At 44.0% G+C, this 72,089-nt stretch overlaps 2 protein-coding genes and 1 pseudogene across 2 annotated transcripts; all 3 read right to left on the reverse strand.

Moving 5' to 3' along the window:
• Positions 1-21,388: 21,388 nt before the first annotated feature.
• LOC123189263 (protein disulfide isomerase-like 1-2) lies at positions 21,389-25,165 on the reverse strand (annotated as a pseudogene).
• A 553-nt stretch (positions 25,166-25,718) lies between these two features.
• Positions 25,719-27,981, reverse strand: LOC123189262 (pentatricopeptide repeat-containing protein At2g13600-like). Its single transcript, XM_044601641.1, has one exon. The coding sequence runs from the start codon at positions 27,777-27,779 to the stop codon at positions 25,728-25,730; it is 2,052 nt and encodes a 683-aa protein (XP_044457576.1). The 5' UTR covers positions 27,780-27,981; the 3' UTR covers positions 25,719-25,727.
• Positions 27,982-30,418: 2,437 nt separating this feature from the next.
• On the reverse strand, positions 30,419-33,062 carry LOC123189264 (pentatricopeptide repeat-containing protein At3g26540). The gene has a single exon (XM_044601642.1). The coding sequence runs from the start codon at positions 33,015-33,017 to the stop codon at positions 30,855-30,857; it is 2,163 nt and encodes a 720-aa protein (XP_044457577.1). The 5' UTR covers positions 33,018-33,062; the 3' UTR covers positions 30,419-30,854.
• Positions 33,063-72,089: the final 39,027 nt, after the last annotated feature.

Here is a 72,089-nt window from a genome sequence, read left to right on the forward strand (position 1 = left end):
ATATTTTCAGGCATGTACCTTGTTCTGCCGGAGGCCATTCATGCCCACCGGAGCCTGAAATCAGCTCCAGAGCCCGAGCCGGAGCCACCACTTGATCCTCATCGTCAGTCTGTTTATCAGTGGGATCCGGAGGAGATCGCCAACTAGTGGCATCCCGAGGATCCTCCTCAGTACACCAGAGAGGGCAGCTTTGACCCATGGGCATAGACCAACTTAGGCCAAAAGCCTAAGCTTGGGGGAGTGCGTATTTCTCACGGACATTACATTCATGTTCACACACTCATTCTAGTGGTCGGTGCTCATACTTTTTCATTGTAATATCCATGCTAGTTTATTTTCTTTTTAAGCTTTCTTCTTGTGTGTTTGAAAAACCTTAAGAAAAAAATTAGTTGTAGCTTTTAGCTAGTTTACTTTCCATGCTTGTAGTAGTAGTAATTAAAAAGAAAACCCAAAAAGATTTCTCGTTCTTCTTTTGCTTGTTGGGAGCTTTCCCGTGTAAATAGTTTTATTTCTTTCCTTTGGGGATCGAGAGGAGAAGACCTTGATGAAAATGTTGAGTGGCTCTCATATGCATTATTGTTGATCTAACAAAGAGCCCATATCACCTTGTCTTCTCCCTTGAATTGAATGCTTGTAGATTCCAGCTTAGTCCAATGCACGTGCACTATTATTATTATCCACACTATTCAGTTGTGCAAGTGAAAGGTAATAATGACGATATATGATGTACTGATTGAGATGAGAGAAGCTGGTATGAACTCCTCTCTTGTTTTTGTAAATATGATTAGTTCATCGTTCCTGATTCAGCCTATTATGAATGAAACATGTTTGCAATGACAATTAGATATTATAGTTGCTCATGCCATGCTTAATTTGCTAGGAGTTTATAATGGTTTACCTTGCGTGCCAACATGCTATTAAAATGGTTGTGATGTGGTATGATAGGTGGTATCCTCCTTTGAAAGATTCGAGTGGATTGACTTGGCACATGTTCACGCATGTAGTTGAAACAAAATCAACATAGCCTCCACGATATTTTTGTTCATGGTGAATTATATCCTACTCATGCTTGCATTCAGTGTTGATTAATTTTAATGCATGTTCATGACTGTTGTCGCTCTCTAGCTGGCCACTTCCCAGTCTCTTTCTAGCCTTCACTTGTACTAAGCGGGAATACTGCTTGTGCATCCAATTCCATAAACCCTAAAAGTTATTCCATATGAGTCCATCATACCTTCCTATATGCGGTATCTACCTGCCGTTCCAAGTAAATTTCTATGTGCCAAACTCTAAACCTTCAAATGAAATTCTGTTTTGTATGCTTGAATAGCTCATGTATCAACTAGGGTTGTCCCTATCTTCCATGCTAGGCAGGTTATTCTCAAGAGGAGTGGACTCCGCTCCTCACTCACGAGAAAATGGCTGGTCACCGGGATGCCCAGTCCCATGCTCAAATCAAATCAAAATCATTGCAAACAAAACTCGCCCAGGATTGTTGTTCGTTGGAGACACCTGTTGTTTCGGGCAAGCCATGGATTGATGCTTGTTGGTGGTGGGGGAGTATAAACTTTACCATTCTGCTTGGGAACCGCCTATAATGTGTGTAGCATGGAAGATATCGAGATCTCTTGGTTGTTATGTTGACAATGAAAGTATACCACTCAAAAATATTATCCATCTCTATTTCAAAATCGAGCTCTGGCACCTCTACAAATCCCTGCTTCCCTCTCAAGGGCCTATCTATTTACTTTTAGGTTGAGTCGTCATCCTCTTATTAAAAAGCACCAGTTGGAGAGCACTGCTGTCATTTGCATGTATTATTATTAGTTTAGATTGAGTATGACTATGACTGGATCTCTTTTACCATGAATTACAATTTCTAGTTAGCCCTTAATCTTCAGGGGTGCTGTGCATTTATGTTTTGCGGTCTCAGAAAGGGCTAGCGAGATACCATCTTGTTATATCATATTATGATTGTTTTGAGAAAGTGTTGTCATCCGAGATTTATTATTATTGCTCGCTAGTTGATTATGCCATTGATATGAGTAAGCATGAGACCTAAATATTATTGTGAATATGGTTAGTTCATAATCTTTGCTGAAAACTTGAATGCTGGCTTTACATATTTACAACAACAAGAGCAAACAGAGTTTGTAAAAAAATTTCTTTATCACTTTGAGTTTATCAACTGAATTGCTGGAGGAGAAGCAAATGTTTAAACTTGGGGGAGTTGACACGTCTCCAACGTATCTACCTTTCCAAACACTTTTGCCCTTGTTTTGGACTCTAACTTGCATGATTTGAATGGAACTAACCCGGACTGACGCTGTTTTCAGCAGAATTGCCATGGTTTTATTTTTGTGCAGAAATAAAAGTTCTCGGAATGACCTGAAAATAAACGGAGAATATTTTTGGAATATATAAAAAATACCGGCGAAAGAATCAAGGCCAGGGGGCCCACACCCTGTCCACGAGGGTGGGGCGCGCGCCCCCTGCCTCGTGGGCCCCTGGTGCTCCACCGACCTCAACTCCAACTCTATATATTCACGTTTGGGGAGAAAAAAAATCAGAGAGAAGGATTCGTCGCGTTTTATGATACGGAGCCGCCGCCAAGCCCTAATCTCTCTCGGGAGGGCTGATCTGGAGTCCGTTCGGGGCTCCGGAGAGGGGAATCCGTCGCCATCGTCATCATCAACCTTCTTCCACCACCAATTTCATGATGCTCACCGCCATGCGTGAGTAATTCCATCGTAGGCTTGCTGGACGGTGATGGGTTGTGTCGTGGAATTATCACGGCAGATGTCCTTAGTGTCAGGACTTAGTCGCGAGGCCAACGCATCTATGTGGTAGCTTGAGAGGGGTTGAGCGGGACGAGACACGCGATGTTTTACCCAGGTTCGGCCCCTCATGGTGGAGGTAAAAGCCTACATCCTGCTTCATTGATATTGATGATGATGATCACGGTTACAAGAGTGCTCTATCTCGAGAGCTATTGTCTAAACCTAACTTGTCCAACTCGTGGAACTTGTGAATCTTGTCCCTTTTGGGGAGCCCTGCCCCTCCTTATATATGTTGGAAGAGTGGGTTACATGTAGAGTCCTATTAGGATTAGGACTAGTCTATCTCTAATACAAACCGGATACAAGTCCAGGTCTTAACTCCTTGTAAGATAAATGTTCCTCATGCCTTTCCTCTTAAACTGGCCCACCATTAACCTAAACCGGCCTGCTGGTCCTTGGGCCTTGTCATGCATCTGGAATACGTGCCGGGTCACCAATGAATCTTCAGGCTCGTGAATTGTCATACCAGTGAACCGCCAGACACGTAAACCGCCAATCCTCTGGCGGTTTACCAATGAAACGCCTAGTCCGGCCGGGTTATACTTTCGGCCGGTTTACGCCGCGGGGTATATCCCCGACATTAGCCCCCAAGTTTAGCTTGGATTTATTCATGGTAAACTTATGCTGCAAAATAAACACAAGAACAAATTTGACAGGTTATGCTCCGGGTTAAGAATTCATGTAAACCAGTACCTGATCACCCTTAAGTCCTTGTTATTTCCTCCTTCTAGGAAGTCCGGGTCAACAGACCAGCTTCATAATAAATTTGCCGACATTGGTTTGTCACAGAGAAATATTTTGAAGAATAACTCCTTTGACTCAGCTCCCAAAGCGCCGGTTTAAGAAATATGGGTCTTGAAATACTTATCTGATATTCAGCCGGTTTGAAGATGTAAAACTTGCCGGTTTAATATTACCAAAATGGCCGGTTTATAAATATTTATGGCACCGGGTCATAATTGTTGTCGACACCGGATCATGTAATTGATCTTCCTGATTTGCTCAAAACTGATAAAATGAAGATGTTCCTCCTTTATATGCATAATACCTGTAGCCCCCAAGTCTTAAGAGAACATAGTGATAACTTAAGACTTGCTCCAATAAGTGTTTCAACCTTGAAAAAATCTGGTTTGTTCATCTCAATCATATAAACTGAATACTCCATATATGTAGCCCCCAAGTACCGGGTTGTCATGCTTGCAGCAACCTGGGACTTGTAATTGCTTATAAAAACTTGAATCAGTGTAGCCCCCAAGGGTCGGGTCATTATGTAAATAATGAGCAGGTACTTCAAAAATATGATCATGTAGATTTTATCAGCAACGTGTAGCCCCCAAGGGCCAGCTCAGTAAGATAATATTGAGCTGGGACTTTATATATACTTCATTGAGAATAACATCATATGATGTAACCCCCATCATGGGGCTTAAATTCACATCCACAAGATTAAGAGCCTTGTGCTTTACCAACTGAGTAGTGGACCCTTCAATATAATGAATAAAACTTGTGTACCTTGAATTGTTGACAGGAGCAATTGGTAGCCCCCAAGGTCCGGCTCATTATGATGTGATGAGTCGGGTTTTCAACAAGTTGAGCAAAAATTGACTTTGCATTAGCCCCCAAGTGTCATGGTGCATGCTTGCAGCGACATGAGACTTGCATGTAATCTCAATTTGAATAATGTAGCCCCCAAGTGCCGGGTTGTAAGCCTGTAGCGACTCGGGACTATTCCTTCAATTGTAGAATAAATCATATCCTTTGATAAAATAATAGCCATTGTGCTAAAGCGACTTTGAAAACTCAATAACACCGGTTATTAAAAACCATATAAATCCAGCCATGTTGGCTATTCAAGATAATATAATCCGGTATGAAAACCTTATTCATTCAATATCATAATGAAAATTCAGCCAAGTTTGGCTATTTGAATAATATAACCCAATGATTTATAAGCGCATGATTCCAATGGCGCAATCCAAATATATATATATATATATATATATATATATATATATATATATATATATATACTGGCAACTTATAGTCCAAAGCCAAGCCGGTTTAACAAACATGTTTCTGCATACAACAAGTTTAAAGTGTCCTGGCGGTTTACCGCCGGATGGGTCATAATGCCCAACATATAACCCGGGTTTATAACCAAGGCTGCATTTAAGAATAATCAAATAAGAAATATATCATACCTGTGACATTGAATCACATTGTTGGTTTTACCAACTTTTTGTAGTAAAGGTGATAACCCAAATCTTGAGTACTGATAACTTCTTCCATATCGTGTCGCTTTATGATAAAATCGTGTCGGGTTGTGAAATACACCGGATTAACCATATATAATACTGGCAACTTGTAATCAAAACCAGACCGGGTTGATAATCTCCGGATTATAACTGATCATATATTGACAACTTGTAGTTGAAAACCGAGCCGGGTCAAAGACACCGGTATGATACATGCTATGATGATATAATGATGACGCAATGTATGACACAATATATAATGATGTATGTGTATGATCAAGAGGGTTTAAGCTATGGTTCGGATATGACCAGAGCCCCCAACTGATTTCCCTGGTGGCCCTTATGCCTATCAAGAGGTGTAACTATGGTTCGAACCCATGGCCCCCAAGTGATGTCCCTGTTGGCCTTATGCCTATCGAGAGGTGTAGCTATGGTTCAGATATGACCAAGCCCCCAAATGATTTCCCTGGTGGCCCTTATGCCTATCAAGAGGTGTGACTATGGTTCGAACATAGCCCCCAAGTGATATTGTGAGCTGTGCTCACGGGATACCCATGTTTGAGCTGTGCTGTGCATCAGACTCTCTTTGGCCCCTTATGATCATATTGGCTTGATAGCCGGATTACCGAAGTAACCAGAGCTGTGCTCTTATGATAATATTGGCTTGATAGCCGGATCAAGAGGGTAGTAACGCCATGTTCTCTTTGGTGAATACACCTATGTTTGAACAGGAGGCCCCAAGTAATCATATGAAGATGAGCCCATAAGGCAGGACACCCATGTGTGAACCGCGCGTCAGGGCAGCAGGTCTTCTTCGGCAACCTTTAACTTTTTGCAAGAGATAAATTCTTCTTGAACCGGGATTTTGAACCGGATATTGAGAGCTCCAATGTGTTATGGGAGACATCTTTCCCTTGAACCGGATTTTAAACTGGAACCTTCATTTTCAGCCGGAAATTTTCTGACCGCCTTTCAGCTCGAACTTGCGAGAGATTAATTCCTCTTGAACCGGAAATTCTTAAACCGGATTTGAGAGCTTCAGAGCTTTGTGGGAGAACAGATTTCCCTTGAACCGGATTTTAAACCGGCATTCTTTCTTTTGAACCGACAATTTTCTGACGGCCTTTCAATTTTCATCAATATGGCGGTATCTTTCGGAACCGGGTTATCATTCCCTCTAATGACCCGGAGTTCCCGAGTCATGTCATTGTAGCCCCCGAGTTTTAAGACTACTCGAGGAGTTGGCTTGAGACTCTCCATATTTGACCGTGATATAACCCGGTTCAAGTCCTGCATGGGAGAACTTGCAAGCCAAAGTAATTGCTCTTTTAAAGAAAATAATATGTAATACAAAATATACTGGACGGATTTCACCTGATATGTTAGGCCGAAAATTATCAGCCACGATGTTGAAGATCACGACGGTGAAGCTGAAATCAACCACGAGTGAGTCGGCCGCGGGTGCAGACAGAGTCGGCCGTGGCGTTATAAGCCGGTGTGGACGGGAGAATCGACCATGACGTTTGTAAGCCGGCGTAGACGCACGAGTCGGCCGTAGGCGCGGACGGATGTAAACCGAACAACGGGTTTGGTAGCTTGCACGTATATTAACCGAGCAGCATGGCACGGAGGAATGCCAGTGCAAAAATTATGCTGGCGCGTGCTTCACATCTACGGTATAACTATACCGCGGTCATGAATAGTTATCCTACATAAAAATATTGCAGGACAAAGTAATTGTTTTTTGACAAAAACAATATGTGCTGAATATATTTAGAGAGATATCATCTGATGTTTTATCGGGCGAACCGCGACGAAGCAAGCCAAGTTTTAATACGCAGGTGATCCACCGTAGGAATTATGGAGAACATCCAGCTGCCCAGCGCTAAGTCAAATTGGCTGGCATCTTTGACCTGACTCTGGGTAGATTTTATCTCCTCCTTGCTTTAAGGAGTAACAGTGGCGTCCTGTCTGTCTAGCTTTTTTATATTCTTTTTCTCTTCTGGTCAGCACTAAGTACTGGAGCAACAGGGAGCCAGTGCGCCCGCAGACAGAGGTAGAAGTGAGGCTGGGCCTTTCAACACACCCGAAAATCCCTGAGCTCAAATCACCAGCAGGACAAAACCTATAGCAAGTATGTTCTCCGCATCCACCAAAAACTGGCATCATTAAACTGATGGAATTGTTTCTGTGCAGGTGTTGGCTGCTGCTTCTCCTCTTCCGTCCTGACAAATACTTGGATGTACGTAACACTGATGATCCTAGACTTCCTGTGAGATGTCAATGTATTATACTCCTTTGTAATCAACTCCACTGTTGGGGCTGCAACTGGTTTGATCACTCGTCGTACACGTACGCTATTGTCTTTGTAAATCAGCTGGAGCTGCTCTCCTTTGTAACCGAACTCAGCCTTGTCAACTACAAGATGCTCCAGTTCCAGCCATTGATGCTGGCGGCGGTGGCCGTTTACACCAAGTGACGCACGCTCGACGGGTGCGTGTCTTTCACGGGGCGACATGGCGGCTCATTGGCGGAGATGGCGGCTCGAGACCAGTCCTTGACAGTGGACAAGGCTCGGCGGGTCAGGCGTTTGGGCGCTCGAGCCGGCGTGTAGCGAACCGGCGGCGGCTCGGACAACGGAGGCTGAGGTAAGCCGGCCGCGTGGACAGCAACAGTTGACATCAGTGGTGAGCCGGCCCACGGGGAGCAGAGGCAAAGAGCAGACCCGACCATGGAAATGGCACGACGCAGGGACAGCAGAGGCAGGGGTGCCTGCGCGCGGCAGAGGCCGACGGCGGCTTCGGCGATGCAATGGCTACGGCCGCGACGGGCAAAGGTAGCAAGCGGTGAAGGTGTGTCCGCAGCCGCAGGGGCAGACAGCGGGTTGGCGCGACGCGGAGGGGCGCGGTGAGGCAGTGGCAGGGGCCAGCGGACCCGGCAGTCAGAGGCGCCTGAGGAAGGAAACGGGCGCAGACCAAGCGTGGTCGAGGAGCAACCAGGCGCGACGATCGGTGGCTTGAGGCCGGCGATTCAGCAGTGGCAGCTCGGAGGAGGCAAACCACAAAGGCGGCGCGGAGCTGGCGCTGGGATTGCGGAGGTCGGGCTCAAGCAACAGGTTGGAGCAGCGTGGCCACTCGGAGCAGCGTACGACAGCCTCATCAGCGGATACGGCTCGGAGGGCCCCGGCAAATCCGCAGCAGAGGAGCGGACCGGCGATGCTCCGGTGGCGGGTGGAGCAAAGAGGCCGCAGGGGCAAGCCACGGGGGATCGACCACGGCAGCTTAGAGGCCACGCCGGCCAAGGAAAGCAGCGCGGAAGCTGGGTCAACTCTGTATTCACTTCCAGGTCGTGATTGATTAACTTCCCCCTTTTCCCGTGAGGGCGAATCCATGTCTCTGTCTGTTTCCGGTCATAACTATCTTCGGCGGAAAAACTTAACCCGTCGTGACTCAAAGTGGCTTTCGTTCCTGGCACCTGACGTCTTGGTGGAAATTGCGATTGAACTGATCGCTGGATACGGCGCACAACAAGCCATCAAAATTCTCTTGAACCTCTATCGATCTCGACGTATCATACAATGCGACGGCGGCGTGCACAGATAACCCCAAACAGTCTTAATCTCATGCCCCGCCGCCGCTGAACACTTCGTCGATCTTGACTGATAAACTTATAGTTGATGTGAATTCTCCATGCCGGTTTGAGCCAGAAAAAATTTGTGAACTTCTCGAATCCTAGAAAAGATCCCTTCAAGAACTCAACACTATCGTGCGCAGGCCTCACGATGGGCGCCAACTGTCGTGGAATTATCACGGCAGATGTCCTTAGTGTCAGCACTTAGTCACGAGGCCAACGCATCTATGTGGTAGCTTGAGAGGGGTTGAGCGGGACGAGACACACGATGTTTTACCCAGATTCAGCCCCTCATGGTGGAGGTAAAAGCCTATATCCTGCTTCATTGATATTGATGATGATGATCATGTTTACAAGAGTGCTCTATCTCGAGAGCTATTGTCTAAACCTAACTTATCCAACTCGTGGAACTTGTGAATCTTGTCCCTTTTGGGGAGCCCTGCCCCTCCTTATATATGTTGGAAGAGCGGGTTACATGTAGAGTCCTATTAGGATTAGGACTAGTCTATCTCTAATACAAACCGGATACAAGTCCAGGTCTTAACTCCTTGTAAGATAAATGTTCCTCATGCCTTTCCTCTTAAACCGGCCCACCATTAACCTAAACCGGCCTGCTGGTCCTGGGGCCTTGTCATGCATCTGGAAGACGCGTCGGGTCACCAATGAATCTTCAGGCTCGTGAATCGTCATACCAGTGAACCGCCAGACACGTAAACCGCCAATCCTCTGGCGGTTTACCAATGAAACGCCCAATCCGGTCGGGTTATACTTTCGGCCGGTTTACGCCGCGGGGTATATCCCCGACAGGTTGGATGAGATTTATCATGTAACCGAGTTAGTTTTGTTAGGGTTTGATCCCTAGTATCCACTATATATGTTCTGAGATTGATGTTGCTATGACTTTGCTATGCTTAATGCTTGTCACTAGGGTCCAAGTGCCATGATTTCAGATCTGAACCTATTATGTTTTCATGAATATATGTGAGTTCTTTATCCTATCTTGCAAGTCTATAGTCACCTATTATGTGTTATGATCCGTTAACCCCGAAGTGACAATAATCGGGATACTTATCGGTGATGACCGTAGTATGAGGAGTTCATGTATTCACTATGTGTTAATGCTTTGGTCTGGTACTCTATTAAAAGGAGGCCTTAATATCCCTTAGTTTCCAATAGGACCCCGCTGCCACGGGAGGGTAGGACAAAAGATGTCATGCAAGTTCTTTTCCATAAGCACGTATGACTATGTTCGGAATACATGCCTACATTACATTGATGAATTAGAGCTAGTTCTGTGTCACCCTATGTTATGACTATTACATGAGGAATAGCATCCGACATAATTATCCATCACTGATCCATTGCCTACGAGCTTTTCATCTATAGATCTTTGCTTATTTACTTTTCCGTTACTACTGTTAGAATCGCTATAAAACCAAAACTATTACTTTTGCTACCGTTACTGCTACTATCATACTACTTTGTTACTAAATACTTTGTTGCAGATATTAAGTTTCCAGGTGTGGTTGAATTGACAACTCATCTGCTAATACTTGAAATATTCTTTGGCACCCCTTGTGTCGAATCAATAAATTTGGGTTGAATACTCTACCCTCGAAAACTGTTGTGATCCCCTATACTTGTGGGTTATCATCCATCAACATGGAGTTTCTTCATGCGCTTTACACCAATATGACCTAAACGGCAGTGCCACAAACAAGTTGCACTATCATTATTAAACTTGTATCTTTTGGCTTCAATACTATTAATATGTGTATCACTACTATCGAGAATCAACAAAAATAGACCATTCATCAAGGGTGCATGACCATAAAAGATATTACTCATATAAATAGAACAATCATTATTTTATGATTTAAATGAATAACCGTCTCGCATGAAACAAGATCCAGATATAATGTTCATGCTCAAGGCTGGCACCAAATAACAATTATTTAGGTCTAAAACTAATCCCGACGGTAGATGTATAGGTAGCGTGCCGACGGCGATCACATCGACTTTGGAACGATTTCCCACGCGCATCGTCACCCCGTCCTTAGCCAATCTTCATTTAATCTGTAGCCCCTATTTTGAGTTGCAAATATGAGCAACAGAACCAGTATCAAATACCCAGGCGCTACTACGAGCATTAGTAAGGTACACATCAATAACATGTATATCAAATATACCTTTCACTTTGCCATCCTTCTTATCCGCCAAATACTTGGGGCAGTTCCGCTTCCAGTGACCAGTCCCTTTGCAGTAGAAGCACTTAGTCTCAGGCTTAGGTCCAGGCTTGGGCTTCTTCACTTGAGCAGCAACTTGCTTGCCATTCTTCTTGAAGTTCCCCTTCTTCCCTTTGCCCCTTTTCTTGAAACTGGTGGTTTTTTTAACCATCAACACTTGGTGCACCTTCTTGATTTCTACCTCCGCAGCCTTTAGCATCGCGAAGAGCTCGGGTATTGTCTTATCCATCCCTTGCATATTATAGTTCATCATGAAGCTTTTGTAGCTTGGTAGCAGTGATTGAAGAACTCTGTCAATGACACTATCACAAGGAAGATTAACTCCCATTTGAGTCAAGTGGTTGTGGTACCCAGACATTCAGAGTATATGTTCACTGACAGAACTATTTTTCTCCATCTTGCAGCTGTAGAACTTGTTGGAGATTTCATATCTCTCAATCCGGGCATTTTCTTGAAATATTAACTTCAACTCCTGGAACATCTCATATGCTCCATGACATTCAAAATGTTGTTGAAGTCCCGGTTCTAAGCCGTAAAGCATGGCACACTGAACTATTGAGTAGTCATCATCTTTGCTCTGCCAGACGTTCATAACGTCCGGAGTTGCTCCTGCAGCGGGTCTTGCACCTAGCGGTGCTTCCAGGACACAATTCTTCTATCCAGCAATGAGGATAATCCTTAAGTTATGGAACCAGTGCATGTAGTTGCTACCATCATCTTTCAACTTAGCTTTCTCTAGGAACGCATTAAAATTCAAGGGAATGGTAGCACGGGCATTGATCTACAACAACATAGACATGCAAAATACTATCAGGTACTAAGTTCATGATAAATTAAAGTTCAATTAATCATATTACTTAAGAACTCCCACTTAGATAGACATCTCTCTAGTCATCTAAATGATCACGTGATCCATATCAACTAAACCATGTCCGGTCATCATGTGAGATGGAGTAGTTTTCAATGGTGAACATCACTATGTTGATCATATCTACTATATGATTCACGTTAGACCTTTCGGTCTCAGTGTTCCGAGGCCATATCTGCATATGCTAGGCCCGTTAAGTTTAACCCGAGTATTATGCATGTGCAAAACTGGCTTGCACCCGTTGTATGTGAACGTAGAGCTTATCACACCCGATCATCACATGGTGTGTCGGCACGACGAACTGTAGCAAAGGTGCATACTCAGGGAGAACACTTATACCTTGAAATTTAGTGAGAGATCATCTTATAATGCTACCGCCGTACTAAGCAAAATAAGATGCATAAAAGATAATCATCACATGCAATCAAAATAAGTGATATGATATGGCCATCAAAATCTTGTGCCTTTGATCTCCATCTCCAAAGCACCGTCATGATCACCATCGTCACCGACTTGACACCTTGATCTCCATCGTAGCATCGTTGTCGTCTCACCAACTATTGCTTCTATGACTATCCTTATTGTTTAGTGATAAAGTAAAGCAATTACATGGCGATTGCATTTCATACAATAAAGCGACAACCATATGGCTCGTGCTAGTTGCCGATAACTACTACAAAACATGATTATCTCATACAACAATTTATATCTCATCACGTCTTGGCCATATCACATCACAACATGCCCTGTAAAAATAAGTTAGACATCCTCTACTTTGTTGTTGCAAGTTTTACGTGGCTACTACGGGCTTCTAGCAAGAACCATTCTTACCTACGCATCAAAACCACAATGATTTTTCGTCAAGTGTGCTGTTTTAACCTTCAACAAGGAGCGAGCGTAGTCAAACTCGATTCAACTAAAGTTGGAGAAACAGACACCCGCTAGCCACATGTGTGGGAAGCACATCGATAGAACCAGTCTCATGAACGCGGTCATGTAATGTCAGTCCGGGCCGCTTGATCCAACAATACCGCCAAATCAAAGTAAGACGTTGCTGGTAAGCAGTATGACTATTGTCGCCCACAACTCATTGTGTTCTACTCGTGCATATAACATCTACGCATAGACCTGGCTCGGATGCCACTGTTGGGGAACGTAGTATTTCAAAAAAATTCATATGATCACGCAAGATCTATCTAGGAGAAGCATAACAACGAGCGGGGAGAGTGGTGAAGGAAATATGCCCTAGAGGCAATAATAAAGTCATTATTTATATTTCCTTATTTCATGATAAATTTTTATTATTCATGCTAGAATTGTACTAACCGGAAACTTAGTACATGTGTGAATACATAGCCAAACAGAGTATCACTAGTATGCCTCTACTAGACTAGCTCATTAATCAAAGATGGTTAAGTTTCCTAGCCATGGACAAGAGTTGTCATTTGATGAACGAGATCACATCATTAGAGAATGATGCGATTGACTTGACCCATCCGTTAGCTTAGCACTATGATCATTTAGTTTATTGCTATTGCTTTCTTCATAACTTATACATGTTCCTATGACTATGAGATTATGCAACTCCCGAATATCGGAGGAACACTTAGTGTGCTATCAAACGTCAAAACGTAACTGGGTGATTATAAAGATGCTCTACAGGTGTCTTCAATGGTGTTTGTTGAGTTGGCATAGATCGAGATTAGGATTTTTCACTCCGACTGTTGGAGAGGTATCTCTGGGCCCTCTCGGTAATGCACATCACAATAAGCCTTGCAAGCAATGTGACTAATGAGTTAGTTGCGGGATGATGCATTATGGAACGAGTAAAGAGACTTGCCGGTAACAAGATTGAACTAGGTATAATGATACCGACGATCGAATCTTGAGCAAGTAACATACCGATGACAAAGGAACAACGTATGTTGTTATGCGGTTTGACCGATAAAGATCCTCGTAGAATATGTAGGAACCAATATGAGCATCCAGGTTCCGCTAATGGTTATTGACCGGAAGTGAGTCTCGGTCATGTCTACATAGGTCTCGAACCCGTAGGGTCCGCACGCTTAACGTTCAATGACGATCGGTATTATGAGTTTATGTGTTTTGATGAACCGAAGGTAGTTCGGAGTCCCGGATGTGATCACGGACATGACGAGGAGTCTCGAAATGGTCGAGACATAAAGATTGACATATTGGAAGGCTATGTTTGGACACCGGAATGGTTTTGGATAAGTTCGGGCAATTACCGGAGTACCGGGGGGTTACCGGAACCCCCGGGGAGTCAATGGGCCTTAATGGGTGGGAGAGAGGAGGAGGCGGACAAGTGGGGGACGCCCCCAAGCACAATCCGAATTGGGAAGGGGCCCGGCCCCCTTTCCTTCTCTCCTTCTCCCTCTTCCTTCTTCTCCTACTCCAACTAGGGAAGGGGGGAAACCTACTCCTACTAGGAGTAGGAATCCCCTTGGGGCGCGCCATAGAGAGGGCTGGCCCTCCCCTCCTCCACTCCTTTATATTCGTGGGAGGGGGCACCCCATAGACACACAAGTTGACAGTTGTCTTAGCTGTGTGCGGTGCCTCCCTCCACAGATTTCCACATCGGTCATATCATTGTAGTGCTTAGGCGGAGCCCTGCATTGGTAACTTCATCATCACTGTCATCACACCATCGTGCTGATGAAACTCTCCCTCGGCTTCAGCTGGATCAAGAGTACAAGGGACGTCACCGAGCTGAACGTGTGCAGATCGCAGAGGTGCCATGCATTCGGTACTTGGATCGGTTGGATCGCGAAGACATTCGACTACATCAACCGTGTTACTAAACGCTTCCGCTTTCGGTCTACGAGGGTACGTGGACACACTCTCCCCGCTTGTTGCTATGCATCACCTAGATGGATCTTGCGTGTGCGTAGGAATTTTTTTGAAATTACTGTGTTCCCCAACAAGTGTGTCCACGTACCCTCGTAGACCAAAAGCGGAAGCGTTTAGTAATGCGGTTGATGTGGTCGAATGTCTTCGCGATCCAACCGATCCAAGCACCGAACATACGGCACCTCCGCGTTCAGCACACGTTCATCTCGATGACGTACCTCGATCTCTTGATCCAGTTGAGGATGAGGGAGAGTTTCGTCAGCACGACAGCATGGTGACCGTGGTGATGAAGTTACCGTCACAAGGCTTCGCCTAAGCACTACGACAATATGACCGAGGTGTGTAACTATGTAGGGGGGCACCGCACACGGCTAAGAGAAGGCTTGGTGTGTCTTTGGGGTGCCCCCCTCCCACGTATATAAAGGGGGAGGAGAGGTGGCCGGCCCAAGGGGGGCGCACCATGGGGGGAGTCCTACTTGGACTCCTGGTCCAAATAGGATTCGCCCCCCCCCCCTTTCCTATTCCCACTGGGAGAAGGAGGGAAGGAGGAGGAGGAGAGAATGAAAGGGGGGCCGGCCCCCAAACCCTAGTCCAATTCAGTTTGGGCTTGGGGGGGAGCGCCACCACCTGGCCGCCGCCTCCTCTCTCCACTAGGGCCCATGAAGGCCCATTTACTCCCGGGGGGGGGGGTCCGGTAACCCCCGATACTTCGGAAAATGCCCGAACCTTTCTGAAACCATTCTGGTGTCCAAACATAACCTTCCAATATATCAATCTTTATGTCTTGACCATTTCGAGACTCCTCGTCATGTCTGTGATCTCATCCGGGACTCCGAACAAACTTCAGTTCATCAAATCACATAATTCATAATACAAATCTTCATCGAACATTAAGCGTGCGGACCCTACGGCTTCGAGAACTATATAGACATGACCGAGACACATCTCCGGTCAATAACCAATAGCGGAACCTGGATGCTCATATTGGCTCCTACATATTCTACGAAGATCTTTATCGGTCAAACCGCATAACAACATACGTTGTTCCCTTTGTCATCGGTATGTTATTTGCCCGAGATTCGATCGTCGGTATCATCATACCTAGTTCAATCTCGTTACCGACAAGTCTCTTTACTCGTTCCGTAATACATCATCCCATGGCTAACTCATTAGACACATTGCTTGCAAGGCTCATAGTGATGTGCATTACCGAGAGGGCCCATAGATACCTCTTCGATACACGGAGTGACAAATCCTAATCTCGATCTATGCCAACTCAAAAAATACCATCAAAGACACCTGTAGAGCATCTTTATAATCACCCAGTTATGTTGTGACGTTTGATAGAACACAAGGTGTTCCTCCAGTATTCGGGAGTTGCATAATCTCATAGTCAGAGGAACATGTATAAGTCATGAAGAAAGCAATAGCAATAAAACTAAATGATCATTTTGCTAAGCTAACGGATGGGTCTTGTCCATCACATCATTCTCTAATGATGTGATCCCGTTCATCAAATGACAACACATGTCTATGGTCAGGAAACTTAACCATCTTTGGTTAACGAGCTAGTCTAGTAGAGGCATACTAGGGACACTCTGTTTTTCTATGTATTCACACATGTACTAAGTTTCCGGTTAGTACAATTCTAGCATGAATAATAATCATTTATCATGATATAAGGAAATATAAATAACAACTTTATTATTGCCTCTAGGGCATATTTCCTTCAATTTATGCACATATAATTTAGTCCAACAAAAAACGTTTGAAGCACCATCCATTAGTAAACATGAGTGGGGTAATTCTTAGTCATAATTTTCATTCTTTTTCAAGCTTGGGCTACATGCTCATGATAAAGTTGTTTGAAATTCATGACAATATTTCTGAGTTGTATATTTTTAGTAGGCGGATAATATTTTCCATCAATAGCATCTTTGCATTTATTCCATGAATCAATGATATTTTTAGGCAAAGATAATAGCCACTCTTTGGCTCTAGATAATAGTGAAAAGGAGAAAAAGGTTTTAAAAGATCAACAAATCACACAAATAATTCATTGCATCAAACACCAAGTCTTAAAAGGGAGTTATATAGGTTTAGGGAAGGACACCCCTATTGTATATGTGGAGAAGATGGCAAAGGACATGATGGTGCAGGAAATGGAGGCAATGGCATTTATGGTGGTTCCTCGTTGGCATTCCGACGTAGCCGGGAGAGACAGGGATGTAGTTTTATTGTATTCCCATGCCGCGATATTGTACTTTGCGCCATATTTGACTATGTATGCATGTCACCATGGGCCCACGCCTAGGTGGCCAACTTTCTTAGGGGTATCACCGTCGGTTTCCTTAAGAGCAATCATGCGTCTACCAAACTGGAGGAGTCCACGATATGAGAGCAAAGAACAGAAAAAAGGATGGCGGCCACCGACCTACACCCTTATATAAAGCCATTTGTGCTAAGACGAAGGGGGCATTCAACATCTGCTGAAGCACTAGATTAGCTAGAAGTAAAACGAAGCTAGGCATCTTGTACTGATCGTCCACATAGAATTGCCAAGTTCATATCCAACTCGTTGAGAGCATAATTGTACTCCTCCATTGTAATATCCTTAGCATAACCCATATAAGTAGGAGAAGGGATATTAGCTACATCATGAGCGAATGAGTCTGGGTTAAAGTTGTGTCATGTGTTCGTCCAACAACATGAGGTTACGTCCCACTATCAAACAAATCTATGCGCGACTAAGGTACTTTTTAAAGTACTTTGTGCAGTATACTCAACACCCTTCTCATTCTTGCTCTTCTTTGACATTCCCCCTTGGTTAGAATAGGCGTTTTCCTCTGGTTTTCATGGCTTCGTTGGACTAGAGGTGAGAGTCTTTCCCAAAATTGGATCTAGCATTCATGAGAGTCTTTTTCTAGATGTTGAAATATGTGTCATGTTATCGCTTTATCCATTGCTGGAGATCTGTAGATATGAATAAACCTAAAAATAGGGTGATTCTGAAATGCCATTATCTGGGTTGTGTCAAAAGGACACCTCTGGGAAAAAAATCTATGCGCCCTAGATGCTCTACACACGCTCACGACCAAGGGCACATGGGCAGGATGTTTGGGCCCCTGTGGCTCCCCTGGATGCCCCCTTCTACAAGCCTTTGTGATCCATGTAAATAATGGCACATTATTATTTCCATATTTTCTTGAGTTTGGGAAATTTTCCGCAATCACAAACAATAACAAGTGCAATTCTGTTCGGCAGTTTAACCCTATATAACATAAAAATTATGAAAAATATGTATGATAATTTGAAAAGGTCTAAATACATCTAGGATATATCAGTCCGCATGCCAGAGATACCAGAGCACCAAGTGTCCTCAACAACCTCATAGCTAGCCCCGCATATCTTCTTTTACCAGGAAAGTTGTAAAGAAATTGTAGAAGCCACCAATTATCGAGGTCAGTAATGCACATAACAAACTCTCCACACATTCTTTACACAAAACTTCACCTACCGGTGTAACCTGTTGTAGCTAGTTTAAATACATCATTTGGCTCGGTTGACATGATTCTAGATGTATGAGCCCCACGTGCAAACACACACTTGGCAAAAAAGGCCACACCAGCCAACTAAAAATCTCAATATCTTGCAGACCTATGGTCGAGCTAAAAAAATCTCAAATCGGTTCTAGGTACATGTGTGTTTTACTGGTTTTTTTTGGCATCTTTTGAAATTGTGAATTTTGAAGCCAAATTTGAATGGGCCAACTAGAATTGCCAACATGTCCCAAACGTGTGGTCCAAATGAGTTGATTTTTATAGATAAAAACTAGGTACATTTATAATTTACTAGATTTTTGCATTTTAAGTGATGAATTTTGAAACAAAATTTGAACGAGTTAACTAAAACTATCAATATCTTCTAAATCTGTGGCCCAAAAGAGCCGAAATTTCCCCAGATCAGGACTAGGTACATTTACAATTTACTAGATTTTTGCGTTTTTTCTGGAAATGTTGAATTTGAACCAACGAATTTCACATCCACCTCACCAAATTTTGTCGTCGTGGTCATTTTTTTTCACGTGTACATTGACATGCGGTGCCAACCCATAAGGAATCATGTCAACCATTAAGTGATGGATTCGAGCTAGCTGTCACAGATTACATCAATTAATGGTCTTTTGTTCAACAAACTTGTTCTGTGCAAACCGACCCCAGTAGTTAGTGGTTTTTGCAATTCCATCGGGGAGTTGGCGATGATGATAAGTTATTTCCCCTCCCATGGTTTTCTTTGCACTAGATCATCTCTCTCGGTACGCATGCCCCCTCCCCTCCAGTTTTCTTAACGCTAAATCGTCTTCCTGGAAAAATCTCCCCATTCTTGATTTTTTGCCTAAGAAATGAACAATGACAGCAGGTCACAATCTCCTTGTTATGGTAAACATTTTTTTTTCAGATTTCCTATTGCAAGGAATGAAAAAGTATTCTTATAACTTTCCTTTCAATTCAATGTGCCTTGTCTTATGTACTAGATGACACCTCACACAACTGGTTGCAATTACAAATATATCTCAATGAATTTTGGATGTATAAAACAAGAATACTTGAATTAATAATATGAGAATTGAAACTGAAAATATATATGTCGAGGGGAAGTCATACTATTGTATCCATGTGCCGCACCTACCGTACTTTGTGCCGCATATGCTCATATGTGCGTAGGCCCAGGGGTCCACACTTGGATGACCGACTTCCATAAGTGTGACAACCCCTAGTTTCCTAGAGGGAAGTCGTAGACCTAGAAACTCGAGGGAGTCCGGATCATAGAACATCAGAACTACCGAACAGAGGGCCAAGACAACGCCAATATATAAGGACACCCGACACCACGAGAAAGGATCAAAGATCTAGCAAAGACATATATTTGCCTCTTTAGCCAGATTGAGCTAGAGATCTCGTCTAGATCGCCCATCTAGAACTCGAGATAACTTCTCGGCTCGCTGAGACCCCATTGTAATCTCTATTTGTAATTTGTCTCGATATAATCCCATATAAGCAGGAGCAAGGTTAGTACCCGCATCGAGGGGCCCGAACCTATGTAAAACTTATGTCTTGTGTTCAAATGACGACTAAGGTGACATCCTAGTACCAAACAAATCATGTGTAACTATCATACTAATGAAAGGTAATCAACGAAATACCCACGACAATATATGATTTATTGTATATGTGTAAAATATTTATTGAATACATGTAGCATAACAGAATGAAAATAGCTAAACCTTTCCGATGCATGATTACAAATTGAGGGGGGCATTTTTCCCATGCATGTTTTTTTAGTCCCATGCATGGTTGTGCGTTGAGGTGGCATGTTTGAACGTTGAGAGAAATGGGTTAATGGTGATCGCATATTTAGTTATACCAAACAGTATCCCACAATTGCTACGGGTGTGTTTGGTAGCACTCCCAATCTAGCATGGTTGTTCTCCTCTGATACATGCTAATTGTAGACATGCTGAGTACATCCATTTACTGTTGTTTGGTAGCGGTGTATGTGCTGAGACATGCTAAGTTGAGACTCTGTTTGGCAGCTTGCATCTGTGTAGACATGTCGGTCGGTACTGTAGCAAATAAGTGAAGAAAACATTTTAAAAATGTGAATAATTTTTTGAAACATGGGGAAAATAATATTTTTGAAAATTTAAACATTTTCAGAATTTTTATGTTTTTTATAATTTGAACAAAATTTGAAAGTTCGATATCTTTTAAAAAATCTGTTTTTTTTTTGAAAAGCCAAAATTTTAAAAAATTTGAAAGCCAAATTTTAAAATTCAAAAAAACCAAAAAAATCTAATTTAAACATTTTTGGAAATTCTGAAATTTTTATGAACATTTGAACAGATTTTGAAGGACATTTTTTGAAAATTTTAACAATTTTTGAAAATCTGGCCTTTTTTGAACAATTTTTTGGTATTCTGAATATTTTCTAAAAAATAATTATTTCTTAGAAATTTCTCGCTCGCTTCACTCATGCATGCTAACCAGCGAACGATTGTTGGGGTGTTCTCTCTTCGTGCTAAGAAGGTATTTGGGCCGAGCTCCTGCATGTTGAACAGGCCCGTGCAAGCTACCAAACACCCAAAAGTGGGTTTAGGAGGAAACTTTTGAGCTCATGCACCCTCCATGCACTCTACAAGATTTGGTTTGAATGTATTGCAATAATATTTGGTTGTATAGAACACAATTAGATTGATAATATAATAATTGAAACTAAACATACATATGATTTATTATACCAGATTATTGTATGGTTACAAAATATTTATTGAATATAAGTAGCATAACAAAATGTAATTGAAAATCTTTTCCAATGCATGGTTGTAAGTTAAGGTGGGTATTTTCCCATGTATGTTTGCATGTTGAGCTGTGCATTTTACCATACAAGTTGCATTTTGAGGTGTCATATTTGCATGCTAAGAGAAATAGGCTAACGAAAATCACCTGTTTAGTTATGCAGGGTGAAGTTTCAAAAAAAAGTTATGTTGGGTAAGGTACCACCCAATAATCAGAACATGCAATGGTTTGTAACTCTCGTGACTCGTGGCCTCGGTATGGTGGACGTCGCCAAGGTTTAGGGTGGGCACAATTCATAAGCGACCACCATTTTGCAGAGAAATAAAGCGAAGTCGTGTCTACTTTGTTGAATTCCTCAATGTGAAAAGACATATATTCATAAATAAGACACCTGATTGCACAAAATAGGAGTTGATAATAGAAGGGGCTACATGAAGCTTATTCAATTCAAAGGTGTTTAGGCATCAGAAATCCACAATGCAACGGCATCTGTATGGTTTGTCACTAAGCGAAGACTGGTCTGAACAGCCCTGAGCCATCCTGCACTCTCGTCTATATACCCTGCAGTGTGATATCCTCAGCTTCTTGCGTGATAGATGCACTTGTAAACGTTGGATTTCACTGAGCAAGGGCACCAGAACAAAATACAGGAGTTACGGGGAACAAAAGGACACATACGATGGATACTTCTTGATTAAAGTTCGTCTTGAATGGACCCCGATGGAGTGGATGATGTTACCTCCTCTTCTACAGCATCCGTCTGGGTTACTTCTACTGCAGCAGTTTTGGCCCCTCTGTTCTTCTTGATAAAACTGATGATCTCCTCGGCCGTCCTCTGCCCGTCATACATCAAGAGATCCCCTCCACTAGAAGAATAGAAGTACAGCGCTGGGTATCCCTCGACCGCGAAGTCTGTCGGGATATCGTTCGCAGTACCATCCTGCAAAACCAGAGGTCTCAGACTTTATAATGCCTAGGACGATGCTCTACCACAGAAGTGTGACCTGAATCAGTGGCAATATGAATAATCAACTGAAAAGTGGACTACCATCTTCGCTATGACTACATCATCATCGTCTTGCAACGAGACAGCAACTTCCTCCAGAATCGGGGCCAACTTCCGGCAATGACCGCACCAAGGTGCATAGAACTCGAGTAGAACTACAAGAAGTGCCATGCAGTGAATTGGTTAGACAAGCTTCACCACAGGATAAATAACTAAAAGCTGAATGCAACCACTGGTATAATTCAGCTCAGCCAGTGAGTTGAAGTGACATGAACGAACCATTTTTGCCAGAGTTAAAAACAATTTTCATCAATATTGTCAGCCACGACAACTTTAACAGGTTGATCATTCACCTTAGGAATTGGCTCTGACTTAACATAAGGTGTTAAGTTGCCATACTGTATGAAAAAGTAGATGATTAGGAAATGATTTGACAAAAGAGTACTATGAAACAGCATAGTAGACTAGGCCTCAACTATATACTGCTTCATCCAGGGTATGAGCTGGTCAGGCTCCATGGTTGGATTGAGATATTTTCCAGTAGATGCTAGCACGAGGAGGAGGGGAACATCACTTTCTTTGAGCCCGAAATACTGAAAAGTTTCGCATGGATGCTAATCAGTGGATTAGTTCTAGGAATTCTTAACAAAAATGACGAGAAGCTAGTAAGAGTAACGACCTCGAAGGCGCGGTCTGCGGTTGAAACATCACCAATTAGAAAACTGATGTTATTACCGATGAGCTGCCTGGCTGCTTCATGCATCTGGCTCTTGAAGGTCTCAACTCTGTCGTCACTGAAGCGCAAGAAAAGCATTGCCTGTCTAATCATGTATCAAAGTTATTTCATGTTTCATGATACAAGTGAAAAGGGTCAATGCGCTCATGCAATCTCAAATGTTGGTCCTATGTTGATATCATGATGCAGGTAAAGAATTGAGCTAACAAACAACAACAACAACAAAGCCTTTAGTCCCAAACAAGTTGGGGTAGGCTAGAGGTGAAACCCATAAGATCTCGCAACCAACTCATGGCTCTGGCACATGGATAGCAAGCTTCCACGCACCCCTGTCCATAGCTAGCTCTTTGTCGATACTCCAATCCTTCAGGTCTCTCTTAACGGACTCCTCCCATGTCAAAATCGGTCGACCCCGCCCTCTCTTGACATTCTCCGCACGCTTTAGCCGTCCGCTATGCACTGGAGCTTCTGGAGGCCTGCGCTGAATATGCCCAAACCATCTCAAACGATGTTGGACAAGCTTCTCCTCAATTGGTGCTACCCCAACTCTATCTCGTATATCATCATTCCGGACTCGATCCTTCCTCGTGTGGCCACACATCCATCTCAACATACGCATCTCCGCCACACCTAACTGTTGAACATGTCGCCTTTTAGTCGGCCAACACTCCGCGCCATACAACATTGCGGGTCGAACCGCCGTCCTGTAGAACTTGCCTTTTAGCTTTTGTGGCACTCTCTTGTCACAGAGAATGCCAGAAGCTTGGCGCCACTTCATCCATCCGGCTTTGATTCGATGGTTCACATCTTCATCAATACCCCCATCCTCCTGCAACATTGACCCCAAATACCGAAAGGTGTCCTTCCGAGGTACCACCTGGCCATCAAGGCTAACCTCCTCCTCCTCACAGCTAGTAGTACTGAAACCACACATCAGGTAAAGAATTGAGCTAAAGTTACTAAATGTTCAACTCTTCCATCCCATACAAGTGAAGCCGAGACTGCAAGTACTGAAGGAACAAACAAGATCTGAGGGCAATTGCTGTTTACTCACTTTGGCACTAGGCGTGCTGTAGTATCTTTCAATAAACTTATGGTTGGTCGGGTCTGCGTCGAAGGTAACTACAGTAGGGAAACCAGACACCTCAATAAACTTCTTGATTGCATCGTCATCAAAATCCTGACAATTATAGATGACTGGTGTTTTAGTGTACAAGCAAAAGCACACCCACGAGAACGAAGTGACCAGCAATGAAAAGGTGCACATTAAGAAAGATATTTACTTGTGAATCGACAAACAGCTCATCGAATGGCTTAAAGAGTCGAAGAAGGGGGCCCTTGACGGTCAGATCACCACGTGGCAGAATGCTCGCATCCGATGTGTGAAAGAAATCATAGTCTGTTCGCATCTTGTTTGCCACGGCCATAAAATTCTCATACTCAATACCAGCAAACTCAGGGAATACACCCACCTGCAAGACAATTTTCAGACAAGAACAACACACCCATTGATCTCCATTCTTCAAGAGATTAAGGAAAGAGAGGTGAACCGCACAAATGCGGTAGGATGTGGGAACTTACAAGGACCACCCCTTTGTCGCCGATGGAGCGTGAGGCATCCACTGCAGACCTGATCTCGAGAGATGCCGGGCCGACCTGCCTCGTGAGGTACTCCACGATACCCTCCACGTCCCTCGGGCCACCATAGGCGCTCACGTCGCTCCCTCCTTTTCTGATGATCTTGATGGCCGGATACCCATGTACCTTGTACTTGTCCTTGAGCTCCTTGTTGCTCTCGTCGTACGCATCCACCTTCGCGAGCACCACTGGAGGGTCGCGCTTCCTCAGCATGGAGGCTGCTTTCTCGTACTGCATGCATCATATCACACGTACACACATAAATGGCATGGACAAATTAAAACGTACGTCTCAGTGTCTCAGTGTTGCATCTTTCATGGTAAGACAGACTACTTGTTAAGGAAATGACTAACCTCTGGAGCGAGCTCCTTGCAGTGGCCACACCTGCGATGGTCATCAGTTAGACACTGTTTTGGGATTTGGGGAGAGTCAGAACATAGCTGCTTAAGGAGTAACATACCATGGCGCGTAGAACTCGACGACTATGAACTCGTGCTTGGCCACCACCTCCGAGAAGTTGCCTGCGTCAAGTGTCAGGACCGCCTCTCCAAGCACAGCTGTGCCATCCACCTCGGCCGCGATGGGGCCGGAGGAGAGCAGAAGGACCACGACGAGGGTGGCAAAAGGGAGTGCCAGGGGAACGTCCATTGCTTAAGCTGTAACTAAGTCACCTCTCAGGATTTCCGTCAGAGGATGACATGCCTACCAGGTTAATATAGGTGAAGATGAGAAGGGTGTTCCTCTTCCAAAAAGAAAAGATGAGAAGGGGTGTTGCACTTGCAGGGATCTCGAGGAAGTCAATGGGGGCTTGTTTGCTAGCTTCTCTTCGACTCATGCTCCTGAACTTTGTTTACAAATGACAATAATGAGTCTCTTTACTTCCAATTTCTACTTTCAGTTAGTAAACAACTACATAGCTGATAGCAGATGGCTAGTTTTTCACAGTTATTTTATAATTGGAAGTCAGCCGTAAAATCTGCACACTGCATGCATACTTGTGTCTGCAAGTAATATTTCACCTTTATACACCGAGTCCAAAATAAGTAATCCATCATGGCATAGCCACAGTCAAGTTGTCAGCACGCAGCACTTTGTAAGAGTTTCAGTCTTCAGATCCACAACTCAGATCAGAAAAGTCCTTCATGCTTTCACCCCAAGCAAAACTGCTGCACCAGCAACAGAATGGATCACTTAGAATCATTTTGCCATTTTTCTTTTCATCACCGGGTTCTGCATCATCCATGATCTTCCAACCTGCAAAGTGTATCAAGCCTTCTAGTTCTAGCCACAGGCTTCAGAGCTGTAATTCATCAGGCCATCAGCATTTTCAGCATCTACACTCACCCTACTCATCTGCATCTGAATGATTCTCAAGGTATCGTGTATCTCATTCCTGCAGGGATGTCCGTTATCTCGTGCGAGAAACACACTCACTTGCCTGCCTATCTCAATCCAACTACGGCCAGGCTGCTTAATGACACCTCTGCTCTTCATGGATCTCCTCACTCTATATACATCTGCCCATTTCCCCAACTCAGCGTACATATTCGAGAGAAGAACGTAGGGTCCAGAGTTCTCAGGATCAAGCTCAAACAACTTCCCAGCTGCCAGTTCTCCCATCTCAATATTCTTATGTAGCCTGCAAGAACCTAGCAGAGAAGCCCAGAGCACGCTGTCAGGTTCCATTGGCATCTCCTTTATGAGCTCCTCAACTTCTTTTAGATGACCGGCACGACCAAGCAAATCAATCATACATGTGTAGTGATCTTGGGATGGAGTTATCCCATGATCCCCAGTCATGGACCGAAAGTATCTCCGGCCCTCCTCCACTAATCCAGAATGGCCACAGGCAGACAGAACACCAATCATGGTGACAGAATCTGGGCTCTCTTTACTGCATAACATTCTCTCAAAAAGATGCAGTGCTTCTTTTGCACGGCCGTTCTGTGCATGACCGACAATCATGGCATTCCACGACACAGTATCTCTGGCTGCCATCCTCTCAAACACCTTCACACCATCATCAATTGATCCTGTCTTCAGGTACATGTCTACAAGGGAATTCCCAACAAACACATCAGACTCTGGTCCAAAGTCAAAGCGAAAACCTTCCTTCAGGACATGCACATGAGCTTGCTGACCAAGCTGAAGATCAGCAACATTGCCACATGCATTGAGAACATTTCCGTATGTGTAATGTGTTGGCCAAACTGACTCTCTTTTCAGCCTGACAAAGAGCCTAAGTGCCTCCTCCTCCTCACCGTTCTGTGCATATGCTGCAATGAGCACATTCCAAGCAATGACATTCTTCTCGACCATCTGTGAGAACACCACCTGAGCATCTTCCACATTAGCAGACCTTGCGTACCCGGTGATGAGTGATGTTTCAGAGACAACACTCCTGGAAGCCATGCGGTCAAACACACACCTCGCCTCCCATGTCCTCCCACATTTGGCGTACATGTCCACCAGAGCGTTGCTCAGCACCATGTCCTCCCTAAACCTATCGGATTTCACCACGCACGCATGAACCTGCCGTCCTTCTCTATCCGCAGCAAGGCCCGCACACGCACTCATGACACTTGCAAGTGTCACCTCATCGGGCACAAGACCGGCATTCATCATCCTGACAAACAGTACCAGCGCCTCACCCACAGGGCCGTTCTGCTCATAGCAAGTGATCAAGCTGTTCCAGGAAACGACATTCCGCTCCGGCATTGCCTCGAACACCCTCCGTGCCTCCTCCGGCCCCTCGCACTTGGCATACATGTCCAAGAGCGCACTGCCAATATACACGTCCTTGGCATGCGGCGACTTGGAAACAAGGGCATGCACCTGCACCCCGGCCCTCAGGTCCTTCTCCACGGCACAGGCGCTCAGGGCGCTGGCAAAGGAGTAGGCATTGAGCACGAAGTCGTCGGCGTGCATGGCGGCGAAGAACAGGAGGGCGTCGGCGCCACGGCTGTGCTGCGCGAGCGCGGCGATGACCGCGTTGTAGGAGCACTGGTCCGGGTCGGGGATGGCGCCGAAGAGAGCACGGACGTCGGCGGGGTTGCCAAGGCGGGCGTGCGCGGAGAGGAGGGCGTTGTAGGAGAAGGTGTTGGGGCGGGGAATCTCGTCGAACACCCTGCGCGCGTCGGGGAGGCGGCCGAGTCGCGCGTAGGCGGAGACGAGGGTGTTGAGGAGGAAAGTCTCGTCCGCGTAGGGCGACTTGAGGGCGCGCGCGTGCGCTGCGCGGGCGGCGGGCAGGCTTGGCGCGGACCGGAGGAGGTCGGCGAGCGGCGCGGATGCTCGGAGGTGGGAGACGAAGTGGTGGTGGTGGTGTCGCGCCATGCCAACAGGTGCCTCCGTTTGAAAATTCGATGGTGGCAGAAGGCGGCGGTGTCCTCGTCGTTGCCAGCAGAACGAACTGACAAACAAGGGCGATACTGAATACGCGCCAGAACACCAGGATTGTTCGGAGAGGCAAATACTCTTTTTTTTCTTCTGAGACTAGGCAAATACTCTTCCTGATTGCCATGTTTTGAAGTGGATTTTAATATATATTTTTGTTCAGGACCTCTACCAACGGTTAGGCACGAAGAAAGGTGAAAGGGACATCTATAAGATGGCTAAGATCCGGGAGAGGAAGACGAGGGATATTGGCCAAGTCAAATGCATCAAGGACGGAGCAGGCCAACTCTTGGTGAAGGACGAAGAGATTAAGCATAGATGGCGGGAGTACTTCGACAAGCTGTTCAATGGGGAGAATGAGAGTTCTACCATTGAACTGAATGACTCCTTTGATGAGACCAGCATGCGTTTTGTGCGGCGCATCCAGGAGTCTGAGGTGAAGGAGGCTTTAAAAAGGATGAAAGGAGGCGATGGGCCCTGATTGTATTCCCATTGAGATGTGGAAAGGTCTCGGGGACATAGCGATAGTATGGCTAACCAAGCTTTTCAACCTCATTTTTCGGGCAAACAAGATGCCAGAAGAATGGAGACGGAGTATATTAGTACCAATCTTCAAAAACAAGGGGGATGTTCAGAGTTGTACTAATTACCGTGGAATTAAGCTGATGAGCCATACAATGAAGCTATGGGAGAGAGTCATTGAGCACCGCTTAAGAAGAATGACAAACGTGACCAAAAATCAGTTTGGTTTCATGCCTGGGAGGTCGACCATGGAAGCCATTTTCTTGGTACGACAACTTATGGAGAGATATAGGGAGCATAAGAAGGACTTGCATATGGTGTTCATTGACTTGGAGAAGGCCTATGATAAGATACCGCGGAATGTCATGTGGTGGGCCTTGGAGAAACACAAAGTCCCAGCAAAGTACATTACCCTCATCAAGGACATGTACAATAATGTTGTGACAAGTGTTCGAACAAGTGATGTCGACACCGATGACTTCCCGATTAAGATAGGACTGCATCAGGGGTCAGCTTTGAGCCCTTATCTTTTTGCATTGGTGATGGATGAGGTCACAAGGGGTATACAAGGAGATATCCCATGGTGTATGCTCTTTGCGGATGATGTGGTGCTAGTTGACGATAGTCGGACGGGGGTAAATAGGAAGTTAGAGTTATGGAGACAAACCTTGGAATCGAAAGGGTTTAGGCTTAGTAGAACTAAAACTGAGTACATGATGTGCGGTTTCGGTACTACTAGCTTTGAGGAGGAGGAGGTTAGCCTTGATGGCCAGGTGGTACCTCGGAAGGACACCTTTCGGTATTTGGGGTCAATGTTGCAGGAGGATGGGGGTATTGATGAAGATGTGAACCATCGAATCAAAGCCGGATGGATGAAGTGGCGCCAAGCTTCTGGCATTCTCTGTGACAAGAGAGTGCCACAAAAGCTAAAAGGCAAGTTTTACAGGACGGCGGTTCGACCCGCAATGTTGTATGGCGCGGAGTGTTGGCCGACTAAAAGGCGACATGTTCAACAGTTAGGTGTGGCGGAGATGCGTATGTTGAGATGGATGTGTGGTCACACGAGGAAGGATCGAGTCCGGAATGATGATATACGAGATAGAGTTGGGGTAGCACCAATTGAGGAGAAGCTTGTCCAACATCGTTTGAGATGGTTTGGGCATATTCAGCGCAGGCCTCCAGAAGCTCCAGTGCATAGCGGACGGCTAAAGCGTGCGGAGAATGTCAAGAGAGGGCGGGGTCGACCGATTTTGACATGGGAGGAGTCCGTTAAGAGAGACCTGAAGGATTGGAGTATCGACAAAGAGCTAGCTATGAACAGGGGTGCGTGGAAGCTTGCTATCCATGTGCCAGAGCCATGAGTTGGTTGCGAGATCTTATGGGTTTCACCTCTAGCCTACCCCAACTTGTTTGGGACTAAAGGCTTTGTTGTTGTTGTTGTTGTTGTTGTTCACTTCCTGCAAAAGAATACACAAAATTCCTGCCAAATGTTATTGTCTCTCTCTTCTTCTTTTTTTGATAACTAAATCTTCCTCTTTGTTCACATGTGACAACACCTACATCTTTTAGTATCAGAGGAAGGAAAGCATTTGGAGCAACACCTAACCACTCATTACAAAAGCTAATTCTAGCAGCACGCGCTAATTCATGTGCAACACCATTTGCCTCTCTAGGACAGTATTGAAACCGGATAGAACTGAACTCGCATGCCAAGCGATAACAATCATCAATGATGGCCGCTGCGTTACCTGCATACTGGGCCCTTTGTTCATGATCTCCATAAGTTCCTGGTTATCCGAGTTCACGATAATCCTATTGCATCCATACTGGCCCCCTTCGTTCTTGTCTCTTAACATGAAGCAGTGTTAGTTTTTGTTTTGAGGTCATTGTTACGAATATACTTAGACAAGAAAATAATTGTGTTAAATTGGCAATTTACAACTTCCTTTTACAAATAGGTACTCCCTCTGTTTCGAGTTATAAGATGTTCTAACTCTTTTTTTTTGTAGACACGTTTTAGTACGTTTGTTCACTCATTTCAGTCCATATGTAGTCCATACTGAAATATCCAAAACGTTTTATAATTCAGAACAAAGGTGATACTTTACAACTTCCTCGGCATCTTCCTAGCCGATGAGGCCTGCTATATGCTCCCCTAGTCTCGGCACCTGACCACTCAACATAGACAGACTAGAAGACTCAATGTGACTTCCTTGTGAGTGCCAGAATAAATCATGCAAAGTTGGGCTCCAATTCATCCTCGGTCAGCTGAGATGAAAGCTTGAGGTCTTGTTATCATCCTTATAATTACAAACTCCATGTTCGGCCCAGAAACTCTGTCTTCAGCTCGACCAACTGTACTAGGGTAGTCCTGTCAAGTGTCAATACTGATGCTATAGGATCACAAGCACCTGAAAATCCTTTTCAAGTCTGCTCCTTGATTTGGTAATTAAGAATTTCAGCTCAGCCACCTGCGAGTCGATGTCATGGCACTCACAGCGGCGACATCAATTCTTCGTCCGGGTTACCAAATGACATGGGCTCTGCACTGCCACCATCACTGCACATGTAGTCCGCAGTGGCCTCATATCGAACCGGTGTCTGGGGATTGCTATCATTGATGCACTTGGCAGCCCGCTCCCCTAATTTCCTATTTCCATATTCCCTGCAGCAGTCGAAGATCCTTAACCACATTGTGGTTGGTGGCTCAAACGGCATGTGATCCACAAAATCCTCGAGCTCAACCATGTGTCCATGTTTGCCCAGCAGCTCAATCATGCACTCATAGTGCTCCATGCGAGGAATGATGGATTCCTCAGTCATCAAAGTGAAATAACTCTTTCCCAACCCAACATGCCCCTCGCTGATACATGAAACTAGTGCACCGAGGAAAGTGACAGAGTCGGCCTTAATCCCTTGCGCCTGCATTTCATCAAACAATTCAAGCCCATACTCACCTTTGCCACTGTAAGCACAGCCAAGGATCATCGAATTCCACAGGATGACATCACGAGATGGCTGTGCCTCGAATATCCTGATGCCATAATCAAATAGCCTACACTTGCAGTACATGTCAATCAGTGCACTTTGCAGTATATCGTCAATCTCATAGCCATTTCTGATCATGTACGCATGAATCTCCATGCCGTGCTTAAGCAGAAAAATGTTGGCACAGGCTGCCAGTGCCGAACTGAACGTGGACTGGTTAGGAGTTACTTCAGATTGCATTTCACTCAGTGCATGCAGAGCTGCTTCACTCATGGAGTGGCGCTCATAGCCTGAGATAAGTGAATTCCAGGAGTATCTGTCTCTCTCTCCCATCTCGAATTGAAGAAGCAGTTCTGCACTCCTCAGGCATCCGCATTTGGAATACATCCTCACAAGAGTGTTCTTTAGGAAAGGGTAACTCAATAAACCACACTTGAAAGCGAATGCATGGACCTCCTCACCTTTCCCAATATCAAGCATCCCAGTACAAGCATTGAGCACGGAACCAAGTGTAACATCATCAAGCTCCTTTGTCTCCTTCCTCATCTGCCGGAACAAATGCAAAGCACCAGTCAGATCCGAGGACCTGATATAACCAGTCAACATAGCATTCCAGGACACTAAGTTGCGCTCTTGCATCCCGTCGAACACTCGCTTTGCATCACCAATCCTCCCACAAGAAGCCAGTCCTGACAAAATTGAGGTCGACATTATTACGCCCTTCACTGGTGCCACGTTGAAGAGCCTTTGGGCTGCATCAATGGCACCACACTTGGCATACATATCCACGACTGAGCTCCGCACATGCTCGTGGTGCTCGTACCCATGTCGGAGCACAAAAGTATGCATGCACCGTCCTTCTTCAAGCGCATTGTTGTCCCGGCAAGCAAGAAGTGCATGTGAGACGGTATAAACAAGCGGCCTAACTCCTGCCCAGACCATCCGAAAGAACATTTCAGCTGCCATATCCCCCATCCCAGCAAGAAGATACCGGCGGATGATGACATTCCACGAAATGGCATTAGGTTCAGAGATACCATCAAATGCCTGCCTCGCATCTGCAAGTAAGTGACACTTCCCATACACATCAACCAGCGCCGTGCCAAGAATCACATTGGACTGAAAGTCCCGCTTGGAGATATGGCCGTGGAGCTGCTGGGCACCACACGGGTTGAGGCACTCTGAGCAGCAGGCGAGCACGGATGCCATTGTGACATCGTTGGGGCGAACGCCACGGGAGTACATATCGGCAAAGAGGGAAAGCGCCTCGGTAGGTTTCCCGGAGCGGGAGGAAGCGTAGATGATGGCATTCCAAGAACCGCCGTCACGGCGCGGCATTAAGTCAAACAACTCCCGCGCGTCCGCGAGGCCGCCGCAGGCAGCAAGAGACTCGATGGCGCGGTTGAATAGGAAGGTGGGGACTGATGAGCGGTTGAATTGGAAGGCGGAGGAGGCGAAGTGGGTCGTGATGCGGCGGGCGGCAGAGAGGGAGCCGTGGTCGGTGGCCAGACGGAGGAGGGAGGCGTAGAGCGAGGAGGGTATCGGGGAGGAGGAACAGGAAGGGGTGAGAGTGTCTATGGCGGCGAAGAGTCGTCCGGCGGCTACGTGGGCAGAGATTGCGGACACAGTTGCGCCGGAAGTAGAGGCGCCGGCGGCGGCCGCGGCCATGGTGGTGGTCTGGCGGGAGGAGAATGAGAGAGGGACAGGGTGTTGTGTTTTTTTTTTCCTTTTCATTTTGGGAGACCTATATATTATGAGACGTGTCTCGTGGGCAACCGGCTGCGCACTAGTGCGATCAAGCGGCCGACCTAAAAAGATAAGCTCTGTTTCCTCGTGGTACAGAAAAGAAAGAGACAGACAGCCACCAAACCGAATCGACCGAACGATTAATCCCGAACAGAAAAGCGCGCTCCCCATATGGCCAGCTGTACCTGCCCAGCGTCCCAGCCCCTCCCACGCCCGCTCGCCCCCACGCCCGCACGCTGCCTTCTTCTTTTCCACGAAAGAAGAGGATCCAAGGCACTTTCTTTCTCCTTTTGTACAATCGTCATGGCAGCCCCAAAGTAGAAGAAACTGTTTCAAAAAATTGATCTAAAGGTAGGGTCATCAGAGCCATACCAGACAGCAATACTGGACAAGTAATTCCCCTCTGCCTTTCTTCAGTTTCTCCCCTTCTTATTCTGCATCTGTAAACCGTCTTCTCCATTGATCCATCAGCAAATCCATGAAAAAGCTGCTTCAAGAAAGGAGTGGATCTACCACATCACCTTATTGTCAACATCACACCACCCTCCATCCTCCACGAGTGTCATGTCTGCAAATTGAAAACCAACCATGAACAAAAGATTACTATTTTCTGGTTCATGCAACTAAACACAAGTCATTAAGTTTAGTTGCACAGTTTTCTATTTGCACAATAAACATGGTTTGAGATCAACTTTAACAAAACTGAACATGTATTCTAACATGCATGCTAGCCAAGTTCCCCCTGGATGTATTCAGCAAGTCGACTAAGGCATATTTTCTGGCCAACTAAAACATGATTCTAACCAACTAAACATGCAATGTAGCCAAAACTAAACATGTATTGTACTAAGTTGTAGTTATTGTTTGCAAATGAACACATTGACTGTCCAAAAAAATATATGCAACTAAAAATGCATATATATGCAACTGAAATACATCCCAGCCAACTGAACTTGTATTCTGACAACTCAACATGCATACTAGGCAAACTAAAACATGCATTGTACCCCACATGAACTGGATGTTTTTTGAGTGGACACTTTAAAAAATCTGAAGTATATGTGCAATAAAAATATGTATCCTGGCCAACTGAACATGCATGCTGGCCAACTGAATATGCATCCTGACCAACTGAAACATCTATTATAGCCAACTGAACACATTGACTGTCTAACTGAACATGCATGCTGGCTAAATGAAATATGCATCCTGGCCAACTGAAAACATCTATTCTAGCCAAAACCAAAAATTTGTAGTACGACAGCAAAAACACAAGAACTTGTGTCCATGGCTAATGAAACCACAAACCATATTAAAATAGTCACACATATATTTTTGTCCCACACATATATTCTGATACCACACCTATTGCAAAGCTATAGTGTAAAAATATGTTCAATATACTATAAGTAAAAACAGAAACGACGATGAAAAACATATATCTATATTCTGTCATCCAATTTTTCTTTCTTGTTTCACCTGGATTTTCCATCTCAATTGTAGCATCAAATTATGTCCAAATTATGTGCAGAAAAATCTGAATCAGCTCCTTGCCAACAGAAAACCTACAGATCATTGCAACAAGCAGAGAAAAAAGTCAGAAAAACTCTGTAGTAAAAAAACTCATGTTCTTGCCACCTATTTACTGCAAACTGTGCAACTAACATAACAACTCTGTGCAAACAAAAAATGCATACCCGTTATAAAAAAGATTTTGCTATAGACATGTGGCTTTTGCAACTAAAATTGTCCTAATGGTGTGCAACTGCCTATTTACTAAGTTTTTAGGTTGTTTGAAACACTCTTTCATGATTAAAACTGATGACATCACTTCCTTCTTTTTATATGTGCAAGGGGTGTGAGGCAACAGCAAAAAAAGAAAAAAGAAATGCTTGATCTCAATGAGTTGCCTACTGATCTCAATGAGCTCCCTCATGATATGGATCAGCAGCAACCCAGCATACCACAAGGAAATTGGACAGAAAAGGGGCGCTCTGTTTACTACACACAGACAACTCGTGGGCCTAACCCTATGGGGCATGACAATGTGGTAGGGTATTCATCAACCCGCGATGCCCCTGTAGCGGTGTCTTTGCAGTCAGAGAGGCATACTCTTGATGACACGGGCACCGCGGCAAATGTTTCTGGTCCAACCAGGACTGAGCTCGGAGTTGGTGCTGTTGACGGTGCTATGCAAGGAGAAGAAGGAGAAGATGAGGCTCGTTCTCAGCCCATGGAACCCTATGTTGGCATGAGGTTTGACAGCCTTCAAATTGCTAAGGATCACTACAATAACTACACCCTACGGATGGGTTTGTCTGTCAAGATGAACACCTCTAGGCGGACAGCTCGCACCAATGTATTGGTAAAACAACAGTTTTGTTGCAACAAGTACAAGAAGTCGAAAGCTGATGATGGAGGAGCTGAGGCTCCTCCTGTCCTGGACCCTATACCAGATCCAAAACCTGTTGACACTGATGAGAAAATGGAAGATGAACCTCCAATCTTTGTTGAAGAGGAGGCTGGTCCTAGTAAGAAAAAGAAGAAACGAAAACGCGAGACAATAAAGCAGACTCAATGCAAGGCAAAAATGTTGGTGAAGCTGCTAGATGGGCGATAGGAGGTGACACACTTTGTTCGTGACCACAATCATCCACTGGTGAACAAACCTTCGTTGTCCAAATACTCGAGAACCCACCAAGGCATCTCTCCTGATGAAAAGGAGTTTTTGCGCATCTTGTATAACTTAATAACTGCAACTTGACTACATGTGTGTTTCTTTATCCCTTACAGAATTAAATTTCCCTCTAGGCAGTCCAGTGTGCAACTGTTATGGTATTGGTGTGCAATTATAATTTCTTAAGTGTGCAACTAGTGTGCAAGTTCCCATACTATTTCTATATCACTTTGGTGCTTGTTGTGCAACTAGATTACATTCATTGTGCAACTACACAATGTCCTATGTGAAAAAGTGTAAGTATTTTTAAAGGTGCAGCTAGGTGTCCATTTCCTGCAATTATCTTCTGTGCCAACACATGCCCTAATACTGTGCAGTTGGATGTGTGCATTCGTGCGACTAAAAAAGATATATTGTTTCTTTTTGTATTATGCAGGACGTATGATGCATATAATGGCAGAGTTCTATGGATCTGAGATGATGGTGCCGCTCGGACCAAAGGCAATAACAAACCTGTGTACAAGTTTCCATAGAGATGACACAAAGGAGGGTGACATGATTGAGACAATCGCGCACTTCAAGGATATACAGAAAACCGATCCAGACTTCTTCTATAAGGTAAAATATGATGAAGAGGACAGAGTTGTCAACATATTTTGGGTGGATGGCTTAACTCGAAAAGCTTATGCGGAGGCTTACCACGATTGCATATCGTTTGACACCACCTACATGACCAACATGTACAATATGTCATTCGCGCCCTTCATCAGAATAAACCGACATGGCCAATCTTTCATGATGGGTTGCGCGTTTGTGAGGCAGGAGTTGACATCGAGCTTTGTTTGGGTCTTCCGAACATTCCTAGAGGCTATGGATGGCAAACCTCCTGACAACTTCATCACCGATCAGGATAGGGCGATGAAGCAGTCAATAGAGAGCATCTTCCCAACCATAGTGCATCGCTGTTGTCGATGGCACATCATGAAAAAGGCTCAGGAAAAATTTGGTTGGCTGTTGTGCCGGAATCCAGGGCTCTCTAATGATTTCAACTACTGTGTTGACTTCAGCTTCACTCCAGATGAGTTTGAGCAGAATTGGGCTGGGTTAATGATGAAGTACGAGGCTATGACACACACACACAAACACACACACACACACACACACACTTTGAGAAGTTGTATGAATACAGGTCAACTTGGGTTTCGTGCTACTTCAAACACTGGTTCTTCCCCTTCCTGCAGTCTACACAACAAAGTGAGGGGTTCAAGACCGTTCTAAAAAGATATGTGAACCCACACAACTCAATGCTGAACTTCGTTAAGCAATATGAAAAAAATTCAAAACCACATCCTTGCCAAGGAAGGCTGCAATGATTACAGGACAGAACACCTTGAGATTGAGCTATGTTCCAACTTCCCAATAGAGAGGCAAGCTTATGAAACCTACACTAGGGACCTTTACCGCAAGTTTCGAGAAGAGTTTGTGCTGATTGGACGTTATAATGCGTTCCAAGTTGGTGCTGATATTTTTGAGCTCAGACTGAACCAGGAATTGTTGCCAAATATTGTTCTTGAAACTACTTGGTGAAGGCAAGGGTGGGGGAGGGTTCCTATTTGTGTGAGTGCTGCAAAATGAACAAGGAAGACATTCTCTGTTCCCACATCCTCAAGGTGTTCACCCATCTTGGAGTTGATGTCATACCGGAAAGGTACATGCTAAGACGGTGGACACCTACTGCCGTCCCTAGTGCGCCAGGGACCGGGTATGAGCAACCGGATGAAATGCCTCCTCAATCAAAGAAGCAGATAAGGGAGAGAAACATGATATACGATTTTCAGAAACTAGCCAAGTTTGCGAGTGGCTCTGATGCATCACATGCCATTGTATACAGGCATATGTGCGGAGCACATACCGAGATCGACCATCTGAACAAGTTCAAGAAAAAGAAAAAATCGGCTGCTGCTACGGGGCCATCAGATGATGGAAACCCTTGAGGACCTCCTCCATCTCCTCACCCTACACGGCATGCTCCGCCACCTCCTCCCCCGCCTGGCCCAACAAGTAGTGCCCCGCGTGCTCTTCCCAATGGCCCTACAGACAGTACTCAGGGGCTCATCATCCAGGTAATTACCTGCCCCAACTTTCCATCCAACTAGGTGTGTAACTTCAGTTGCACACATCATGGTGCCCAGTTGCACAGAACATGCTATCAATTTGCGCGCACTATGTTAGTTCGAGCATCAAGAGAAATAACTAACTTGTTTTTCGTCTTCTGGCTATAGGTGATTACCATCCAAGTCCCATGACAGGCCATGCTACTATAGGTTTTCTTTTCAACTTAACTTGCACACAACAACCAGTTAGTTGCACAGCATGAGCTGTGTGGTTGTAGAGAACATCAGTCCTGGTTGCGCAAAAAATACTAAACTTTTTATATGATTATTCCACAGGTGATCGAACACAACCTTGTGATGGTCCAGCGCCCACGCACACTGGCCCTACTGCCCCGTTGGAGGATGCATCCCCTGCACAAGCCTCTGATGATTTTGTGCCCAGGGATCCTCCAAGGTCTACTACAAAGGGTAGGGCGAAGAGTCAATGGTACAAATCGGCGCTGGAGCTACACCCAAAGAAGAAAAACAAATGCAGCCACAACAAATCTACAGAACGCACTGCCGGTGTGTGTCCACTCAAGCTACTGTGATTCTCTTGCATTGTTTGTATGAAAAAAGGGAAAAGGAAAATAATGATGGTTTTTGAGCAATGTTGGGACCAAGTGGACACATTCAGCATCTATGCTTTCTCTTCTCTAAGTTGTTTTCCTTGAATTAGTTCATGCACTTTGTAAAATGGTTGCTAATTGTGTCTTTGTTGGCAAATGGTTTAATATTTAGTTGTTGAACAATTGTATGCCCAATGCTCCTAATGTGTCAACAAAAGTGATGACATTGAGTTGCAATGGAATTACTACTAGTATGCAATTACAAATTTGTCAAAAAAATTGCAAACCAGCAAGGGATTGAAAAAAGGGCAGAGAATAAAAAGAGTACCGACCTAGTCCTTGTCATACCTCAGCAACTTCTTCCATGGGGCGGAGTTGTGCACGCTGGTGACCCAATCATATGTGAGCTTCTTTCTGATGTTGAGTACTTCCTTGGGCTCATAGTTGGGCAATTGGCTACTGTTCCACTCAGTGGCGTTAAGTAGTGCGAATAGCCCACACTCATTACTGTGGTGGGGAAAAGGAAAATTTGTCACAGAAATTTAAAACCAAAATAAGATGATGTACTCTGTGGCACTGTGCAACTAATTATGTGCCACTGTGCAAGTACTGATGTTCCACTGTGCAACTGGCTAGATAATCCATGAGAAAGTCATAAAAATGAAAAACAGATTGCAAACTAGTTGTGTGTCTTAAAAAACTATAGATTGTACATCTATAAAACAAATAATCATTTAAACAATTAATAACTAGGCAGAAAAATAGTTAACTAAAGGCAGCCAGCTGAGTATGATAACTTGTGCAACTAGGACGAACAAAAAAAGGACTAGGACAAAAAAGTGCATAGCCAGCTTATATGGACAAGTAGGTGCACCAGCATGGCACCTATGGGGGCAACCCGAACACAGAATCATATAGATAGCCAACCTAGTACAAAACAGGAAGCAACCTAAGCATGACAACTAGTGCAAAAATGCAAAACATGTGGATAACCAACTAATATATGGATGCAGCCAACTAAGCAGGCAAATTGTGCAAACGAATAACTTATAGACAGCCGACCTAGCGCAAAACAGCAAACCAACTAAGCAGGACAACTAGTGCAAGTGTAGAACATATGGACAACCAACTAGTAAAGTGATGCAGCCAACTGAGGAGGCAACTTGTGCAACTGAACAGCGTGTAGACACCCAACTAGTACAAACAGTAAGCCAGCTGGGCAAGACAACTGGTGCAATTGCAGAACATAAGGACAGCCAACTACTATATAAATCAACCATAGATTGATGGTAAAAATTGAGAAGAATGTCATGCTTCTTGTCTTACTTGCTGTGTTGCTTCGGTACGTCAATGTCAATAATCTGGAAGTGATCGATGTCGAACTTTGGGTAATGCTTCCTCCATAGCTGGCGTACTTCCCCCGCGATGGTAGATGCATTTGAAAGAACATGCGGTGCCCCCATGTTTGGTTTTGGTAATTGATGACAATCTCTATGGACTAATGGTTTCCTTGAGTTATATTTGAAGGTTTTGTCCATAGGCTTTTCTTGGAGTGCATGTGTTGATTTCAAGGAGAGTTTGTGTCAACCAAGGTGTTATTCAAGGAATTATCCAAAGATTGGTCATGTGAGAGTTGAGCTTATTGCAAACATGTTTTGAAGAAGAAGATTGTGTGATCATTCATGTCTACCTTCAAGACATCATTCAAATGAAGAGAATTGGAAAGGTTCAAGGTTGATCAAGACTAAGTCAAGAGTGAATCAAGTTGATCAACTCACAAAGCGCAGAAGATGTACCGAGAGGGATCAAGTGATCCCATGGTATGGTAAGAATTGTCAATTACGCTTTGTGTACTAACCCATGGTCTTCGTGAGAGTTCTTTGTAGGGTTAGGTTGCAGTGTGCAAGTTCAAGTGGAGCATCACGAAGAGATCAAATGCTTGAAGCTTGCCGTCCTTTGTGGTGATAATGGACTTGTGAAGATGTGCGGAAGAGTGGCCCATCCATAGTGGAGTATGGGGGAGCAATCAACTAGTCTTCATCGAGTCAACACAATCAAGAAAGGTGGTCCAACTTGAGGGAGTCAAGATTGTCATCATCTAGCTCAAGTGGACCATGTGCAAGGCAAAGGTTTGCCCTTGATAGGTTTTCTATTTTACGGTCTCATGATGGTAGTTAGGAGACCGGGTTATAGGATCGATTGCCGTACTATCAAGGGGGGCTCTCGATGAGTAGCTTGATCGTATCGTTCGTAGAGAGCTCAAACCATTGCATCCTTGCATCATCTTTCTTGGTTCTTGTTTGGTTCTCTTTGTGAGTCTTAGAACTTATGGTCATCTTGATGACAAGCTTGAGTTCATCGAAAACGGAGTTCGCATGCATCTTCTATGATGTTTTCGATGTTGGAGGTTTTGCCGATTCTTCTCGGTTGGAGGTTTCACTCCTCTTTTTGTTAGGCATACCTCCCCTGCCTCTTCTTACTATTACCAGTCGCTGTTTTGATGCTACTCGTCGTCTTGTTTCCAACAAGCTTGAGTTTGCTCAATTCGGAGCTCATATGCAGAAGTTATGGCAGTTCTTGTTTTCTTGGAAGTGGTTTTTGTCTGGTCCCAGCGGTAGTACCACGAGCCCCAACGGTAGTACCGCTTGGAGCTCTCAGCCGTTGTACTGCTGCTTCCGGGCGGTGGTACCGCCATCTTGCTTAGCAAAGACTTGGGCGGTTGTTCCGGCCAGGCACCACCCAAGTACCGGTCAGGCCTCTGTTTTGATGCGGTACTCGGGCGGTGGTGGCCCGGTTGGTCCGGTCGTACCGGTACCACCGGTGTCCGGAGCGGTTCTACCGCTCAGGACTTAGCCGCCCGAGCGCTCAAGGCCATGTGGTTGCACCGGCCCGGTACCGCTCGACTACCGCACTCAGGGGTGACTCCCTTCTGTTCCTATGCGGTGGTTGAGCGGTGGCTGGGCGGTTGCTCCGGTTGTTCTTCTCAACCGGTGCTACCGCCTGGTCTCCCGGTTGTACCGCCTGGTAGGGTTCTGCACGTATACTGTGAGTCCCGGTTGTACCGGGACCAGGAGCGGTAGTGCCGCTCGTGTGCGGGCTGAGCACATAACGGTTGGATTTCCCCCCTCCTATAAAAGGGGGTCTTCTTCCCCAATGAACCCTATCTCTTGAGCTCATTTTTGCCCCCATTGTTGACCTTCTTTGAGCTTGCTAACTCTCAATCCCTCCATGGATTCTTGCTAGTTTTTGAGGGAAAAGAGAGAGGAGATCTAGATCCACATTTCCACCATCACTTTCTCCTCTATGTGAGGGGAATCCCTTGGATCTAGATCTTGGAGTTCTTGGTGTTCTCCGTCTTGTTCTTTCTCTCATTTTCCTCCCTAGCATTAGTTGCTCTGGTGGGATTTGCGAGAGAAGGACTTGGGCACTCCATGTGCCCTTGCCATTGCATTTGGTGCATCGGTTTGAGTTCTCCACGTGATACATGGAAGTTACAAGTTGAGAAGCTTATTACTCTTGGGTGCTTGGTACCCTTAAGCTTGTTCCTCTTGGGTGCTTGGGCGCCCTAGATGGTTGTTGGTGTTCGGAGCTCAATCATTGTGGTGCAAAGCTCCGGGCAAGCGTCGGGGTCTCCAATTAGGTTGTGGAGATCGCCCCAAGCAATTTGACGGGTACCGGTGACCGTCCCCAAGGGTTGCCAAAGTGTACGGGTTCGGTGACCGCCCCCAAGGGTTGCCATTTGTACGGGTTTGGTGACCGCCCTCAAGGGTCCCTTAGTGGAATCACGGCATCTTGCATTGTGCGAGAGCGTGAGGATATTACGGTGGCCCTAGTGGCTTCTGGGGGAGCATTGTGCCTCCACACCGCTCCAAACGGAGATTAGCATCCGCAAGGGTGTGAACTTCAGGATACATCATCGTCTCCTCATGCCTCGGTTATCTCTTACCCGAGCCCTTTACTTATGCACTTTACTTTGTGATAGCCTTATTGTTTCTTGTCATATATCTTGTTATCACATAGTTGCTTATCTTTCTTAGCATAAGTTGTTGGTGCACATAGGTGAGCCTAGTTGTTTTAGGTTTTGTGCTTGGCAAATTAACCGCTAGGTTTATTCCGCATTTGTTCAAGCCTAAACCATAATTATTTTAAAACGCCTATTATCCCCCCCTCTAGGCGACTTCCACGATCTTTCAGCTATGCTCATCAACTCAATGTTGTCCAGCTTCCTGCTTGAATGAAGAACTTCGAAACGTCTGTCCCTCAAGTTGATGTTGAAGACCCAATAATGCCTGCCTCCCTCCTTATCGTTTATATCAGCGCACTTAAGCATTGGCAGCATGACCTGCACACATGAAAGATTCAGACACAAATACACACTGTAGGTAAAGAAAATAGTAAACAAATGGTGAAGTTAAAACATGGTGTAAAAAAGTATTTGCCAACTAATAGATGTGTCATGTGCAACTGAGCATGCTATGTGCACCAACTAAAGAGATGGATCATGTGGGCACAACACTGACCAAGTCTTGCTTGTCGAGACAGTTCTTGTATTCAAACTTCTTGTTTATCTCATTCACATTGTGGATCCCTTGCTGTAAATTGATCTGTAGAAATTATAAACATGCCTGAAACTCCTTACTGAAGAAAATATGCCCCAAAGGAAATAATAAAGTTGTTATTTATATTTCCTTATATCATGATAAATGTTTATTATTCATGCTAGAATTGTATTAACCGAAAACTTAGTACATGTGTGAATACATAGACAAACAGAATGTCCCTAGTATGCCTCTACTTGACTAGCTCGTTAATCAAAGATGGTTAAGTTTCCTAACCATAGACATGTGTTGTCATTTGATGAACGGGATCACATCATTAGAGAATGATGTGATGGACAAGACCCATCCGTTAGCTTAGCATAATGATCGTTTAGTTTTATTGATATTGCTTTCTTCATGACTTATACTTGTTCCTATGACTATTGAGATTATGCAACTCCTGAATACCGGAGGAACACCTTGTGTGCTATCAAAAATGTCACAATGTAACTGGGTGATTATAAAGATGCTCTACAGGTGTATCTGATGTTGTTTTTTGAGTTGGCATAGATCGAGATTAGGATTTGTCACTCCGAGTATCGGAGAGGTATCTCCGGGCCCTCTCGATAATGCACATCACTATGAGCCTTGCAAGCAATGTTACTAATGAGTTAGTTATAGTATGATGCATTACGAAACGAGTAAAGAGACTTGCCAGTGACGAGATTGAACTAGGTATGATGATACCAACGATCGAATCTCGGGAAAGTAACATACCGATGACAAAGGGAGAGACGTATGTTGTTATGCGGTTTGACCGCTAAAGATCTTCGTAGAATACGTAGAAACCAATATGAGCATCCAAATTCGGCTATTGGTTATTGACCGGAGATGTGTCTCGGTCATGTCTACATAGTTCTCGAACCCGTAGGGTCCGCATGCTTAACGTTTGATGATGATTTGTATTATGAGTTATGTGATTTGATGACCAAAGTTTGTTCAGAGTCTCAGATGAGGTCACAGACATGACGAGGAGTCTCAAAATGGCCGAGAGGTAAAGATCGATATATTGGAAGGTTATATTCGAACACTGGAATGGTTCCGAAGTGTTTCGGTTATTTTTCGGAGTAGCGGGAGGTTACCGGAACCCCCGGGGGAAGTAGTGGGCCTTAATGGGCTTTAGGGGAAAGGAGAGAAGGGCCTCAATGGGTGGCCACCCCCCATGGATGTCCCAATTTGGAGTAGGAGGGGGCGGCGCCCCCCTCTTTCCTTCTCCCCTCTTCCTCCTTCCCTCGTTCTTCTTGTTGGAATAGGAAAGGGGGGGGGGCGAATCCTACTTGGACTGGGAGTCCAAGTAGGACTCCCCCCTTTGGCGCCCCCTTGGGCCAGCCTCCTCTTCCCCCTCCTTTGTATATGTGGGAGGGGGCACCCCAAAGGCACAACAAGTCTTCTCTTAGCCATGTGCGGTGCTCCCCTCCACAGTCACACACCTCGGTCATATTGTCGTAGTGCTTAGGCGAAGCCCTACACCGGTAACTTCATCATCACCGTCAACATGCCGTCGTGCTGACGAAACTCTCCCTCATCCTCAACTGGATCAAGAGCTCGAGGGACGTCATCATGCTGAACGTGTGCTGAACACGGAGGTGCCGTACGTTCGGTGCTACGATCGGTTGGATCGCGAAGACATTCTACTACATCAACCACGTTACTAAACGCTTTCGCTTTCGGTCTATGAGGGTACGTGGACACACTCTCGCCTCTCATTGCTATGCATCTCCTAGATAGATCTTGCGTGATCATAGGAAATTTTTGAAATAATGCGTTCCCAACAGTGGCATCAGAGCTAGGTCTTTGCGTAGATGTTATATGCACGAGTATAACACAAAGTGTTGTGGGCGATAATAGTCATACTACTTACCACCAACGTCTTACTTTGATTCGGCGGTATTGTTGGATGAAGCGACCCAGACCGACATTACATGACTGCGTTCATGAGACTGGTTCTACCGACGTGCTTCGCACACAGGTGGCTGGCGGGTGTCTGTTTCTCCAACTTTAGTTGAATCGAGTTTGACTACGACCAGTCCTTGTTGAAGGTTAAAACAACACACTTGACGAAAAATCATTGTGGTTTTGATGTGCAGGTAAGAACGGTTCTTGCTAGAAGCCCATAGCAGCCACATAAAACTTGCAACAACAAAGTAGAGGACGTCTAACTTGTTTTTGCAGAGCATGTTGTGATGTGATATGGTCAAGACATGATGAGATATAAATTGTTGTATGATATGATCATGTTTTTTAAAAGTTATCGGCAACTGGCAGGAGCCTTATGGTTGTTGCTTTATTGTATGAAATGCAATTGCCATGTAATTGCTTTACTTTATCACTAAGCGGTAGCGATAGTCGTAGAAGCAATAGTTGGCGAGACGACAACGATGCTATGATGGAGATCAAGGTGTGAAGCCAGTGACGATGGTGATCATGACAGTGCTTTGGAGATGGAGATCAAAGGCACAAGATGATGATGGCCATATCATATCACTTATTTTGATTGCATGTGATGTTTATCTTTTATGCATCTTATTTTGCTTACTACGGCGGTAGCATTATAAGATGATATCTCACTAAATTTCAAGGTACAAGTGTTCTCTCTGAGTATGCACCGTTGCTACAATTCGTCGTGCCGAGACACCACGTGATGATCGGGTGTGATAAGCTCTATGTTCACATACAATGGGTGCAAGCTAGTTTTGCATGTACAGAATACTTGGGTTAAACTTGACGAGCCTGTCATATGCAGATATGGCCTCGGAACACTGAGACCGAAAGGTCGAACATGAATCATATAATAGATATGATCAACATAGTGATGTTCACCATTGAAAACTACTCCATCTCACGTCATGATCGGGCATGGTTTAGTTGATATGGATCACGTGATCATTTAGATGACTAGAGGGATGAATATCTAAGTGGGAGTTCTTAAGTATTATTATTAATCGAACTTTAATTTATCATGAACTTAGTACCTGATAGTATTTGCATGTCTATGTTGTTGTAGATCAATGGCCCGTGCTACCGTTCCCTTGAAATTTAATGCATTCCTAGAGAAAGCTAAGTTGAAAGATGATGGTAGCAACTACACAGACTGGGTCATTAACTTGACGATTATCCTCATTGCCGCATAGAAGAATTATGTCCTGGAAGAACCACTAGGTGCAAAACCCGCTGCAGGAGCAACTCCAGATGTTATGAACGTCTGGCAGAGCAAAGCTGATGACTACTCAATAGTTCAGTGTGCCATGCTTTACAGCTTAGAATCGGGACTTCAAAGACGTTTTGAACATCATGGAGCATATGAGATGTTCTAGGAGTTGAAGTTAATATTTCAAGCAAATGCCCGAATTGAGAGATATGAAGTCTCCAATAAGTTCTATAGCTGTAAGATGGAGGAGAATAGTTCTGTTAGTGAACATATACTCAGAATGTCTGGGTACCACAACCACTTGACTCAACTAGGAGTTAATCTTCCTGATAGTGTCATTGACAGAGTTCTTCAATCACTGCCACCAAGCTACAAAAGCTTCGTGACGAACTATAATATGCAAGGGATGGATAAGACAATTCCCGAGCTCTTCACAATGCTAAAGGCTGCGGAGGTAGAAATCAAGAAGGAGCATCAAGTGTTGATGGTTAACAAGACCACTAGTTTCAAGAAAAATGGAAAAGGGAAGAAGGGGAACTTCAAGAAGAACGGCAAGCAAGTTGCTGCTCAAGTGAAGAAGCCCAAGTCTAGACCTAAGCCTAAGCCTGAGACTGAGTGCTTCTACTGCAAAGGGACTGGTCACTGGAAGCGGAACTGCCTGCCCCAAGTATTTGGCGGATAAGAAGGATGGCAAAATGAAAGGTATATTTGATATAGATGTTATTGATGTGTACCTTACTAATGCTCGTGGTAGCGCCTGGGTATTTGATACTGGTTCTGTTGCTCATATTTGCAACTGGAAACAGGGGCTATGGATTAAACAAAGATTGGCTAAGGACGAGGTGACGATGCATGTGGGAAATGGTTCCAAAGTCGATGTGATATCCATCGGCACGCTACCTCTAGATCTACCGTCGGGATTAGTTTTAGACCTAAATAATTGTTATTTGGTGCTAGTGTTGAGCATGAGCATTATATCTGGATCTTGTTTGATGCGAGACGGTTATTCATTTAAATCAGAGAATAATGGTTGTTCTATTTATATGAGTAATATCTTTTATGGTCATGCACCCTTGATGAATGGTCTATTTTTGTTGAATCTCGATAGTAGTGATACACATATTCATAATATTAAAGCCAAAAGATGCAAGGTTAATAATGATAGTGCAACTTATTCATGGCACTGTCGTTTATGTCATATTGGTGTAAAGCGCATGAAGAAATTCGTGGCACTGCCGTTTAGGTCATATTGGTGTAAAGCGCATGAAGAAACTCCATGCTGATGGGCTTTTGGAATCACTTGATGCTTGCGAACCATGCCTCATGGGCAAGATGACTAAGACTCCGTTCTCTAGAACAATGGAGCGAGCAACTGACTTGTTGGAAATAATACATACTGATGTATGCGGTCCGATGAGTGTTGAGGCTCGCCGCGGGTATCATTATTTTCTGACCTTCACAGATGATTTGAGCAGATAGGCTATATCTACTTGATGAAACATAAGTTTGAAACATTCGAAAAGTTCAAAGAATTTTAGAGTGAAGTGGAAAATCATCATAACAAGAAAATAAAGTTTCTACGATCTGATCATGGAGGTGAATATTTGAGTTATGAGTTTGGTCTTCATTTGAAACAATGTGGAATAGTTTCGCAACTCACACCACCTGGAACACCACAGTGTAATGGTGTGTCCGAACATCGTAATCGTACTTTATTAGATATGATGCGATCTATGATGTCTCTTACTGATTTACCGCTATCGTTTTGGGGTTCTGCTTTAGAGACAGTTGCATTCACATTAAATAGGGCACCATCTAAATCCGTTGAGATGACACCATATGAACTTTGGTTTGGCAAGAAACCTAAGTTGTCGCTTCTTAAAGTTTGGGGATGCGATGCTTATGTGAAAAGGCTTCAACCTGATAAGCTCGAACCCAAATCGGAGAAATGTGTCTTCATAGGATACCCAAAGGAGACTGTTGGGTACACCTTCTATCACAGATCCGAAGGCAAGATATTTGTTGCTAAGAATGGATCCTTTCTAGAGAAGGAGTTTCTCTCGAAAGAAGTGAGTGGGAGGAAAGTAGAACTTGATGAGGTAATTATACCTTCTCCCTTATTGGAAAGTAGTTCATCACATAAATCAGTTCCAGTGATTCCTACACCAATCAGTGAGGAAGCTAATGACAATGATTATGAAACTTTTGATCAAGTTGCTATCGAACCTCGTAGGTCAACCAGAGTAAGGTCCGCACCAGATTGGTACGGTAATCTTGTTCTGGAGGTCATGTTACTTGACCATGACGAACCTACGAACTATGAGGAAGCGATGATGAGCCCAAATTCCACAAAATGGCTTGAGGCCATGAAATCTGAGATGGGATCCATGTATGAGAACACAGTGTGGACTTTGGTTGACTTGCCCGATGATCGGCAAGCAATAGAGAATAAATGGATCTTTAAGAAGAAGACTGACGTTGACGGTTATGTTACTGTCTACAAAGCTCGACTTGTTGCGAAAGGTTTTCGACAAGTTCAAGGAGTTGACTACAATGAGACCTTCTCACCCGTAGCGATGCTTAAGTCTGTCCGAATCATGTTAGCAATTGCCGCATTTTATGATTATGAAATTTGGCAAATGGATGTCAAAACTGCATTCCTTAATGGATATCTTAAAGAAGAGTTGTACATGATGCAACCAGAAGGTTTTGTCGATCCAGAAGGTGCTAACAAAGTGTGCAAGCTCCAGCAATCCATTTATGGACTGGTGCAAGCCTCTCAGAGTTGGAATATACGCTTTGATAGTGTGATCAAAGCACATGGTTTTATACAGACCTTTGGAGAAGCCTGTATTTACAAGAAAGTGAGTGGGAGCTCTGTAGCATTTCTAATATTATATGTGAATGACTGCTACGTCTTCAACGTATCTATAATTTTTAATTGTTCCATGCTAGTATATTATCTGTTTTGGATGTTTAATGGGCTTTATTATACATTTTTATATTATTTTTGGGACTAACCTACTAACCAAAGGCCCAGTGCAAATTGCTGTTTTTTTGCCTATTTTAGTGTTTCGCAGAAAAGGAATATCAAACGGAATCCAAACGGAATGAAACCTTCGGGAGAGTTAATTTTTGGAACAAACGCAATCCAGGAGACTTGGAGTGGACGTCAAGGAAGCATCGAGGAGGCCACGAGGTAGGGAGGCACGCCCATGGGGCAGGCGCGCCCCCACCCTCGTGGCTCCCCTGACCGACTTCTTTCGCCTATATATGCTCATATACCCCGAAAACATCCTAGAGCACCATGAAACCCTATTTCCACCGCCGCAACCTTCTGTACCCAAGAGATCCCGTCTTGGGGCCTTTCCAGAGCTCCACCGGAGGGGGAATCGATCACGGAGGGCTTCTACATCAAAACCATAGCCTCTCCGATGATGTGTGAGTAGTTTACCATAGACCTTCGGGTCCATAGTTATTAGCTAGGTGGCTTCTTCTCTCTCTTTGGATCTCAATACAAAGTCCTCCTCGATCTTCTTGGAGATCTATTCGATGTAATTCTTTTTGCGGTGTGTTTGCCGAGATCCGATGAATTTTGGGTTTATGATCAAGACTATCTATGAACAATATTTGGTTCTTCTTTGAATTCTTTTATGTATGATTTGTTATCTTTGCAAGTCTCTTCGAATTATCAGTTTGGTTTGGCCTACTAGATTGATCTTTCTTGCAATGGGAGAAGTGCTTAGCTTTGGGTTCAATCTTGCGGTGTCCTTTCCCTGTGACAGTAGGGGCAGCAAGGCACGTATTGCATTGTTGCCATCGAGGATAAAAAGACGGGGTTTATATCATATTGCTTGAGTTTATCCCTCTACATCATGCCATCTTGCCTAATGCGTTACTCTGTTCTTATGAACTTAATACTCTAGATGCATGCTGGATAGCGGTCGATGTGTGGAGTAATAGTAGTTGATGCAGAATCATTTCAGTCTACTTATCGCAGACGTGATGCCTATATACATGATCATGCCTAGATATTCTCATAATTATGCACTTTTCTATTAATTGCTCGACAGTAATTTGTTTACCCACCGTAATACTTATGCTATTTTGAGAGAAGCCACTAGTGAAACCTATGGCCCCCGGGTCTATCTTCCATCATATAAGTTTCCAATCTATCTTACTTTGCAATCTTTACTTTCAATCTATATCATAAAAATGCCAAAAATATTTATCTTATTATCTCTATCAGATCTCACTTTTGCAAGTGGCCGTGAAGGGATTGACAACCCCTTTATCGTGTTGGTTGCAAGGTTCTTATTTGTTTGTGTAGGTGCGAGGCGACTTGCGTGTAGTCTCCTACTGGATTGATACCTTGGTTCTAAAAAATTGAGGGAAATACTTACGCTACTTTGCAGCATCACCCTTTCCTCTTCAAGGGAAAACCAACGCAGTTCTCAAGAGGTAGCAAGAAGGATTTCTGGCACTGTTGCCGGGGAGGTTGCACCAAGTCACGTCAAGATTTGATCTCCCAGCAACTAGACATTTCTGGCGCTGTTGCCGGGGAGATCTACGCCAAGTCAAGTCAAGTCAAGACATACCAAGTACCCATCACAAACTCTTATCCCTCGCATTACATTATTTGCCATTTGCCTCTCGTTTTCCTCTCCCCACTTCACCCTTGCCATTTTATTCGCCCTCTTTTCCGTTTGCCTCTTTTTCGCTCGCTTCTTGTGTGCTTGTGTGTTGGATTGTTTGTCACAATGGCTCAAGACAATACTAAATTGTGTGATTTTTCCAATACCAACAAAAAAGATTTTATTAGCACTTTGATTGCTCCCCTTACCGATGCTGGATCTTGTGAAATGAATACTTCCTTGCTGAATCTTGTCATGAAAGATCAATTTGCTAGCCTTCCTAGTGAAGATGCCGGTACCCATCTAAACAACTTTGTTGATTTGTGTGACATGCAAAAGAAAAAGGACGTGGATAATGATATTGTTAAATTGAAGCTATTTCCATTTTCGCTTAGAGATCGTGCTAAAACTTGGTTTTCTTCTTTGCCTGAAAATAATATTGATTCTTGGAATAAGTGCAAAGATGCTTTTATCTCTAAGTATTTTCCTCCCGCTAAGATCATCTCTCTTAGAAACGATATTATGAATTTTATGCAACTAGATCATGAGCATGTTGCACAATCTTGGGAGAGGATGAAATTAATGATTCGTAATGGCCCTACTCATGATTTGAATTTATGGATGATCATACACAATTTTTATGCCGGATTGAATTTTGCTTCTAGAAATCTTTTAGATTCGGCCGCGGGAGTCACTTTTATGGAAATCACTTTAGGAGAAGCTACCAAACTCCTAGATAATATTATGGTTAATTATTCTCAATGGCACACCGAAGATCTACTAGTAAAAAGGTTCATGCGATAGAAGAAATCAATGTTTTGAGTGGAAAGATGGATGAACTTATGAAGTTGTTTGCTAATAAGAGTGCTCGTGTTGATCCTAATGATATGCCTTTTGTCTACTTTGATTGAGAATAATAATTAATCTATGGATGTGAATTTTGTTGGTAGGAACAATTTTGGTAATAGCACGTATAGAGGAAACTTTAATCCTAGGCTGTATCCTAGTAATTCCTCTAATAATTATGGTAATTCCTACAACGATTCTTATGGAAATTATAATAAGATGCCCTCTGATTTTGAATCTAGTATTAAAGAATTTATTAGTTTGCAAAAGAGTTTCAATGCTTTGATTGAAGAAAAATTGTCTAAGATTGATGAGTTGGCTAGGAGCGTGGATAGAATTTATCTTGATGTTGATTCTTTGAAACTGAGATCTATTCCACCTAAGCATGATATCAATGAGTCTCTCAAAGCCATGAGAATTTCCATTGATGAGTGCAAAGAAAGAACCGCTAGGATGCATGCAAAAAAGAATGCTTTATGAAAGCGTGTTCTTCTAGTTTTCATGATAATAATGATGAAGATCTAAAAGTGATTGATGTGTCTACTATTAAATGTTTGTTTTGAAATATGAATCTTGATAATGACGAGACTGGAGATGAGTCAACTTTAGTTAAAAGGCGTCCCAATGATTCGGAGTTTTTAGATCTTGATGCAAAAATTGGTGAAAGTGGGATTGAAGAGGTCAAAACTTTACATAGAAATGAACCCACTATTTTAGATTTGAAGGAATTTAATTATGATAATTGTTCTTTAATAGATTGTATTTCCTTGTTGCAATCCGTGTTAAATTCTCCTCATGCTTATAGTCAAAATAAAGCTTTTACCAAACATATCGCTGATGCTTTAATGCAATCTTATGAAGAAAAGCTTGAATTAGAAGTTTCTATCCCTAGAAAACTTTATGATGAGTGGGAACATAATATTAAAATTAAGATTAAAGATCATGAATTCTATGCTTTTATGTGATTTGGGTGCTAGTGTTTCCACGATTCCAAAAACTTTGTGTGATGTGTTAGGTTTCCATGAATTTAATGATTGTTCCTTAAACTTGCATCTTGCGGATTCCACTATTAAGAAATCTATGGGAAGGATTAATGATGTTATTATTATTGCAAATAGGATTTATGTGCCTGTAGATTTCATTGTTCTTGATAAGATTGCAATCCTACATGTCCTATTATTCTTGGTAGACCTTTCCTTAGAACGATTGGTGCAATTATTGATATGAAAGAAGGAAATATTAGATTCCAATTTCCGTTAAGGAAAGTCATGGAACACTTTCCTAGGAAGAAAATTAAATTACCTTATGAATCTATTATGAGAGCCACTTATGGATTGCATACCAAAGATGACAATACCTAGATCTATTCTTATTTTATGCCTAGCTAGGGGTGTTAAACGATAGCGCTTGTTGGGAGGCAACCCAATTTTATTTTTGTTTCTTGTTTTTTGTTTCTGTTTAGTAATGAATAATTCATCTAGCTTATGTTTAGATGTGGTTTTATGCTTTTAATTTGTGTTTGTGCCAAGTAGAACCTTTGGGAAGACTTGGGGGAAGTTTTTGCGACCTTGCTGTAAAAAACAGAAACTTTAGTGCTCACGAGATTTGCTGCCATTTTTACTGGAGAGTGTGATTAGGTTAATTATGTTTGCAGATGATTAATAGAAAAATTCCTCACGTCCACCAATTTATTTCAGAATTTTTAGGGTTACAGAAGTATTCGAAACCTACAGATTACTACAGACTATTCTGTTTTTCGTGTGTTGTTTCCTTATTTTGATGAATCTATGGCTAGTATCGGGGGGTATGAACCATAGAGAAGTTGGAATAAAGTAGGTTTAAGACCAATATAAATGAAGAATGATTTCATTACAGTACCTTGAAGTGGTGGTTTGTTTTCTTATACTAACGGAGCTCATGAGATTTTCTGTTGAGTTTTGTGTTGTGAAGTTTTCAAGTTTTGGGTAAAGATTTGATGGGTTTTGGAATGAGGAGTGGAAAGAGCCTAATCTTGGGGATGCCCAAGGCACCCCAAGGTAAACTTCAAGGACAACCAAAAGCCTAAGCTTGGGGATTTCCCGGAAGGCATCCCCTCTTTCGTCTTCGTCCATCGGTAACTTTACTTGATGCTATATTTTTATTCACCACATGATATGTGTTTTGCTTGGAGCGTCTTGTATGATTTGAGTCTTCGCTTTTTATTTTACCACAATCATCCTTGCTGTACACAACTTTTGGAGAGACACACATGAACCGGAATTTATTAGAATACTCTATGTGCTTCACTTATATCTTTTGAGCTAGATAATTTTGCTCTAGTTCTTCACTTATATCTTTTTAGAGCACGGTGGTGGTTTTATTTTATAGAAATTATTGATCTCTAATGCTTCACTTATATTATTTTGAGAGTCTTACAGAATAGCATGGTAGTTTGCTTTGGCTATAAAATTAGTCCTAATATGATAGGCATCCAAGATGGGTATAATAAAAACTATCATAAAAAGTGCATTGAATACTATGAGAAGTTTTGATGATTGTTTTGAGATATAAAGATGGCGATATTAGAGTCATGATATTTGAGGAATTGTGAATCTGAGAAATACTTGTTCTAAAGTTTGTGATTCTCGTAGCATGCATGTATGGTGAACCGTTATGTGATGAAGTCGGAGCATGATTTGTTTATTGATTATCTTCCTTATGAGTGGCGGTCGGGGACGAGCGATGGTCTTTTCCTACCAATCTATCCCCCTAGGAGCATGTGCTTAGTTGTTTGTTTCGATAACTAATAGATTTTTGCAATAAGTATGTGAGTTCTTTATGACTAATGTTGAGTCCATGGATTATACGCACTCTCACCCTTCCACCATTGCTAGCCTCTCTAGTACCGCACAACTTTCGCCGGTACCATAAACCCACAATATACCTTCCTCAAAACAGCCACCATACCTACCTATTATGGCATTTCCATAGCCATTCCGAGATATATTTACATGCAACTTACCACCATTCCATTTATTATGACACACTTCTTCATTGTCATATTGCTTTGCATGACCATGTAGTTGACATTGTATTTGTGGCAAAGCCACCGTTCATAATTCTTTCATACATGTCACTCGTGAGTCATTGCACATCCTGGTACACCGCCGGAGGCATTCACATAGAATCATATTTTGTTCTAGTATCGAGTTATAATTTTTGAGTTGTAAGTAAATAAAAGTGTGATAATCATCATTATTAGAGCATCGTCCCAAGTGAGAAAAGGATGATGGAGACTATGATTCCCCCACAACTCGGGATGAGACTCCGGACGAAAAAAAGAAAGGCCATAAAAAAGAGAAGACCCCAAAAAATGAGAGAAAAAGAGAGAAGGGACAATGCTACTATCCTTTTACCACACTTGTGCTTCAAAGTAGCACCATGATCTTCATGATAGAGAGTATCCTATGTTGTCACTTTCATATACTAGTGGGAATTTTACATTATAGAACTTGGCTTGTATATTCCAATGATGGGCTTCCTCAAAATGCCCTAGGTCTTCGTGAGAAAGCAAGTTGGATGCTTATAGCTCTAGTGCATCCGTTGCATGGCAATCCCTAGTGGGAATTTTACATTATAGAACTTGGCTTGTATATTCCAATGATGAGCTTTCATACACTTATAGCTCTAGTGCATCCATTGCATGGCAATCCCTACTCACTCACATTGATATCTATTGATGGGCATCTTCATACCCCGTTGATACGCCTAGTTGATGTGAGACTATATTCTCCTTTTGTCTTCTCCACAACCACCATTCTATTCCACCTATAGTGCTATGTCCATGGCTCACACTCATATATTGCGTGAAGATTGAAAATTTATGAGAACACCAAAAGTATGAAACAATTGCTTGGCTTGTCATCGGGGTTGTGCATGATTTAAATACTTTGTGTGGTGAAGATAGAGCATAGCCAGACTATATGATTTTGTAGGGATAACTTCCTTTGGCCATGTTATTTTGAGAAGACATGATTGCTTTGTTAGTATGCTTGAAGTATTATTATTTTTATGTCAATATTAAACTTTTGTCTTGAATCTTTCGGATCTGAACATTCATGCCACAATAAAGAAAATTACATTAAGAATTAAGCTAGGTAGCATTCCACATCAAAAATTCTGTTTTATCATTTACCTACTCGAGAACGAGCAGGAATTAAGCTTGGGGATGCTTGATACGTCTCCGACGTATCTATAACTTTTTATTGTTCCATGCTAGTATATTATCTATTTTGGATGTTTAATGGGCTTTATTATACATTTTTATATTATTTTTTGGACTAACCTACTAACCAAAGTCCCAGTGCAAATTGTTGTTTTTTGCCTATTTCCGTGTTTCACAGAAAAGGAATATCAAACGGAATCCAAACGGAATGAAACCTTCGGGAGAGTTATTTTTGGAACAAACACAATCTAGAAGACTTGGAGTGGATGTCAAGGAAGCATCGAGGAGGCCACGAGGCAGGGAGGCGCGCCCAAGGGGGGCGGGCACGCCCCCACCCTTGTGGGCCCCTCATGGCTCCCCTGATAGACTTCTTTTGCCTATATACACTCATATACCCCGAAGACATCCGAGAGCACCATGAAACCCTATTTCCACCGCCACAACCTTCTGTACCCAAGAGATCCCATCTTGGGGCCTTTTCCGGAGCTCTGCGGGAGGGGGAATCGATCATGGAGGGCTTCTACATCAACACTGTAGCCTCTCCGATGATGTGTGAGTAGTTTACCACAAACCTTCGGGTCCATAGTTATTAGCTAGATGGCTTCTTCTCTCTCTTTGGATATCAATACAAAGTTCTCCTCGATCTTCTTGGGGATCTATTCAATGTAATTCTTTTTGCAGTGTGTTTGTCGAGATCCGATGAATTGTGGGTTTATGATCAAGACTATCTATGAACAATATTTGGTTCTTCTCTAAATTATTTTATGTATGATTTGTTATCTTTGCAAGTCTCTTCGAATTATCAGTTTGGTTTGGCCTACTAGATTGATCTTTCTTGCAATGGGAGAAGTGCTTAGCTTTGGGTTCAATCTTGTGGTGTCCTTTCCCTGTGACAGCAGGGGCAGCAAGGCACGTATTGCATTGTTGCCATCGAGGATAAAAAGATAGGGTTTATATCGTATTGCTTGAGTTTATCCCTCTACATCATGCCATCTTGCCTAATGCGTTACTCTGTTCTTATGAACTTAATACTCTAGATGCATGCTGGATAGCGGTCGATGTGTGGAGTAATAGTAGTAGATGCAGAATCATTTTAGTCTACTTGTCGCGGACGTGATGCCTATATACATGATCATGCCTAGGTATTCTCATAATTATGCACTTTTCTATCAATTGCTCGACAGTAATTTGTTTACCCACCATAATACTTATGCTATTTTGAGAGAAGCCACTAGTGAAACCTATGCCCCCCGGGTCTATCTTCCATCATATAAGTTTCCAATCTATCTTACTTTGCAATCTTTACTTTCAATCTATATCATAAAAATACCAAAAATATTTATCTTATTATCTCTATCAGATCTCACTTTTGCAAGTGGCCGTGAAGGGATTGACAACCCCTTTATCGCGTTGGTTGCAAGGTTCTTATTTGTTTGCGTAGGTGCGAGGCGACTTGCGTGTAGTCTCCTACTGGATTGATACCTTGGTTCTCAAATATTGAGGGAAATATTTATGCTACTTTGCTGCATCACCCTTTCCTGTTGAAGGGAAACCAACACAGTGCTCAAGAGGTAGCAATGACATATTGTTGATTAGAAATAATACAGAATTTCTGGATAGCATAAAAGGATACTTGAATAAGAATTTTTCAATGAAAGACCTCGGTGAAGATGCTTATATATTGGGCATCAAGATCTATAGAGATAGATCAAGACGCTTAATTGGACTTTCACAAAGCACATACCTTGATAAAGTTTTGAATAAGTTCAAAATGGACCAGTCAAAGAAAGGATTCTTGCCTGTATTACAAGGTGTGAAGTTAAGTCAGACTTAATGCCCGACCACTGCAGAAGATAGAGAGAAAATTAAAGTCATTCCCTATGCCTCAGCCATAGGTTCTATCATGTACGCAATGCTGTGTACCAGACCTGATGTGTGCCTTGCTATAAGTTTAGCAGGGAGGTACCAAAGTAATGCAGGAGTGGATCACTGGACAGAGGTCAAGAACATCCTGAAATACCTAGAAAGGACTAAGGATATGTTTCTCGTTTATGGAGGTGACAAAGAGCTCGTCGTAAATGGTTATGTCGATGCAAGCTTTGACACTGATCCGGATGACTCTTAAGTCACAAACCGGATACGTATTTATATTGAATGGTGGAGCTGTCAGTTCGTGTAGTTCCAAGGAGAGCATCGTGGTGGAATCTACGTGTGAAGCGGAGTACATAGCTGCTTCGAAAGCAACAAATGAAGGAGTCTGGATGAATGAGTTCATATCCGATCTAGGTGTAATACCTAGTGCATCGGGTCCAATGAAAATATTTTGTGACAATACTAGAGCAATTTCCTAGGCGAAGGAATCCAGATTTCACAAGAGAACCAAACACATCAAGAGACGCTTCAATTCCATCAGCGATCAAGTCAAGGAGGGACACATAGAGATTTTCAAGATACATACGGATCTGAATGTTGCAGACCCGTTGACTAAGCCTCTCTCACGAGCAAAACATGATCAACACCAAGACTCTATGGGTGTTAGAATCATTACTATGTAATCTAGATTATTGAATCTAGTGCAAGTGGGAGACTGAAGGAAATATGCCCTAGAGGCAATAATAAAGTTGTTATTTATATTTCCTAATATCATGATAAATGTTTATTATTCATGCTAGAATTGTATTAACCGGGAACTTAGTACATGTGTGAATACATAGACAAACAGAATGTCCCTAGTATGCCTCTACTTGACTAGCTCGTTAATCAAAGATGGTTAAGTTTCCTAACCATAGACATGTGTTGTAATTTGATGAACGGGATCACATCATTAGAGAATGATGCGATGGACAAGACCCATCCGTTAGCTAAGCATAATGATAGTTTAGTTTTATTTTTATTGCTTTCTTCATGACTTATACATGTTCCTATGACTATGAGATTATGCAACTCTCGCATACTGGAGGAACACCTTGTGTGCTATCAAATGTCAGAACGTAACTGGGTGATTATAAAGATGCTCTACAGGTGTCTCTGATGGTGTTTTTTGAGTTGCATAGATCAAGATTAGGATTTGTCATTCCGAGTATCGGAGAGGTATCTTTGGGCCCTCTCGGTAATGCACATCACTGTGAGCCTTGAAAGCAATGTGACTAATGAGTTAGTTACGGTATGATGCATTACGAAACGAGTAAAGAGACATGCCGGTGACGAGATTTAACTAGGTATGATGATACCGATGATCGAATCTCGGGCAAGTAACAACCGATGACAAAGGGAACGACGTATGTTGTTATGCTGTTTGACCGATAAAGATCTTCGTAGAATATGTACTAACCAATATGAACATCCAAGTTCCGCTATTGGTTATTGACCAGAGATGTGTCTCGGTCATGTCTACATAGTTCTCGAACCCGTAGGGTCCGCACGCTTAACGTTCGATGACAATTTGTATTATGAGTTATGTGATTTGATGACCAAAGTTTGTTCGGAGTCCCAGATGAGATCACGGACATGACGAGGAGTCTCAAAATGGTCAAGAGGTAAATATCGATATATTGGAAGGTTATATTCGGACACCAGAATGGTTCCGAAGTGTTTCGGGTATTTTTCGGAGTACCGGGAGGTTACCGGAACCCCCCGTGGAAGTAGTGGGCCTTAATGGGATTTAGGGGAAAGGAGAGAAGGGCCTCAAGGGGTGGCTGTGCCCCCTTGGTTGGTCCGAATTGGACTAGGAGGGTGCGGTGCCCCCCTTTTTCCTTCTCCCCTCTTCCTCCTTCCCTCCTTCTCCTTGTTGGAATAGGAAAGGGGTGCCAAATCCTACTTGAACCGGGAGTCCAAGTAGGACTCCCCCCTTTGGCACGCCCCCCTTGGGCCGGCCTCCTCCTCCCCACTCCTTTATATACGTGGGAGGGGGGCACCCCAAAGGCACAACAAGTCTTCTCTTAGCAGTGTGCGGTGGCCCCCTCCACAGTTACACACCTCGGTCATATTATCGTAGTGCTTAAGCCCTGCGCTGGTAACTTCATCATCACCGTCAACACGCCGTCGTGCTGACGAAACTCTCCCTCTTCCTCAACTAGATCAAGAGCTTGAGGGACGTCATCATGCTGAACGTGTGCTGAACATGGAGGTGCCGTACGTTTGGTGCTAGGATCGGTTGGATCGCGAAGATGTTCGACTACATCAACCGCGTTACTAAACGCTTCCGCTTTCGGTCTACGAGGGTACGTGGACACTCTCCCCTCTTGTTGCTATGCTTCTCCTAGATAGATCTTGCGTGATCGTAGGGAATTTTTGAAATATTGTGTTCCCCAACACTTACTAGATGAAAGGACTCCCTGAATTGGTCAACAAAAGTGCTACAAACAAGATGCGGGTAAAAAGGTTTTGAAAAACTTACAGAAAACCTCAGTGGCATAACGACCTTCTTTGACCCTTCTGGTAAGTTATCCATGATGTGTATGATTCCAGTCTCAATAACAATTCTTGACAGCCATTGAACAAGTTTCACGGAATCAACTAACTCCTTTATAGAAATGTAGAAAGCACCATACCTGATTATCTTAGGGCTGAATTATTTAAAAAATAAATAAAAGACAAGTTAGCTTGAAGGGTCACAAAAAAGTGTATTAAAAACAAGAGTGTGCAAGTAAAAGCACTGTTCTATGCAACATGCTCTGCTTTCTGTGCAACTAAGTGAGTGGTACTATGCAACTGAAATTGATATGTATGTAGGCTGTGGGGAGTTGGTTTACCTGGTAATAGCATCATTTTCTCCTGGGTGATGCCTGACCCAATACAAGAGGGCAGCGTAAAGCTTGTTGACTGCCTCATTGGAGTTCAATGTCTTCTTCTTGTTGTAATCAATGAATGGAGACCTTTGAGATGCTCCGGTCCTTATTACCCTCCTCTGTCTTCGTGCTTCAGGTGGTCCTGAAGAACTGCTCGTGCCAACTGCTGGTTCTGCGCATATCGGGGTGTGGCAGCTGTCTGGTGATCCAACATCTGGCTGGTGAGCTAATCCCTTGCCAGCATCAGAAGCAGCGCATCCTCCATTCATAGTTTCTAGGTCCAACTCACACTCATATATGACAACCACATCGTCATCCCCTGTTTGTGCTATTGCAGCAGGCTCAGCATCACCATCTATGCCTAGGTCAAAAGTTGGTGCATCACAATACCCGTCACCATGATAGCTGTAAGAGTTTGATCTGCGTATGGGTTGAAGGCCGAGGGCATCTCTTTGCGGCACATACACAGGTGCATCGTTCGCTGACTTGATTTGCAATAGTGTTGTAGTTGGCGGCCTCGGAGGCTTGCACCTACTTATAATGTTGAACACCTCCTCTTGTGTTAGTGAGTGCTGAAAGTCAGCTCTTTGTGATGCAAGCTTGCTTGGATATTGTGTGTTAGCTCTTGGAGACGACACTTTGGCAATTTGATCACCTCCTTCCGTGTTTGGCATTAAGGTATCTCTATGAGTTGACACCTTGGGGCTTGCAGTTGCAGTGGTGCCTTCCTGAGCAGCAGCAGTAGTTTTGACTGTGACCCCGCTGCTAATTGACACTTCAGTTGGTACACTAGTATCTGCAGTTGGCATCTTTCTAGTCTAAGTTGGCAGCAATCTAGTAGAACTTGGCACCCCGGCATCAATGGATGTGGCACGTAGTTCTGTGTCGTGTCTGAACCCCACACCTTTTGTGCCCTGTTCCCCCTTTGTGCCCTTGGCAAACTTTACAATCTTTTGCTGCTTAGCTGGTTTAGGTGGGACTACTGAAAGAGAAGTCTTCCCCTTGATCTGTTGAACTCCTATGATGGTTGTAGGCTCAACATGCATTGCTGTCACATCTTGAGTGGTGGTTGGATCTCTGCTCACTACAATTGGCACAACAGTTGGCACCACAACTTCCTTGACCACATTTATTTCAGCATCTGCCCTCACCATCTTCTCCTTGGTTTGAGGCAACTCTAGATTCTTCTTCATTGAAATTGCTTTGTGCTTCTGGACCACATGAGGGTTTGCCACGGATACTGCCTTGCTCTTGCTGGAGCTTATATCTGGAAGCTGCTTCAAATATTCCTTGTATTTTTCTTTGAATGAACCCAATCAAGACCCTTTCCTGCTTCCTCCATGTCAACTTGATTCTTTTCAGCCTCACTTAATAAGAACAACTTCTGATCAATGGCAAAAACGATGTTCTGACACATCTCTTGGTGATGAAAGTCTGGCACGGGGAAAGTGGTTGGCAAAGCTGGCTTCAAGTTGCACAACTTGAACATATCAATGCTCCCCTGAGACTCCGCTTCATCATTTTTCTTTGACTTTGGTAAATCCTTCTCTTTCCAGCAAGTTTTGTCAATCAACATCTGTAGTGTGCTCTTGCTGCTCATTGAGTTGCTATTGTTGGAAATATGCCCTAGAGGCAATAATAAAAGGATTATTATTATATTTCCTTGTTCATGATAATTGTCTTTTATTCATGCTATAATTGTGTTATCCGAAAATCGTAATACATGTGTGAATACATAGACACCAACATGTCCCTAGTAAGCCTCTAGTTGACTAGCTCGTTGATCAACAGATAGTCATTGTTTCCTGACTATGGACATTGGATGTCATTGATAACGAGATCACATCATTAGGAGAATGATGTGATGGACAAGACCCAATCCTAAACATAGCACAAGATTGTATAGTTTGTTTGCTAGAGTTTTTCCAATGTCAAGTATCTTTTCCTTAGACCATGAGATCGTGTAACTCCCGGATGCCATAGGAGTGCTTTGGGTGTACCAAACGTCACAACGTAACTGGGTGACTATAAAGGTATACTACGGGTATCTCCGAAAGTGTCTGTTGGGTTGACACGGATCAAGACTGGGATTTGTCACTCCGTATAATGGAGAGGTATCTTTGGGCCCACTCGGTAATGCATCATCATAATGAGCTCAAAGTGACCAAGTGTCTGGTCACGGGATCATGCATTACGGTACGAGTAAAGTGACTTGCCGGTAACGAGATTGAATGAGGTATTGGGATACCGACGATCGAATCTCGGGCAAGTAACGTACCGATTGACAAAGGGAATTGTATACGGGGTTGCTTGAATCCTCGACATCATGGTTCATCCGATGAGATCATCGAGGAGCATGTGGGAGCCAACATGGGTATCCAGATCCCGCTGTTGGTTATTGACCGGAGAGCCATCTCGGTCATGTCTACATGTCTCCCGAACCCGTAGGGTCTACACACTTAAGGTTTGGTGACGCTAGGGTTGTAGAGATATGAATAGGCAGTAAGCCCGAAAGTTGTTCGGAGTCCGGGATGAGATCCCAGACGTCACGAGGAGTTCCGGAATGGTCCGGAGGTGAAGAATTATATATAGGAAGTGCAGTTTCGGCCATCGGGAGAGTTTCGGGGTCACCGGTATTGTACTGGGACCACTGGAAGGGTCCCGGGGGTCCACCGGGTGGGGCCACCCATCCCGGAGGGCCCCATGGGCTAAAGTGGGGAGGGGAACCAGCCCATAGTGGGCTGGTGCGCCCCCCTTGGCCCACCCCATGCGCCTAGGGTTGGGAACCCTAGGGTGGGGGCGCCCTACCTGGCTTGGGGGGCACTCCACCCCTTGGCCGCCGCCCCCCCTAGGAGATCCCATCTCCTAGGGCCGGCGCCCCCCTAGGGGAGCCTATATAAAGGGGGGGAGGGAGGGGCAGCCACACCCTTGAGTCTTGGTGCCTCCCTCTCCCCTGCTACACCTCTCCCTCTCGCAGTAGAACGGCGAAGCCCTGCTGCGGTGACCCCTGCATCCACCACCGCGCCGTCGTGCTGCTGGATCTTCATCAACCTCTCCTTCCCCCTTGCTGGATCAAGAAGGAGGAGACGTCACGCTGACCGTAGGTGTGTTGAACGCGGAGGTGCCGTCCGTTCGTTGCTAGGATCTTCGGTGATTTGGATCACGTCGAGTACGACTTCCTCATCCCCGTTCTTTGAACGCTTCCGCGCGTGATCTACAAAGGTATGTAGATGCAATCCGATCACTCGTTGCTAGATGAACTCATAGATGGATCTTGGTGAAACCGTAGGAATTTTTTTGTTTTCTGCAACGTTCACCAACAGTGGCATCATGAGCTAGGTCTATGCGTAGTTCTCTTTGCACGAGTAGAACACAATTTGTTGTGGGCGTAGATGTTGTCAACTTTCTTGCCGCTCTTATTTTGCTTCAGTAGTATTGTGGGATGAAGCAGCCCGGACCAACCTTACACGTACGCTTACGTGAGACCGGTTCCACCGACTGACATGCACTAGTTGCATAAGGTGGCTGGCGGGTGTCTGTCTCTCCCACTTTAGTTTGAGCTGATTCGATGAAAAGGGTCCTTATGAAGGGTAAATAGAAGTTGACAAATCACGTTGTGGCTTTCACGTAGGTAAGAAAACGTTCTTGCTAGAACCCTATTGCAGCCACGTAAAACTTGCAACAACAATTAGAGGACGTCTAACTTGTTTTTGCAGCAAGTGTTTTGTGATGTGATATGGCCAAAGTTGTGATGAATGATGAATGATATATATGTGATGTATGAGATATTCATGCTATTGTAATAGGAATCACGACTTGCATGTCGATGAGTATGACAACCGGCAAGAGCCATAGGAGTTGTCTTTATTTTTTGTATGACCTGCGTGTCATTGAGAAACGCCGTGTAAATTACTTTACTTTATTGCTAAACGTGTTAGCCATAGTAGTAGAAGTAATAGTTGGCGAGCAACTTTGTGGAGACACGATGATGGAGATCATGATGATGGAGATCATGGTGTCATGCTGGTGACAAGATGATCATGGAGCCCCAAGATGGAGATCAAAGGAGCTATGTGATATTGGCCATATCATGTCACTATTATTATTTGATTGCATGTGATGTTTATCATGTTTTTGCATCTTGTTTACTTAGAACGACAGTAGTAAATAAGATGATCCCTCATAATAATTTCAAGAAAGTGTTCCCCCTAACTGTGCACCGTTGCGACAGTTCGTTGTTTCGAAGCACCACGTGATGATCGGGTGTGATAGATTCCAACTTTCACATACAATGGGTGTAAGACAGATTTACACATGCAAACACTTAGGTTGACTTGACGAGCCTAGCATGTACAGACATGGCCTCGGAAAACAGAAGACCGAAAGGTCGAGCATGAGTCGTATAGAAGATACGATCAACATGAAGATGTTCACCGATGTTGACTAGTCCGTCTCACGTGATGATCGGACACGACCTAGTTAACTCGGATCATGTTATACTTAGATGACTGGAGGGATGTCTATCTGAGTGGGAGTTCATTGAATAATTTGATTTAGATGAACTTAATTATCATGAACTTAGTCTAAAATCTTTACAACATGTATTGTAGATCAAATGGCCAACATTGTCCTCAACTTCAACGCGTTCCTAGAGAAAACCAAGCTGAAAGACGATGGCAGCAACTATACGGACTGGGTCCGGAACCTGAGGATCATCCTCATAGCTGCCAAGAAAGATTATGTCCTACAAGCACCACTAGGTGAAGCACCTGCTCTCCCTACAGAACAAGACGTTATGAACGCTTGGCAGACACGTACCGATGATTACTCCCTCGTTCAGTGTGGCATGCTTTACAGCTTAGAGCCGGGGCTCCAAAAGCGTTTTGAGAGACACGGAGCATATGAGATGTTCGAAGAGATGAAAATGGTTTTTCAAGCTCATGCCCGGATCGAGAGATATGAAGTCTCCGACAAGTTCTTCAGCTGTAAGATGGAGGAAAACAGTTCTGTCAGTGAGCACATACTCACTATGTCTGGGTTACATAACCGCTTGACTCAGCTGGGAGTTAATCTCCCGGATGACGCGGTCATTGACAGAGTCCTTCAGTCACTTCCACCGAGCTACAAGAGCTTTGTGATGAACTTAAATATGCAGGGGATGGAAAAGACCATTCCTGAAGTATTTGCAATGCTGAAATCAGCAGAGGTAGAAGTCAAAAAGGAACATCAAGTGTTGATGGTGAATAAAACCACTAAGTTCAAGAAAGGCAAGGGTAAGAAAAACTTCAAGAAGGACGGCAAGGGAGTTGCCGCGCCCGGCAAGCAAGTTGCCGGGAAGAAGCCAAAGAATGGACCCAAGCCCGAGACTGAGTGCTTTTATTGCAAGGAAAGTGGTCACTGGAAGCGGAACTGCCCCAAATACTTAGCGGACAAGAAGGCCGGAAAAACGAAAGGTATATGTGATATACATGTAATTGATGTGTACCTTACCAGTACTCGTAGTAGCTCCTGGGTATTTGATACCGGTGCAGTTGCTCACATTTGTAACTCAAAGCAGGAGCTGTGGAATAAGCGGAGACTGGCGAAGGACGAGGTGACGATGTACGTCGGGAATGGTTCCAAGGTTGATGTGATCGCCGTCGGCACGCTACCTCTACATTTACCTACGGGATTAGTTTTGAACCTCAATAATTGTTATTTAGTGCCAAGTTTGAGCATGAACATTGTATCAGGATCTCGTTTAATACGAGATGGCTACTCATTTAAATCTGAAAATAATGGTTGTTCTATTTATATGAGAGATATGTTTTATGGTCATGCTCCGATGGTGAATGGTTTATTCTTAATGAATCTCGAGCGTAATGCTACACATATTCATAGTGTGAGTACCAAAAGATGTAAGGTTGATAATGATACTCCCACATACTTGTGGCACTGCCGCCTTGGTCACATAGGTGTCAAACGCATGAAGAAGCTCCATGCAGATGGACTTTTAGAGTCTCTTGATTACGAATCATTTGACACGTGCGAATCATGCCTCATGGGTAAAATGACCAAGACTCCGTTCTCAGGAACAATGGAGCGAGCAACCAACTTATTGGAAATCATACATACTGATGTGTGTGGTCCAATGAGTGTTGAGGCTCGCGGTGGTTATCGTTATGTTCTCACCCTCACTGATGACTTGAGTAGATATGGGTATGTCTACTTAATGAAACACAAGTCTGAGACCTTTGAAAAGTTCAAGGAATTTCAGAGTGAGGTTGAGAATCAACATGACAGGAAAATCAAGTTCTTGCGATCAGATCGTGGAGGAGAATACTTGAGTCATGAGTTTGGCACACACTTAAGAAAATGTGGAATAGTTTCACAACTCACGCCGCCTGGAACACCTCAGCGTAATGGTGTGTCCGAACGTCGTAATCGCACTCTATTAGATATGGTGCGATCTATGATGTCTCTTACCGATTTACCACTATCTTTTTGGGGCTATGCTTTAGAGACTGCCGCATTCACTTTAAATAGGGCTCCGTCAAAATCCGTTGAGACGACACCGTATGAATTATGGTTTGGGAAGAAACCTAAGCTGTCATTTCTAAAAGTTTGGGGATGCGATGCTTATGTCAAGAAACTTCAACCTAAAAAGCTCGAACCCAAGTCGGAAAAATGCGTCTTCATAGGATACCCTAAAGAAACTATTGGGTATACCTTCTACCTTAGATCCGAAGGCAAGATCTTTGTTGCCAAGAATGGATCCTTTCTAGAGAAGGAGTTTCTCTCGAAAGAAGTAAGTGGGAGGAAAGTAGAACTTGGTGAAGTATTACCTCTTGAACCGGAAAATGGCGCAACTCAAGAAAATTTTCCTGAGGTGCCTGCACTGACTAGAGAGGAAGTTAATGATGATGATCATGAAACTTCAGATCAAGTTGCTACTGAACTTCGTAGGTCCACAAGGACACGTTCCGCACTAGAGTGGTATGGCAACCCTGTCATGGAAATCATGTTGTTAGACAACGGTGAACCTTCGAACTATGAAGAAGCGATGGCGGGCCCGGATTCCGACAAATGGCTGGAAGCCATGAAATCCGAGATAGGATCCATGTATGAAAACGAAGTATGGACTTTGACTGACTTGCCCGTTGAGCGACGAGCCATAGAAAATAAATGGATCTTTAAGAAGAAGACAGACGCGAATGGTAATGTGACCATCTATAAAGCTCAGCTTGTCGCTAAGGGTTATCGACAAGTTCAAGGGGTTGACTACGATGAGACTTTCTCACCGGTAGCGAAGCTGAAGTCCGTCCGAATCATGTTAGCAATTGCCGCATTCTATGATTATGAGATATGGCAAATGGACGTCAAAACGGCATTCCTTAATGGTTTCCTTAAGGAAGAATTGTATATGATGCAGCCGGAAGGTTTTGTCGACCCTAAGAATGCTAACAAGGTATGCAAGCTCCAGCGATCCATTTATGGGCTGGTGCAAGCATCTCGGAGTTGGAATATTCGCTTTGATGAGATGATCAAAGCGTTTGGATTTATGCAGACTTATGGAGAAGCCTGCGTTTACAAGAAAGTGAGTGGGAGCTCTGTAGCATTTCTCATATTATATGTAGATGACATACTTTTGATGGGAAATGATATACTCCCTCTGTTCACTTTTATAAGACCTTGAAGACATTTCAGACAATATGCAAAACAACCTATTTTGAGTTGTCTGAAACGACTTACAAAAGTGAACAGAGGGAGTAGAACTTTTGGATAGCATTAAGGCCTACTTGAATAAGAGTTTTTCAATGAAGGACCTTGGAGAAGCTGCTTATATATTAGGCATCAAGATCTTTAGAGATAGATCAAGACGCCTCATAGGTCTTTCACAAAGCACATACCTTGATAAGATATTGAAGAAGTTCAATATGGATCAGTCTAAGAAGGGGTTCTTGCCTGTGCTGCAAGGTGTGAAATTGAGCTCAGCTCAATGTCCAACCACGGCAGAAGATATAGAAGAGATGAGTGTCATCCCCTATGCCTCAGCCATAGGTTCTATTATGTATGCCATGCTGTGTACCAGACCTGATGTAAACCTTGCCGTAAGTTTGGTAGGTAGGTACCAAAGTAATCCCGGCAAGGAACACTGGACAGCGGTCAAGAATATCCTGAAGTACCTGAAAAGGACTAAGGAAATGTTTCTCATTTATGGAGGTGACGAAGAGCTTGTCGTAAAGGGTTACGTCGACGCTAGCTTCGACACAGATCTGGATGACTCTAAGTCACAAACCGAATACATGTATATTTTGAATGGTGGGGCAGTAAGCTGGTGCAGTTACAAGCAGAGCATCGTGCCGGGATCTACATGTGAAGCGGAGTACATGGCAGCCTCGAAGGCAGCGCATGAAGCAATTTGGGTGAAGGATTTCATCACCGACCTAGGAGTCATACCTAATGTGTCGGGGCCGATCAAACTCTTCTGTGACAATACTGGAGCTATTTCACTTGCCAAGGAGCCCAGGTTTCACAAGAAGACCGGGCACATCAAGCGTCGCTTCAACTCCATTCGTGAAAATGTTCAAGATGGAGACATAGATATTTGTAAAGTACATACAGACCTGAATGTAGCAGATCCGTTGACTAAACCTCTCCCTAGAGCAAAACATGATCAACACCAGAATTCCATGGGTGTTCGATTCATCGCAATGTAACTAGATTATTGACTCTAGTGCAAGTGGGAGACTGTTGGAAATATGCCCTAGAGGCAATAATAAAAGGATTATTATTATATTTCCTTGTTCATGATAATTGTCTTTTATTCATGCTATAATTGTGTTACCCGGAAATCGTAATACATGTGTGAATACATAGACACCAACATGTCCCTAGTAAGCCTCTAGTTGACTAGCTCGTTGATCAACAGATAGTCATGGTTTCCTGACTATGGACATTGGATGTCATTGATAACGAGATCACATCATTAGGAGAATGATGTGATGGACAAGACCCAATCCTAAACATAGCACAAGATCGTATAGTTCGTTTGCTAGAGTTTTTCCAATGTCAAGTATCTTTTCCTTAGACCATGAGATCGTGTAACTCCCGGATGCCGTAGGAGTGCTTTCGGTGTACCAAACGTCACAACGTAACTGGGTGACTATAAAGTTATACTACGGGTATCTCCGAAAGTGTCTGTTGGGTTGACACGGATCAAGACTGGGATTTGTCACTCCGTATAATGGAGAGGTATCTCTGGGCCCACTCGGTAATGCATCATCATAATGAGCTCAAAGTGACCAATTGTCTGGTCACGGGATCATGCATTACGGTACGAGTAAAGTGACTTGCCGGTAACGAGATTGAACGAGGTATTGGGATACCGACGATCGAATCTCGGGCAAGTAACATACCGATTGACAAAGGGAATTGTATACGGGGTTGCTTGAATCCTCGACATCATGGTTCATCCGATGAGATCATCGAGGAGCATGTGGGAGCCAACATGGGTATCCAGATCCCGCTGTTGGTTATTGACCGGAGAGCCATCTCGGTCATGTCTACATGTCTCCCGAACCCATAGGGTCTACACACTTAAGGTTTGGTGACGCTAGGGTTGTAGAGATATGAATATGCAGTAACTCGAAAGTTGTTCGGAGTCCCGGATGAGATCCCGGACGTCACGAGGAGTTCCGGAATGGTCCAGAGGTGAAGAATTATATATAGGAGGTGCGCCCCCCTTGGCCCACCCCATGCGCCTAGGGTTGGGAACCCTAGGGTGGGCGGGCGCCCCACCTGGCTTGGGGGGCACTCCACCCCTTGGCCGCCGCCCCCTAGGAGATCCCATCTCCTAGGGCCGGCGCCCCCCCTAGGGGAGCCTATATAAAGGGGGGGGAGGGAGGGGCAGCCGCACCCTTGAGTCTTGGCGCCTCCCTCTCCCCTACTACACCTCTCCCTCTCGCAGTAGAACGGCGAAGCCCTGCTGCGGTGACCCCTGCATCCACCACCACGCCGTCGTGCTGCTGGATCTTCATCAACTTCTCCTTCCCCCTTGCTGGATCAAGAAGGAGGAGACGTCACGCTGACCGTACGTGTGTTTAACGCGGATGTGCCATCCGTTCGGCGCTAGGATCTCCGGTGATTTGGATCACGTCGAGTACGACTTCCTCATCCCCGTTCTTTGAACGCTTCCGCGCGTGATCTACAAATGTATGTAGATGCAATCCGATCACTCGTTGCTAGATGAACTCATAGATGGATCTTGGTGAAACCGTAGGAAAATTTTTGTTTTCTGCAACGTTCACCAACAGCTACTGCTGCCAGGGTTGGCAGAGCTGCTAGTCCCCCTAGATGTGTTGCCGCCTATACCCCCAGAACCAGGGCCATTGTCATCATCGTCATCGCTGCTGTCACTGCATCCATTGGGTCCCCCTTGATCATCACCATCAACATCCTCGTCTTCTTCCTCATCATCTCCTCCCCCCTCACTGCCATCAACTGCTGCACCTTTGTCTCCATCCCCCACTTTGGCCTCATCTTCTTCCTCCTCCTCCTCTGCCTCACTATCTTCTTCCTTGTCCTCCTCCTCTCCTTTGTCCTCCTCTTCTTTGTCCTCCTTGTCTACTTTCTCCTCTTCTTCTTACTCTTCCTCCTCCTTCTCCTCCTTTGCATCTTCTTCTTTGTCATCCTCCTGTTTGTCCCCCTCCTCTGATTCATCCTCATATGTGTCCTCCTCATCTCCAACATCTAGCGCTGCTTCCATTTCATCATCTTCTTCTGACTCCTCCACAACAAACTCTTCTTCTTGTATAGGTGAAACCCGTCTCTTTCTTTTTGGAGCACGGCGTGATGTCCCAGTTCCCGTTGATGGCTGCTGTACGTAGGGGCCAATATCCGGCTCCTCGTCATCGATCTTGGCAACTGCTTCAATGAAGGTGCCAACCTGTTCAGTTACTGCCTTGCACAGATCATTAACCACTTTGGCAATATTTGCCTTTTTCTGCATCAGCACAAAAAAAGATTCAGTACTGATTCAATTAGGAACCATTTAAAAAAAGAAAATATTGGTAACTGATCCAAACTCCTGTATGCAACGGCTAACCTGCAGATTGTAGGTTAGTGGTAACTTGGATGCCACGAATGCTTCATCTTGCAAAATACCACCAAACAGTGGTTTCTGCTCCGTGCCCCTATACTCCTCTTTAAGCCGATCACTACTGCAGGATGGTCCAAACGCGACACTACAATCAGAGACCCTTCGATGAAACTGTGTGCGATGCCATAATCGCAAAGGATGGTGTAAAAAAACCATCAAAAAGGTGCAAAACATTTGCGATGACGGATGCATCAAACACGGTTCAGATTTTAGTTGCGTGTGCGATGCAGGGCATATG

Source organism: Triticum aestivum, chromosome 2A (genome assembly GCF_018294505.1).
Source record: "Triticum aestivum cultivar Chinese Spring chromosome 2A, IWGSC CS RefSeq v2.1, whole genome shotgun sequence".
In the NCBI taxonomy this organism is placed as follows: Eukaryota; Viridiplantae; Streptophyta; class Magnoliopsida; order Poales; family Poaceae; genus Triticum; species Triticum aestivum.

Excerpts from the sequence above, each read along its gene's own strand:
- LOC123189262 (XM_044601641.1), bottom strand. The coding sequence starts at position 27,779 with ATGGCGCGACACCACCACCACCACTTCGTCTCCCACCTCCGAGCATCC.
- LOC123189264 (XM_044601642.1), bottom strand. The coding sequence starts at position 33,017 with ATGGCCGCGGCCGCCGCCGGCGCCTCTACTTCCGGCGCAACTGTGTCC.